Genomic DNA, 72,089 nt, shown 5'->3' with positions numbered 1-72,089 from the left:
ACTTGGCATGAAGCTGCCTGTGTTAATGCTCTGTACACAAACTGGAGTCTCTTGGGCCCCACTCTGTGGCCCCTGCCCTTCTCCCTGCCATGCCCATTATCATAGGGCACAGCAGCACTTGGCTGCCAAGTATTTGACATGAAGGAGCTGAAGCAGAGGAGGACAGAGACCTTCTGCAAGTCCTCATGCCAAACAAGGTCCAACAAAGAAAGGCTCATTCCAGCTGCCCACATCCCTCCTCTGCCATTTTACCAAATCAAATGTAACCCTGAAAGTAGGGTTCTCCAGTAGGGAGAAAACTGAGAAGCTCGAGGATACTCTGTATTTCCAGGCTTATCTGCTGTGCTCCAGACTTGCAGGGTGCAGGCCATACAACTCTCCTCTTTTCTAATTAAGGGCTGGAAGCATACAAAAACAAACAAACAAAACCCACAAAAAAACAACCAACCAACCAAAAAAACTCCAGGGAGCTGTACCTCTATCAGGTTCCTTTGGAAAGCTGTTTCCAAGGGTCTTTTCTGAGAAGGTGAAATAAAAGCAGGCAGGTGGCAACCCTTAGGAGTCCTCCACAGCAGTCAGCAACCTGGCCAGCCACGGGTAGAGAGTGTGCTGTGCCCCTGCTGGCAGCACGTGCCCCAGGGTCCACCAGCAAATTGGGAAGTCAGAATGGCCTTGCTATTGCTGTGAGCTGATATGCAGATGGAGAGAAGCCTGGTCCAAATAAACTTTTCTTTAGCAGAAGCCTAGAGGATTGTTTGAAAATGTACAGCTAGAAGCACAGTGCAACAGGAAGATCTGCTGGTAGAAGGTCAAGTTCTGCCTGTAAGAGCTCACACTGCATTAAACAAACATACTGTCCAGAACACTTTGTACTTTTGGACTGAAGGAAGGAGCCAACACCATCCAGCACTGGCTTGCTTTTATTTACCAAAACACATTTATTCTGTAAACCTCAGCAAAACTCATGAAGAATAATAAATTACATTTTTTCACTGTCAGTCTTCAAAGCTTTATGTCTATAAAAGTGTCTGGGAAATCTGAGAAGCCTAGAGGGAGGGAAAACAATCTTCTTGGGAAGTGGAAGCCAATAGACAGTAGTGACTAACAGAGAGGTGCTGATTAAGCCTGGAACCAAGTTTTCCAGGAATGTATCACAGGCCACTTAAAGGATGGAAGAGCCAGTTTCCCAAAAATGCACAGAAAACCCTGGAGGGGGCTGGAGGTGACAGTACTGGAGTAAGATAAAGCCTTAGAAGTGAAAGCATTGACATTGGCTTGGGAAGCAGAGAATATGGTTTGTAGCCAGTATAAACCACTGTAAAAACTAATTCAATAAATGTTTTCCCAGTTATGTTACTATGCTTATGTTCCACAGCAATGTCTTTACAGGAATACAAGGCTAAAAAGTACAGTGGTTCAGTGGAAGCCAACCACTGGGGATCAGGCAACACTGGACTAGTTTGTTCACTTGACCATTACCTAGAGCTCTACTTTTAGGAAAGGAAAATAAAATAAAATAAAATAAAATAAAATAAAATAAAATAAAATAAAATAAAATAAAATAAAATAAAATAAAATAAAATAAAAGTGCATCTGTTGTGAATCAGCTTGTAACACCAGGAGCAACATTTCCACAAGGGTGACTATTTTGAAATACACACACAGAAACAAAGCAGCATGTCATATCTAGATTTCTGTAAATGGCTTTCCTGAAATGAACCAGGAATTTTCTAATAATGATTTTTGGCTGCCAGTCAAAACCTAAACACAAGGGACACTTACAGGGGTTTCCCATTTATTTATTTTTCTGTTTGGCAGTGAAAGCTAATGCTCAGCACTCTGAGCCCAAAGCATAGTCCTGAGCTCTGGTGAGCTGAGGTCCAGACCCACTCCATACCAACTACCTGTGTTAGGAGACAGAAGTACCTTTCATCCATTAAATCATGTGTTCTGTAAAGCTTTCTCATTCTGTTTAGTGTAAAATTTGTTTGGGCATTGTATTTGTGTAATCTCCTAATTAATTTTGTATTGATTTGCAAAGGCACATGGGGCATGTGTAAAAGCCTTTGGCAGAGTTATCAATAGATGTTGCAGGAATGATGCCGAATTACAGCTGTCACCACAGGAGCTGTGATCTCATCCCTTGCTCACGCATGAGCTAAGGCAGAGTTGGACAAACTAAGAACTTTGTCAGCAACCTCCTTTTCTGGGGAAGGAGATCAACAGCATGTATTTAATCCTCCAAATCAGCCCATAATGATCAGTCTTGCTGCTAGGTAACATCTTTAGCTAAGACAGATTCGAGACAGACCCAAGGACTCCCCAGCTTTTCAGCATCAACATTTTTTAATCTTCATGTCCTGCTTCAAGGATTATGATGAGCTGCATATTTATATTCTCCTGAATGGATGTTTCATTTGAGAAGCATATTTATATTCATAAACATGCTGTTCCAAATTGTGGAGTTACAAGACAGTTTTCTGTCCTGGATTTAGTCCTCTGTCCTGCAGATACAGCTAGATTTCACTGCCAAGCCTTGTACATTTGCTAGACAGTGGTCAGGTCTGTATATCATTGAAAGGGTCAAGCAGGTTGTAAGGAAATATGTGGACATAAAAGATTATAATATCATATCCTAGAAAGACATTATAATAATTGAGCAAGTGCAGCAGGATCCATGCGGCCAGATAATAACTGTCACCTCCTATTTTTTCCATGCTGAACTGAAAAGCTTTCAGGATGCCAGGGCGAAATAAAACTGCATATACTTACACCTATATTGTGCCAGAGAAAATTAACCATTCTGACTGTCAAGGGAGTTCTCCTTTGCAATACTTACAAATAAAAGGCCTTCCAGTGTTTTCAAGATTTTCTTTTCATAAGGTTTTGAAAAATGGCACTCCTGGCAATGCCTACTCCACTATGCACTTGAGTTAGATGCATTCTTATGACAGTTTTTTTTAGCAGGTTCAAAAACAAAGAAGAAGAATCTACTTACCATTGTGCCCCAGTTAATATTATTATGAATTGTTTTTCCACACTTCCGCCTTTAAAATTGTAAGAATAATATAGTAGGTGTATATTCCAAATTAATTTTCATGCTACCTTATTTACTGATGCAGTGAAACAAGCAATGGTATTACCCTCTGCAAGTCTTTGCCCTTGTGGTTTTTTGGTTTGGTTTGGGTTTTTTGTGAAGGTAGTTGATCTTGAGAATTCATCTTGACAGCCAGATATCTTGCCTGATCTTGGCTGGTGTCTTGCTTCTCCAAGGCAGTATAGGTGTTCCCTACAGCATGGTTCACTGGATAGGGTGAAGAACAAGGACAGTCTTGTAATTGCTACTTTTCACGAAGGCAGATATGCTCCACCACGCAGGACCACAGCTGAGCTCCACATGGGTGAGTGAGCTGCTGCTGCTGTGGGAAGTTCAGCCAATGGGTCTTATTTTCTGCTAAGAAATGGGTCTTAGTTGTTCAAGGGTGGGTGTGAGAGGGATGGTCAAGCTTCCAGGAGCTTTATGACTTGCACAGACATACTGTTTCAGCAGGGTGTAATATACCTCAGTGCCCCACCAGAACACCCCAGGGTAACAATGAACCAAAGAATGACTGGACATGTACTATACACTGAGTATAGACTTCCATAGTGATGGGATTAACCCCACTAAGGTTAGAGTTGGGTGTCTCAGTATACTAGCAGGTTTCCAGTCTGCTCAAATGCCTCCTGAAAGCCAATGCTTAGCAAAAATGGTAATCTTTCAAAATCCAGATTTGTATTCAGCTTAAGGGCTCCAATAAATAAATTCCCAGAGGTTAACAAATCTGAGACGGTTATCGTGTCAGCTGAGTGTTGATCAGCATTGCCTGATTACACTGTTGTAATTGGATCATGTAAGCAAGCTGTACCTGTGCAAAAATTGTTGGAAAAGATGTGGTAAGTTGAACTACCCAGCCCTAGGGTAGATCACTGCAGCCTGGGGATAGGAAAGACTGTTCAGATGGGTAGACATGCTGGTCCTCTGGTGCTGACTTATGCTGCAAACTGCAGGAAGATACTTCAGCTTGGAGACTGACTTTTCTGTCTACATAGATATCAGCATGGTATTACTTTTGGCACCAAAGATCTTGTGCATCTTACCCAGGTAAGTATTTTGTCTAGGCTTTGACTAAAATAAATTTATATTAATAAATCTTATTTCTCTTATTCAGTTGGTCCATGATCACTTTAATTTACACTTATGCATAAGTGACAGCAAATGTCACATGGGGTTGTCCTGTTGCACCCTGATTAGCTTGTTGTTTCTTACCTCAGGGTATCCCCTGCCCTGTGCCAGAACAAACACTCCTGAGGCTACAGAAAGGGTGAGATTGGGCAACTGATTAATATGGTGGGGTTGTGGTGGTTTTTTTTTCTGGATTAGCATTTGTGCAGCACTATGAAATGTAAAATTTAAAAGTCAGTTTAACGTTTCATAAATGGCCTGATATGTACCTAAATGCCCTGCTGCATGACTCACACAAAAGCAGCTGCATGCAATTCAAAGTGTGAGTTATTGTCCAATGTCTTTCTCTTTTTAAATGTCTGTCTGCTTCATATGCTTTATTTGCCCTGCTCTGTCTTGTATTTCCTAATCTTGGCCTGGATTCAACTGTATATACACAGTTAACCCATAGTTACTTCTGCCTCCAAAAGGAATCTTTTACCCTGGAGACTAATGAGTCCAATGAACGAGAGCAGAAACACGTTCTCAGTGCAGAGATTCCATATTTGGCTAGCAACTGCTGATGCACAGGTCAGTGATTTGACTGTCAGGCAGCTCAGCTGGTGGCTGGGATGGAAGGCACCTCTGCTAGCATTAGCTTCAGCTTCACACTCAGTTCAGGTGTGGATGCTGAACACATGCAGAAGAAAGCAGGGACAGAGAGATGATAACAACCAGCGACTGAATAGGTATAGTGAAGGCATCCAGCTTGGATTTATATAGTATCACAGTAATTTTCTATCTGTATTAAACCTTGACAAGGTCTATTTGGCCAGTATTTGACTTACATGAAAAGCAAGTTGAAAAAGTGTAACTATACATGGGAGAGGAAGAATCACAAGAGGCTTGCTTCTGATTCCCTTGCAAAAGCTGTCCAAGGAGCAGGGAAAAGATGATCCAGCTAACTCCTTTTTTTTGTGCAAAGACTTTAAATAAATGACTTTTCCTTAATTATTAGTTAGGCCAAAATTATATCAAGCACCATGTCCAAAGAATCAGACTGTTTTTAAGCTACAACTCAGAGAAGCAATAATCAGATATTTTAAACCATGTTCTTTAAATAAATAATTTTATTTCCCCCTCTCAAAACAGTTCCTTTTATTTATTAATTACATTCTTTGACACAAAGTAACCATTGTGTCTTCCTATTAGGTTCATACCTATCTTTAAGCACCAGTGAACCCAGCCATTCACTGGGAACAAAAGCACCTACAGTTCCAGCTTTCATTGGTGGTTTCTTTTTTCACTGGCCATTAGCCAGACTCAAACTGTTTGAGCGGGGAAGTAGCAGACACACATAAGCCACTATTTATTTCCAATTCTCATACAAGACACCTGATACAAGCCAAGATGAAGAGAAGTCCAAGGATTCAGTGTATAAGCATGGGAACGCACAAGGGCAAAAGTTGGCGGGATGGCAGAAAAAGAAAGGGGAGGGTGAAACACGTGAAATTGGTTTTCAGCAAAAAGGTTCCTCTCATTTTTTCCCAGGTAAATGTGCTGTTGTTGCTACACAGAGACCAGGGCAGCTCAGGTGTTCTGTGCTTAAATCACACTGGTTTTTAAGTAACTATTTCCAGAAAAAGGACCTTCCATCAGGAGAACTGACCACTGGTGGTGAGCAAATATTTCTCATTCTTAACTTTCCTTTAACAAAGCAGCAAGGTTTGGTTGACAAATGCATTACAAGCCTAGTTTTATGAAAAAGACAAATGATATATGCTTAGAGATTAGCTAGCAAAATTAGTTCTGACATAGATGAAGGCAATTCATATGGCGTTGGTTGTCATTTTTTCTCTTAATACACACTGGATCATGTAACATCAACATTTCAGAATATTGAATTTAAACTGCCTGCAGCTACAGCTCCATAAATTACCCTTCCAAAACAGTACTGGTTTTCAATAGGATGATGATCTATTATTTAAGCTTCAGATAATTAATCCTGTGACATAAGATTTACACTTTGATTTTTTCATGAATACTGCATGAAAGAAAGAACTGATTCATGCATTCCATATCTGCTTAATAGACGTTATCTGGTGTGGTTTCAGAACCATTTCCATTCATGTTTAAATAGCATTTTAACATGTTAATATAAATTCTAGATTTTATTGTTAACTGATACTAAAGACAGATAGTAACTTTCACATAGAGTGGATAAAATTGGCATCTGTCTAGACTAGAGTAGCATGGTGTAATGATCTCCTTTTGCTGACTGAAGTTAGTGATCTGCACAAAATAGGGGAAAATTCGAATGGAATTTTTATTACTGAAGAAGTCCTTTCCCGCCAGCCTTCACTCCTTGGAAAAAAATGGAAAACTTTCTTGTATTTTCTTATTAAAAATCCATAATTTCCAGTCATCAAATTAATGTGCATAATTAACAAGCTCCAAATGAGACTTCCTTCTAAAACACAATCAACAGTAGCTAACATGAACGAGCCTAAGAAAGAGAGTATGTGAAACAAAGAACAACTCAAGAGTTGTGACACCCTCTGGGGGGAAATGGAACAGTTGTGGACAAGACAGGAGAAAAATATTATCATGGATGCACTAATTATTTTACGAACTTTGAAAAATACAGAATTTTTACTATAAGGTGATAGTTCATTAAAAAAAATATTAAAATTGCACATTCTAATGTGCAAATTCTTCCCCAGTAACTTGAATAGAAGAGTTTTCTTTTATTGAGATTGCCAGCTACTGGAAGTGGAATTTGAAATTGTTCATCAGAAATAGAACTGTTAACATCAACGTTAGTAATGTTGAGGAATTCATTAAAGTAAGGATAAATGCTGCTGCACTTCTTATGCCTCTGTCCTAAGAAGCACAAAGCACATTCTTTTGCCAGTGCTCAAGGCTGTAATCCTATATTGGATATCACTTTTAAACTCAAGTATGACATTTTCTTTGTCAATACAGCCACAAATGCTATGAGTGATTTTAATCTTTTTTGTATTAAAGGCAAAGCACCTTCTCAGCAGGTCATCCTGGTGACTCCTAAAGCTCAGCGTGAAAAGTGGAATCTCCACGAACAACTGATAAATTGGCTAGGTGCTATCCTGGGCCACCTGCATTATAGTTCTTACCTTAGTTCCAATCATCAGGTATCCAGCTAAACATCCAAGTTTTAATGTCTAATGATGATTGTATAAGGCAGAAAGAAAACTTAACAATGTTAAAAACTTGACTTTCTAATGACTTTCCTCAACTGTCACCTTTTTTTGCTTTTTATCAAGATTAGAAATTACTAAATTTCTTATAATGATCTTTGTCAGGAAGAGAAGCAAACATCTTCAGAATACTGAAGTAGCCAGGAGCACAGATGGTTTCTCTTATTAAGCAAGACTTGAGCTGAAAATTAGTTTAAAAATGCCATGAAGAATGGGGAATTTTTTTGAGCTTTCATTGTGAGAAAAGCTAAAAATTTCTTTCACGTTTATCTCACAATCTTTAACATCCTGGTTCAGAGAGTGCACGTTAAAAGAACGGCAATTTCAACATTCTGAAGGGATTTGCTGATTTAAAATATGCTACACCTGGAGGCAAATACTTGTCGATTTTCCTGTTTTATTAAGAAGGATCTTATGACCAAAAATTATCTTTTGACCAAAAAATCTACTATCCATGAAAAAGATCCCATGCTGTTATATTTAACTGAAACTAAGAAACTCACAGAATTAACAACTAGCAGCACTGTCTTGAAATGTTCAGTATCTGGTATTCCAATGCAGTACTAGTTCATAAGAAACAAATTCTGGGTGACCAGAAATGAACTAAAATGAACTTTTTCCCCCTGATCACACTGTCATGAGAATTGCCCTCTGCAGCCTAATTCTGACAGCTGAAATCAGCGCTGCATGATAAAATCAAGCACCTCTATTTTGCACTTTTCTCACAAAGGCACCTACAGAAATAACAACCAAAACTACTTCCATAGTATAGATAGTTAAGATACCATTGATTTACACTGCACCAGGAGATGAATCCATGTGACTAAAGCTGTTGCTTTGTTTTCTAGTTTTCTTGCTGCATTGAAAGGGATCTTCTCAAGGAAATAATGCTCCATTCAACATTGGCCGTGTCCCTCCTGCTAATTGCAGTCTCTTCCAATCTGGCAATGGCAATTAAAAAGGAAAAAAGAGCACCTCAGACACTGTCAAGAGGTACCATATATTTATTTTATGTAGTTACTCCTCATTTTCTTATATATGTCAGCAAATGTTTTTATTTAGAATATACCTGAAATAACATATATATTTACAGAGATGTGTTTCTCTAGTGTTAAATGACACCAAGGAGTGCATCTTCTTATTCCATGTTGTTTCACTCCATCCGTTTGTTCTTAAGGGTATGACTGAGGGCCTAGTATAATCTGCATAATTTATATAACTTATAGTGACCTAGTAGAAGCCAAAAACCTAAAGTGAGTCTTACAAATCAGGATGCATTTGTATCGTGAAAAAATATTCTTTACTATACCAGTTAAAACTTAATTTGCTATAGTAAAGTATTAACTACTGAAACAATTTCATAACTTCCAGTTGTTATGGAACAATTTTTCTACAGAACCATTTTTATACACAGAACAACAGTTTGACCTACTGGTGGGTTTTTCTGTGTTACTTTTTTTTTTGCTTTTCATCAGATAGTCACAGTCATGCTTTGCAGTGAATAATTCACTTCCTTGCAGTGCATAATTTTCAACCTGGATGTTAACTGAAGACTCTATTTTAAGTTATTTATGCTTGATCAATCCTTAGAAATACAAGCAGAGAAATACAGAATTCTTTACCTCTTCTCCATCTTCCCTCTTCTTTTGGGCCTATTCACCCCCAAAAAACTCCAGCTCCCTCCCTGAACTCCTCTGCCAGCTGTGCAAAGCCTGAAGACCCCACAGTTCACCTCTAAGGTCTTCCCATACAAGCACTGGCATAAGCCTTGCCTGTCACAGAGGTCCCATCTGAGCCTAACTGCTCAGGGACCACTTGATGAAATCATGCAACACCTGAACTAACCAAAGAGAAACTGCAAATCACTTCTCATAATTAGCATCCCTGAATAAAGGTTCTATGGCCCATCTCACCTAGAGCAGGATTTATTTTTCCCACTAACCTTAAATATATAAAAAGACTAAAAAGTCCCTTCAACTCTAGAAATTTTGAAATAAATAGTAACAGAAAGTGTCAATTTTCTAATTCTGAACTGAGGCCCTTTGGGATGCCTTGAGTGCTTTACCTGTAATTTGCATACATCAAAGAGGAACACTTGTATCTGCTGCAAAATGACTCTAGCTGAATCCTCTGTGCAGTTACCTACATCAACAGCTGACTTCAGCCAGGGCTGGGAACACCCTGTAGCCCACACAGCAGAACCCCACCATCAACCAGACAGATCTGCAAACAAAATCACTCTCCTGAAAGGAGATGACCTAGTAGCATCACAAGCAATTGTCCCATGAGAAAGCTGACAGCAAATGTCTACATAACCACGGTTGCTCCAAGCACTGTCCAGACAGTGTAGTTGAAACAGAGTCTTAACCTGGTCCAGATCCAGAGCTGTTCTACAATTCCCATGAGGGCCATCATGAATGGAGCAACACTGCCTGGCAGGCAGGGATCTATTACACAGGGACTGGCATCTTTGGGAGCTGAAGGCATGAAACAAACTGGACAATTTGCTTTTTGAGATCAGCTATGGATGAGCTATGAAGCTGTTGATTCATTAGGATTTTGTTAAGGTTGAGATCTTTGATTAACAACCACTTTTTTATTAAATCATAAGTACTTGCAATACCTGGGATTGAAATTTGCAGGTCAAGAGTTAAGCTTAATATCCAAGACTATTCTAATCCTGTTTGTGTACAGCTATTGACAAATATAAAAAATGTAATTTGTTATTACTTACTTACCTGGCCACCAGTTAATCCATTTGTTATATTTCTAGGCTGGGGAGATGAAATTACCTGGGTACAAACTTATGAAGAGGGGCTTTATCAAGCAAAAAAAAGGTAAGAGAATAAAAGATAAAGTTGTTAATCAGACAGTCATGCATGAATATACTGTAATGAAACAGAACAAAGAAACACCACGACAGCTGATCTGTACACCATTCAGTTAAATAAAACAGATTTAGTGTCTATAACAACAGTTGTTGCAGGGGTCCTATGACTCTTAAGCAACATCATGGGCAACCCTGCATTTAACACTGTTGTTTCCTTGTCACAACAGCAATATAGACGTTACAATTTTTTAAAGATTTATTTTTTTTCTATATGTCATTATTCTTCCAATTACTTCCTTAATCAAAAGCTGGAAATCAGTTACATTTGCTCTTGCATGGTGATCTACATGTTGGTTTCCCCAACGCTATACTAGAATCATGGAATCATCAAGGTTGGAAAAGACCTTCAAGATCATCAAGCCCAACCATCAGCCCTACACCCCCATGATCACTAAACCATCTCCTGAAGCACCATGTCCAACCATTTTTTGAACACCTCCAGGGACAGTGTCTCAAGCATCTCCCTGGGCAGCCTGTTCCAATACCTCACCACTCTTTCTGCAAAGAAATTTTTCCTAATATCCAATCTGAACCTCTCCTGATGCAGCTTGACCCCATTTCATAGGGAGAAGAGGCCAACACCCACCTCACTACAACCTTCTTTCAGGTAGTTGTAGGGAGCAATGAGGTTTCCCTTCAGCGTCCTCTTCTCCAGGCTGATAGCCCCCACTCCCTCAGCCTCTCCTCATAACACCTGTTCTCCAGACCCCTAATCAGCCTGCTTGCCCTTCTCTGCACCCTCTCCAGCACCTCAATGTCTTTCTTATTCCCCGTGAAGTGTGTCTGGTCAGCATACTGGCTCCTCTGCACCCCTCAAGAGGGAGTCACCCAGAACAATGATGCACCTATTTTTCTTTCTGTACTGAGTTACGATGGTTGGTCTAGAGCAAGTTGGCCCTGATGGCACTTCTGGCCTACATGAGGTATCCTCACAGCTGTCAGCTGTTTCCTCCTGCAGGGCCCCATACCTGTTCTGCAAGGGGAGCACTGAGGGCTGTGAAGTTCTCAAGGGAACACACTTGCTCCGTTTGTGTCATCGGGCAGGGACCTGTTCCTATTATCCCTGCTCCTGTAAGTTAGATCAGGAAGGCTGGGAAGCTTGCTGAGCAGATAAGGAATCCTGTGCTCCACTAATGAGGTTGGCCTCCCGAGCTGTTTCTGTGGAGAGCAGGCTTTGAAGACACTCATCTAATTCCCCCTCTCTTTCCCTGATACTCCTCAATCTGCTCACCTCTTCCCTGAGCTCCAGCACTTCATCTTGCAGCTGTGCCACCTGGCAGAGATGTTCATCAACCTGCTCCCACTGGACATAGTCATGGTCAGAGCTGCCTCCTGTTACCAGCAAAAGTCTGCAGCACTCCCATCAGTCTGTGACCTGGGTACCCATCTCCTTCCATGGGGACACCCTCTGAGTACCCACATCCATTTTGGTGGGTGCTGGGAGCAGAGTCTTCCTCTGCTGGGTAGACACCATTACTCCTGACGTGAGCTGGCAGTTCCCAGGGCTCCACACATGCACTCTGCCCACGCCAGCTGCCCAGAGCACTCTGGGCTTGCTCAGCCCCAGTTCACTCACGCTCCAGGTTGCTCGGAGCTCCTGAGGCAGCTTAATTATAGGAGAAGGATTTGCCTCACCTCTCATGGTCCGAATGGAGCTTCTGGGATCACCACATTTAAAAGTCCTGCGATTGCCCCAGTACTGCCCCCAGCCATGTCCATCTCTTTCATGAGAGCTGCCAGCTCCTGCCAGATCTCTCTGCTCTCCCTTGGGCTTCCCTGACTCTATTTCTTTATTTATTTATTTTATGAAGGAGTTATGTTCTTTTCCCTTGCTCAAAAATGTCTGTAATTCTTTATGGAATGTCTGTATGGTTTTAATGTGGGTGAACATCAGATTAAATGCAATTTGCCTTTTCCAGTCTGCTAGTAAAATCATCCATTTGCATACTTGTCAAATGATCTAACCACATGTTCTATTATTACTAATACAGTAACAAGCCACTGATGGTAATTCATCATTTGGAAGACTGTCAATACTGCCAAGGTAATGTTGATCTTTTGAGTGTTAAAATTTGGTGAACATTTTTATAAGAAATTGCACCTAGTAATTTACCTTGCACTTATTGAAAATTATTTAAAGAAACAGGTAAATGAAAATGTATTGGCAAAACTAAGAATTTATTGCTTTTTTGACAAAAACTCCACTATGAAACTACCCAACAAAGAACATGAAAAATACCCAGTGCTGTTCTCCTGCTATCCCTAATGCAGCACTCGTCAGTTTAAATTAAGAAACATGGATCTGCTACTGATTCATTGAACAGATTTAATATTGTTTGGCACTTCTGAACTGGTAACTAGAGAAGGAGACAAGGACAGGGCTGCTGAAATCGATCTAATAGGAATTTTCTGAGAATAATGCCCTTTTGTCCAGCTGAGGCACAGTATCCTTTGACACAGGCTTCATAAATAACAGAAGAGAACTTCCATTTTCATAGCTGGGAGGCTGTACTGACACGGTTCAAATAAACAAAAAGCAGAAATAGGGCCCTCAAGTTTCTCTTCAGGAATGTGAACCAGCAGAGACAGGAACAATGTGGCCAGTCTCCAGTCAACATGGTGCCTAAATGCAGAAGGAAAGGCAGTACTTGAGATGAACCTCTACAACATGACTGTGTCTTTTCTAGCACTGAAGAAAGCTTTTGCAGAAAATGAAGAGATACAGGAAATGGCCCAAAATAACTTCATTATGCTGAATCTCATGGTATGAAGGGTTTGGGGAGGTTTGGGTTGCACCTTTTTGGGGTTGCATTTTCTTTCTTTGTCTTGCTTTTTCATGCCATTTTAGATGTATATCTTTGGCATTTCAGCAACATATAACTACAAGTATTTGTACACACAAGTAGTAGCTTGCTTGATTTTTTCCTCTTGTACAAGACTATTCACAGGTGGTACTGCTTAATCAAAATTTACAGAAATCTTTAAATAATTAGCTTTAATTTCTCTGCCAGCATGAAACCACAGATAAAAACCTATCACCTGATGGACAATATGTGCCTCGAATCATGTTTGTAGGTATGTATATTTATGTATCTTCAAATATGTGATATCTGGATCTATGCCAGTGTCCTCCTTTGGGGACACCAAAATTATTCCTTTTGCTAAGAGAAAATAGCTCAAAATTTGTCTTGCTCACCACAGCATTAGTGTTCAACGTGGCAGATCTTCAGTTCAATTCTCCCTCTATTGCAGGCTTTGACCCTCATAAACTTCCTCAGGTTACAGATATGTTCTGGAGGGTATTTAATTTGTGCTTGGGAGCAAGACGTTCAAATGCCTGATAGCATCTGGCTTTTGCTCTCTGTGCTTCTTGCTAGTTCTAAGACAAAATGTACTGAAAACAGTCAAATATTGGACTGAATGTAGACTACAGTGCAGACATTACTACAGAGCAAGTTAATAGTCAGCAGCACCTAAGGAATGATATATCCCATCATAAAACTGACTTCTGGAATAGAGTGAATGAATGATGCCCCAGAGTGCCTGTTCCTTTTCACTGACCGTAAAGGGAGCCTAGAGTCACTACTGCTGTGGTGGCATCCAAAGTTAGGAGAGATGAAGCCCACATCGAGATATAGAGCAAAGCAGCAACACAAGTCAGTTAATTACCAAAATGCTTGCATGGGAAACTGAGGGAAAAGATGTCCACAACAACTTGCTCCTATGATGGAAACATTAAGAACCACAAGATTTTCAGTCTGAAGGCTCTAAGTAGGTCATGCTAATATTGCATTATACATGCATGACCCTCACTATGGGTGCATCCAGTCAAACTGGCCTCCCCAGAACTTGTAAAACAGGATATTTCTCTTTAAATATGAATGAAATGCACATGTAAATCTATCACTAGAAAATAGCTGCAGAATATAAAAATGATCACTAGGTTTTGTTAAACATTTCTCCAAGAGCAGTTGGTTGGAATGGAGCATAAAGGCCTTGTAATTGCCCCATTGATAAAATCAGAAAAACCTCAGAAACCGGGTTGTCAAAGCAGCACCACTCATACAGTCCTTAGCTGTTGTAGAAATGAAAAGCAGTGTTTAATATAATTATTTTTTCAGACCCGTCCCTCACAGTAAGAGCTGATATCACGGGAAGATACTCCAACCGGCTTTACACTTATGAACCGCAAGACATACCATTCTGTAAGTGCCCCCGTCACTGCCTTACTTTGCATTTCACACTGTAAGCAGCCAGATACACTCCATCCCAACTTTTTGTGCTTGAGAACCCATTACAGTCTCATAGTAATGAATAAGGACAGTGTGTGACCATTTACAATAAACTATAATAGTCTAACTTGTTCTAGCAAAACACTTAATAACACCTATTGTGCCATTGAATTTACTGAGACTACTCATGTAAGACAAGTTAAAGATCACTGGTGAGAACTTTTAGGATCAAGATCTCAGCACTTTGTTAGGGAATGGTGAAAGTGCTATGCTCAAAGGTATCCAACTGTGCAATGTAAACAGCCAGTGGTGGGAGAGAAACTGAAAAGAAATGCTGGTGGTTACTTGGGTACCACCTAACACCTGTATTTTAGCAAGGAATGTGATTTTTCAGGTTGAGCTAGTCCTTTATATCATCTATCTGACACCAACGCAGTATCTCACCACAAATACGCACTTCACCTCTGATTACCAAGATTGCTGCTGAGAAGTGAGGGAGTTGAAAGGAGTGTTGTCAAATCCTTAAACGTTTTGATTCATTAAACTTTTCATTTCATTAAACTTTTTTCCTTCTGCTTTACTATCAAAGCAAGAATTTGCACAATAGAAAGCTCTAAAATATGATATGTGACTATAAATTAATTAAAATGTGAACAATTTACTAATCAAACCAGGTTGGTTTTTTTTTTATCGTACAGTTTCACTCTAAGTACTTCTTACAGCTCTTATTTCTTTTTCTTTCAGTAATAGAGAACATGAAGAAAGCACTACGCCTCATTCAGACAGAACTGTAATCAACAACAGTGAAATGGTCATAGCCTCTACGAGGTGAAGCTGCACTAGGAAACCTAACATTTTAAAATGTTTTAGTTAACCTGTCTCTACTAGTATTTTGAACTTTTACCAAGCAGCTTTGGTATATCAGATTTCATAAACAATTTATGTGTACAATTTGAAGAACAAACATAGAAAGACTATGGTGTCCATTTGGAAACCAGGAGGAGAAATCTATTAAACACTTTGAAATTAGTTACCTGAAGAACTGAAAGTGATGGTTTAAGGTGCAGCAGCTTTGAGCTGTATTTTATCAATCCAAATATGACTTTCCTAAGTCAATTAAGACTTCTGACTTACAACCAATCTTTTTGGTGTCTATTTACAATTTAAGTTAATAGCTGCATCTCAGCTCCTAAATTTCATTTTTATTGCAAGAAGTCTGTAAGTCACTAGTCTAGCTCTGCTTTGTGCACATATTTTTCATTAAAGGAAAAGAAACTTTGCTAGCACATCAGATAGGAAGGCTCTTCCTATAGATTTTGGAATAGCTTATATTGAAAAAGCAGTGATCCAGGCTTAGCTTTCTTCCATATAACTCTTTCATTATCATTCTGATAGCTGAAAACAGAACAGACATTTCATACACATGTGGTCTTAGTGAGGTGATAATCATCAAATAGCAACTACAGGTTTTGCTATCACAAAGACCCAATGAAGCAAGAGAGATGGAAGGAGATAGTCCCAAAACTCCACACCTGAGGCTAAGTGATGTTTGTAATGTCTGGTATGGGAAAGGTGAGCACGTTTGTCCTAGCCCTTTTTATTTAAATAGTGCTTCAGTCACATGAAGCCCATCCCAGGTCATTCCCTCTTTTGCTGTAGCATCCTAACCCAGACATCACTGGTGGAACCTTAGTGAGGGGATCTGTACATACAAAGTCTTCACAAAATTTCCCCAGGATCACCACAAGCAAAAGCAGATGCGTGTAAAAAGCTGAAGTCAGTTGAAATCAATTGTTATCCCAGCAATGTGTTTTTTCATTAGAGAAAGACAGGAAGCAATTTATCAGCAGTAAAAGCACATGTGTTATGTGCAAAGCACCAGTGTTATTTGTTTGTGCTACCTGCCATTTCCTGTCTAAACATACAAATAAAAGATTAAGGAAGGATCTTTGCAGGATAGCTTCACTAATTTACAAGAGCTAGTGTTAACCTGAACAAGTTATATTGTACCTGTGCCTTCATAACTCTGTAAAATTTGGTTATAAGTATCTTCCAACAGGGTGATGCTAAATGACCTGTACACTAAGAGGGGAAAAAAAAAACCAAAAAAACAACAACAAAAACCCCACACAAAACAAAACAAACAAACAGCAACAACCAAACAACTTCATTTAGTCATTAACCACATGTTGTCTCCATAATCAGTAACATGATTTTTTAACTTATGGGAAAATGTTAGAAACAAAATTAAACTGGGAATCATATTCTTTTGAGTGGTGTTTATCTCTATTCCTTTATGCCCATATCTATTCCATACTTGGCAAGATTTCCCAGTCTGTGGGCGTACCCTCTGTAAAGCATACCAGAGTTGTTCAGGAGCAAGGGCTGGGAGCTAGCTGCCAGAAGCGACACAGGATAGCCATGGCAGCACTTGCAAAGCAGGATTGGAGAAAATTTATTTGAGGGAGAAGCACAGCACAAAATAGGAAATGCTTGAGTGCAGTAGATTCAAAATATTACCAAAATATTAGGGGGGAACTTGTAGGGTTTTGCTGTCATATTGCAAGGAAATTTTTTCCCTCTTTACATGCACTATAAACACCAGCTGAGATCATCATGGGAGACATTGGTTGGAACAACCTCTGCTCTAACTTGGGTAGTAAATCAAATGTGGGACAGTTACTCCATCAGCCAATGTCTGTTTTGCCTACTTAAGATTCAGAAGACTGCAGGTTCTTCATTGATATTTGAGGGAAGGTTGCACTTGTGGAAGTGTATACATGGCTATGCATACATTCCAGTGTGAAACAAAACCTTTCAATTTCAGATCTGGAAAGCAGGTGCAAAACAAACCTGTTGTCCTCCCTCTAACTCGATGCGGAGAAAGACCTGTCTTCTCCCCCCACATATTTGTCCATGGTATTGTTTCCTTGCCTGCTACTTCTATTATGTTAATGGCAATGACTTCCTTCATGGATTAACCTAGTTAACCCAGATATTCCATCAGCCTTTCAATAAAAGAGATGTCTCACACATAAAAATCTGAAGAGCATAAACACACTGAGAGATCCTTAGGGATTATACAGATTATACAGACCTAGGAATCTACTTTTTGCCTTATTTTGAGCATTTGATATTGACCCAGCAGACACGAAAGAAAATATCTGAATTAAATATTATATTTGAAATAACAAGTTCCAGCATAATACAATGATCACTGACTTCTAGTATCAAACAAAACTTAGCCTTTATAATTACACTCCAAAGCAAGTTATTTTAACATTTGAAGAGTATCTGGATTCATTTCCAAAGGTATTATTGATATTTGTTGCATCTCTAATCTAGAACAGTATTTTCCACTACAGAAGTTTTTGACAGTTATGAGAAACTACTCATCCAAGCAGACAGCAGCCACTTTCCAGAAATGTCACAGAATTCCTCTCTGTCTGATGAGATATAATTTGCAGAGTGACTAAAGGTGATTACACCCACGTCTTTCCTTTCTCAAAACCCCATAGGTACACCAGGTCAAAATTTTTTCTCAGCTATAGCCTTGAGAAAGGGGACTAAATATTTTTGATTCTCAAAGATTCAGATCCAGTCCTTTTGGTGGAGCTAGATATTCAGGTAAAAACCACCCTGTATGTTTCACATATATTTTCTGCACACAGCTTAGTTCAACATTTATTGCTAATTTTACAGCTGCCTTCTCCCCTTTGAACATTATTTTCCCAGGTAATACCTCTCCTGATGGAACAGAAACTCAGATCTCGTTGCTCAGGATAAGATAATATGTCTGTAGCCTGTGCTATGACAGACATTATTCTTCCTCCTTTTTTCCTCTGAAATGAATGGCATGAGACACCACTCTCTCTTTTCTTCCGTTCCTGTTGTCTGCTCACGTGTCACACATGCTTTATTCACAATATTAGCGGGTAGATTTTTATTCACACTCATTACTTACCTAAGAAAGAGTGGGAAACTCTTCTTTTTGTTTCTTGGTTAACTTCAACTAAACCAACCAAGTTTATTTGACCTCCACTGTTTTGATTCGAGCTGAAAGAAGAGAATAAAAGACTGAAAATGTGAATGCAAGAGGAGCATTTGTTTTATGCTGAATAAATTCAGTCTCACTATAAGGACCAAGAGTCGAAGAAGCCTGTCTGTGTAGACTGTGTGCTTTTCCAGAATACCTAACCTGTATATAATATGTATGGATGCTAATATTAATGTGAGCATAATACAATGCCACCTGTGGAAGCCTATGTTTCTACATGTTCTGCTTTTGCTATGGACATGACACATCCTGGGAAGGAAACTTTATTATGACTTATTCATTTATCCATGCCTCCTTTACTGTCTGGACTTACCTGTTGTAATCAGACCAAGGGTAGTCAAACAAACGTGGACTTAACGTCAGTGAGGTGAGGCACAGGAATCTGAGAACTGACAGAACAGGATCCTCCCCTACGTATCCGTCTCAGCACAGGAAGGCGTTGGCTTTTGTAGGCAGATGGCTGATGTATAGGTCTGCAGAGCTAAAGCACTTTCCTGTGTGCAAATATTTGCACTTGACCAGAACAAAAGAAAAGCCACCATACCTTTGTGTACCATGGAGGTGAGAGACTGTGGGACACCTCAGCACTTAAAATGCAGAAGTAACTTGATCTTGCAGAATAAGGCTGATATCCTCAGGATTGTTTCATGTGCTACACGTGTTCTTGCCAAGGGCTGACACAGAGAAATTTCCAAATGCTGAGGTGTCCTTCCCAGGATTGGCCAAGTCACTGCTCTCTTTCCTTTTATTTCTTCCTTAGTTCAAACGGATGCACAGTCCCACGTTGTGAGTCAGGTAGAAAAAAACAGTCTCCATGGCAATTAAAAAATCCAAAAATATAAATCAGAAGGGGAAGAATATTTATTCTTCACCAGAAAATTTCCAGAATTTGCAATCTGTATATTCATACCTTTTTCTTGCACTTCAGGGTGCTTGTGAGATTCATCATTTATCATATTTTGTTGCTACTGTGTACTGTAAATTAACTGACCCACTAGTCACTAAAAGTGGATGCATTTTAGCAGACCATTTTCTTTTAAGAGGTACCAGATTTTTGCTGATCCCTTTAGAATAAGAGAAGGCATACAAACAACAACTTCCCTTATCTTTGCATAATAAGAAAGAACCCAAGTACAGTGGAGCCATCCTTTCATTCACACTGCCTTATCAAGTACTGCATTTTGAAATTTCCCTATAATTCCAACCCTAACTGTTATTTTAAGTAGATGCTCATCAATTCACCCTTTGTAAGTGTTGAAGTGGGACTTGTGGGAAAGAAAAAAGATACCATTGCAATAATTTTTCAAGATTATATTGCTCACGAGACAACGTCCTCGGGGGGCAGGGGGGGGGGGCGGGGTGGGGGGTGGTGTTGGGGTTTGTGCTTGGTTATTGCTTCAGGAAAGAGCCTAAAAATACTTAAATAAGATCCACGTTGTCTTCTGTTACATTTCTGTGCACACTGAGGATCACTCATTACCGCTTTGCACACCCCAGCTGCATTGTTTGTAAAAGGTTGGCACACATGAACACACCCTGTTATTTAGCACTCAGCCAGCTGAGGAGAGCCAACTTCACAGGTACATACAAACCACTGGCTTCACTGCTTACATTCACATACAGAAAAGATGACAGTGACTGCCTGGAGAAGAAGCTACACCCTGAGGTGAGGTGTACTGCACAGGATGGGGAGTAAAGGAGCCTTGATCTGCTAAGGCATTTTTTGCTTCATGCCTACAAGCAGGTGGGGCTGTGATTTTGCATGGCTCTTGAGCAATTGTAACAGAGTACCATTAGAGCAGAACAAGAGTCCATGGCTCCCAGACCTGCACTGCTTTACTTGGAAGACAGCTACACATCCAATTTATGTTACCATTATAAAATATTTTCACACATACATGCCCACTGAAGAGCACTCTCACCCCAACTGAAAGAAGTATTTCCTCATGGTCTCAGGGGCTTGAGTTCTCATTAATCATAAACTCTCAACAAAAATTCCTAAATCCCATACTGAATTCCCAAAAGGGCATTCAGTGATTCAGAGGAGCATTACCTTGGGCCTGAAATCTCAATCTTTCCTTCCTTGGAAGAACGCCCTTTCTTATTTACTAATCAAACAAATTAACACATAGGGAACCACGCTCCAGCGAAAATGTATTATGGGTAGTTCTCCATTCTTGGACTAAAGTTCTGGGATGTGGAATAACTCTTTTAAAGAGAAAGTAAGCTTTGGTGTTTTGTGTGTTTGCTATTTATAAAAGACAAGAAACAACCTTGTCGAAGTCTCATGTAGATTTTTAAATGATTAAGTATTCTTCAAGCCATATTTCTAAAAGGTAACAGTGCAAACATCCATCTATCATAAGTGCTTATGTGGTATCCACTATATTAACATCAAGTATGACTACTGGGGATACCTCGAGGCTGCCTTTCCTGATGAAACACGTTGACTGCACAGATGGTGAGCTGAACCTGTACAGCCCCAGTACAGCTATAGGGATCTCTGGAGTAAAAAGGACCAGACAGCTTAAGCATTAGGCAATGTTGTTATCCACGGGCTGGTGTGCTGCCTGAAGGTTGGCTATAATATGGGAGTAGCATTCAAGAGACTGACAGATCTTTTGGTTATTTACCCTGAAGAGAGTCATGGGAGACAAGGATGTTTAGCTTTCATCTTTTAATACAGAAGGAACTAAAACATAGGCAGGTTAAGAGCACATGAAAAGCATGTGGCAGCACAAGGAACTGACAGTGCATTGATGTAGATTATATGAGAGAATATAAGCACAAACTGATTAGCACTGCCTCTTTCTGACCATTAAATGCTTTATTTTGGTTGTTTGAATTCTTGCAATTAAAGGGAAAAAGTTATTGTGCTAAGATAAATGAAAGAGAGCATCCACGATTTTATAACCAATATATAAGCCTTGGAACATAAAGCCTTTCCTTCCTGCACTGAAACAAATCAAGGGATATGTGTCTTTCTGTTAGAGAAAGGATGACTCACCAAGAAAGCTGAAGAAACTCCTTCCTGTGCTATACAATTTCATAACATGCTCTACTAAGCCATAAATAAACCCAGAAGTAACAATGTCCATCAGAAAGAGTAAATTCCATAAATATTTGGGGTAAACAGGTAATTCCACCGTCTTAGCTACAGTGCTAGAGGTCTTACAGCAGCTACCATGTCTCCAGGTAAAGTTAGATTAATTTAAAGAAGAAACTGTGTTTCCAAGACAGGCAATAGCAAGTATTGCCAGTGCCAGTAAATACTTCGGCATTACTCAATGTGTGTATTTTAGTCATGTAGACTCAATACATTTGTGGCTGTATGCTGATAAATCATAGAAATGTTCAAACTACACAATGACTAGAGCGGCTAGCTGCCAAAAAGACATTGGGCTGATAACCACATTTTGAAACAGCAAAATTGAAAATGTAGTACAATCTTGCATAGAAGTAATTACAATAATTTAAAACAGTGTGGGGAAACATAAACTTATGTGTTTGTATGCATAAATTCTGAACATATTGGCAAAACTCACTTCTGAAATCTGGAATAAAAATAAACTTCTAATGGTATCTCTCATTTATAGATGTGTAGATTGCTTTGCATGCTGATACGGGAGTGGGAGAATTAAAGCTGCTGTTTAAGATTGATGTTAACTGTTCTCAGCAGAAACTACTTGGATACAAAGGCTTTCCAACAATTAAATAGTCCCCTCTACCCCACCACAACAAAGTATACTCTAATAAAAGCTATATTTTATTCACAAAGTATTTTCTAATAACACATTACCATTCTCTGTATTCAAAAAAAATGAATTTGGAATACTAATGCTATATTAATTAACATCTGCTCTTGTTGGGTGAAGTGAACAATTGAGGTGCCTCAAAATCAACACAAAACTGAAGGGGGTCCACCCAAGAGCATGCATACAAATAGAGATGCAGATGTCACCATCATGGTACCCACACATTTTGTAGGTAACCAGCACAACTGGGCACCTCTCTGAAGTGCCTGTCCACTGACACACATGGCATGGGGAATAAACAGAAGGAATCAGAGTTCTGCACGCAGTTGCTGGGCTTACTAGGACTGTAATGGGGGGCAAGAACTTGGCCCCAACAGCAGCACTTCAACTGATATGAACATATTCCCCCTTTCTGGCCACTGTACCCCTGACATGGTACAGCCTGTCAGCAGTTCCTGCAGAAGTAAAATACACTTTCTTAGTAGACAATACTGGCTCTGCTTAGATGAAGGAAAGCTGTGGTAGCTGCTGTATTATTATTGCCCCTCTTGGTTCATTTTTACACATGATTAAAAAATAATCATAAGCCCTTGGTTGTTACAAGCTCATCAGAAGTTTAACAAGCAGCTAAATGATAACTGGCCTTGTACAAATTAAGGGGAAAAACTAAAGTTTAAAGGCAGGGTATTCAGTACAGCTGGAGGCAAGTAACAGGAGTAAAGGAGTGGCACTGTATCTACCACATATAGAGCTGACTTCTGTTCGGACAACTATGATCACTTCAGAGCAGAGCCTGGGTCTTCAGTGTGGAGCCAGTTACCAACAAAGTCTTGACGTTTTATTACAAGTTTGTTTGTTTTTCTCTTGCATTAGAAGTACTACTTTAAAATTGGAATGTGCTGAATTCTCTACTAGTACCTGAAGGTGAGTGTACAGAAGCATGAGGATCTATCACTCTATGTGATTTACCTACACATCAAGTGCTTTAACGCAATTTAAGTACATACTTGTAACACGTTGTGTCTCCTGTAATGGGTGATGGTATTTTTAAATACTGATTTCATTGCCTATAAGAAGGATATAAACTTAATGCATGAAACATTAATTACATTGCGTGTTTCTGCACTTAAATTTTGGGGGTGATTATAACATCTTATCAACAGGTTGATATAGAAAGGCTGCACCCTCTTAGTACGTTAGCTTTAATCACTATTTTATGCACCTCTCAGGGGAACAAAATATATCCCGTTTATCCACAGTTACCAAGGTGATTACTGTGTAATGATTACAGAAAATTTCCAAACTCATCTCTTATTTAAAAGCTAGGCTTTGTGCAACCAGAATAAAACAGCAGATAGAGATTAGCTTGTTGAATAGAAAAGGACATTTTACACAGTTGAAGTCATAACGCTGGACACGAGTCAATGCTGAATTAAAGTACAGATATCTTTCTTAAATTTAGGCACAAATTGATGCAAATAAGTGGTAACTTACATAAGTAACTGACATATACATAGTCACACTATGCATTAATTAAGCTTTGAAAATGTATTCTTTTCTACAGCTATGTTTTTTCCCCCTCTCTGTTTTGACAAAATCACATATACCACATAAACCATCTCTATATCCCAACTCATTCTTTGGGTAAGACAGCAAGTGAGAAGTCTATAGGCGCACATGATAAAGTATTTAGTAATGCATGCTACTAAACCATTAGTAAATTTACTGCAAAACATTGTATACTAAGAAACATGAGTGATATATTACTAAATTTGTTTTTAAAAAGAGTACATGCATCTCAGTTCTCCTGGTCACTGTCACCTTGTCTGCACAAGATTTGTATCCTCCCTTGATTTAAGAGGAAAAACAAGAAATAAAACCATGACAAAGGTAAGACTGAATCTGGAAGATAGAAAATGAAGAAATGATTCAGTAGAAAATACCCTTGTATAGCTTAAATTATATTTTCTTAAACTTGAGCCAGAATCAATACAGGAACTAAAACCTCAAGGCTGTCACTCTCTAGGAGCATGAGTCAGCTGTCAGTGCCTGCTGTCTGGCCATCACACTGATAGGTATTTTAAAAAACATAACATAATCTTTTCCTACTCAAAAAAAGATTGAATGAAAAAAACAAAAAAAACACAAAACAAACAAACAAACAAACAAAACCACCCCAAAACAAAACAAAAAAGAAAACAGCAGAGGTTGTAAAGGGCAACAGTGCAAAATATGTCTTATTAGCCTGTTTTATCCATGCAGTCTATATCTGTGAGGCGAAAAAAATAAACTATTTGCATAAAAAATACTAGTCTGAGTTATTTTCAGCAGCCATTTTCTAGCACATACTTGTTAGGGAAGGAGTTTGGGAATCTGGCCTCCCCATTAGCAATGATTACACACTGCACTCTCTAACGTATCACTGGACCATACAGCTTCCTCATGTAGGCAGGTCATGCCTATACCTTGGTCCTTCCCAGGATGAAAAAGAATAGGAACTATAAGCATGACCAAAGAAAGGCCATTTGAATTAGCTGAGCTGGTAAATGAATCAAAGAAGGTAATAGTGTCACCTGCTACACCAAGGGGTACAAATAAGGCATTGCTTCTCCAGCCAATTTCTCACAAAATTGACTAGAATGTTATTTTATCACCAGGAGAGATAATCTAAGAATTATTCACAAACCAAATGAATTGCCACGATAAGAAGAAATACTATGACTAGTGCATTGACTTTTAGGTAAAGTGATAGGTATGACAGAGGGGTTTGGGATTTTTTTTGCTAAAGTAGGAGTTGGGGTTTTTTTCAGTACTATGAAGTTAGCTGCATAAACTAAATAACCTAGAAATGAGCATGTATCCATGAGAGCAAACATTTGGTCCCTTCATCAAGTTTTGACTGCTGCTCAACACTTCTTTGTAATTGTCTGGCTTATTTATCTTCAGTTCCTTCTTTCTGAAACACCAGTGAGAACAGAAGTGAGCCAAGCCCTTCACAATGCTTCTATTCACTGTGGACTCCGCTAAGCAGTAAATCAAGGTTACTCATGTCAAGAGTGGTTGCAATGGTTGCTACGGGGTTTATGGAAGGCTTTGTAGGAGAAAACACCTTCCTTCCCTACGCTACAGGAAGTTCACACTGTAAGCCTGTGTATCACCACCCTGATTCTTTGCTTCCCCCTCCAGAGCAGAGCTGCACCCAGCAAGGAAGCAGCCAGAAGGGCTCTCGGTGATGGTTACGCCTTCCCTTTTGGGCACAGAAAGCACAGGGCAGGTTTCTTCTCTTTTCACCACCTGACAGCTCCTGTGTTTTGTCAAGGATTCTACGCATGACAGACAAAACAGTCCGAGCTCCTATCTACTTTCCCCTTGTCTCCCAGCATCCACCCACGTAGGCAAGCCCAGCAAAGCAAAGCTGCACCCGGCTGCAGCAGCCGGCCCCGCACAGCCCTGCAGCTCCCTCGAGGGGGGCACAGCTGAGGCACAGACACAGGAGCTTAATTTCCAGAACACATCTATCCTCCCAACCTGGTTTGCGCAAAGCAGCCTGTGGCACTTTTCCACAGATACGGTAACTCCACTGAATGCACAGCAGGGCCTCACCCTGAGCAATGAACTTAACATGACCAGTGTAGGGATCAAAGGTCTTGCTGAGCAGTTCCAATGGAAAAATAGCAGGCAAACAACATGACAAGAATGAATAAGCATTCATGAACCATTCCCTACCATTTCACTGAATAGAATACACCGTTTCCTATGTTCTCTCAAGCCCAGAATATTACAGGGGAGAAAAAAGGCAGAATATTAATCTGTAATAATCAAGCAAGAAGGAAACAAATAGCCAGGGTATACCCCCATGTGGGTATATTTAGCAGCTTTGTTGAACGGGCAACATGTGAAAAACCCTCTATTTCCCCTATTATATCAGGTTAGTGCAGTTGTTTCCTGTCTCATTTCTGGGCTCTTCAGCAGCAGGAATACAATTAGAGCCTGAACGGACGCACCCTCAGCTGGGGATGGCAGAGCTTATCCCCTGCCCTCTCCTCATCAGAGAGGCAGCAATCTCACCTAGCACCAGGTGTGCCACGGACAGTGTAACAAGAGGCCTGACCATCTGCTGAAGACAGCACATCCTTTTTTAATGGGCAGATTCATTCAACTTGACAGCCCCCTTCCAAAGCATGAGTTGCTGGTTTGGAATAGATTCACCCATCAGGGAACAGACATTGGCTCTGCTTTGGCACTACTTCTCCAAGGCAGTGCCACTAGTGGCAGCAGTGTTAATGCTGAATGTTGGCTGCTGACCATGATGACATGACCCTTGGATGGAGAGTCATAACATCACCCTTCACAAAACAAGCAGAAGAGTCCATGAGGCTTTTCAGTTTTGCAACAGCAAGCAGTGCTCTTAATGGATAGCAAATGTTTCCTGTTCCCAAATGTTATCTGGGGGAAAAAAAAAAAAAGAAAAAAAAAGGAAAAAAAAAAGGCCTACTCTGTCACTTCTTCAGCAAGACCCCTTGTCCCTTCTGGAGCCTGTATGTGTGTAGTCATATGCAGACAGATGTTTAAAATAATTTAGATTTGACAGACATACCAAGATTTTAATGATGTATGGGGATTTGCATTTATTAGAAACAGGAAAGCGAACAGGAATGAAAGTAAACAAGATTTAGGGCAGGCCTAAGATTTAGGACAAATTATTTAAATCTAACCAAACCATAAATAATTGCTTAATACCAAAGGAAGTTCTTTGAAACTTAAATTAGCAGCAGCTTGAGAAGCGGAAGCATTCATAGATAAATATAGCATGGGTGTACTGTATCCCTGAAACTGTTCTTGAAAACATCCAGCCAGTAAGGAATAGGGAGACAGCCATTCACAATCTGACACATTCTCTCCTTCAATAAAAGTGTTTTGAAAGAGATTTGAATGGCAAGAATCCTCAATAGATTTCCTATCACTTAGTGAAACATGCTGCAAGCAGAACATTTGCAGCAGACATATTATCTGACCTAGGTCAGCTCTTGATTAAACATATATAGATTGGAAGGAGATTAGTCATTAAACCAAGTAGAAATACAAGCCCAGCTACAGCTTACACAGAGAAAAGATATCCAATTAGCTTTGCAAGTGAGCTAAAAGCAGGAATTAAGAGGAAGGTAGTTCCAGGACACTTCTGCCAGCACATCCGGTTCAGGTTGCCTGAACACATGTACGCTCCATTGTATGTGTGATTTATATTTCCACCTTCTCTGCCACAGGAAAAGTGTTTCAAAGACTATTAAATCTTGACATACCCATAACCGAGAAAGATGAAACATGAAGGAATGAATTAAATAAAATAAAATTAGGCAGATAACAAAAAAGTTCCCATGACACATAATTTTAAAACCAGGAGTTATAATCACACATAAATGCACCATCATGTCCCCAGGACATTTAGGGAGCAGGCTGTGAATTCACACTTAGCTGGTGCATCAGTTCAAAGCCAATCCCCAGAAACTGGACAGGAACAAAACAAAACTTGAAGAACTTACACATGAGCATATCTCTGCTAACTTCACCTTAAAACTCTCTCTGGCAGAAGTGAAACTCTTCATACAGTCCTGGTGAAGGAAGGTGCATTCAGCAGTACAGAGAAGCTCACCCAAGTGGAAATGAAAAGTTCTCCAGTGACTGAGAGAAAGGGACAGTGTAGGAATGAAGGCATTTGGCTAAGCAGCTACCTGATCACCCATAATTATGAAACCCAATGCACTCCAGCTGTGAAAGCGGCAGTACAACCACTGCTCTCTCCCAAATAAAAGCAGTGCTGCATATGCCAATTTTATTCCAACAGGGATTCAAATATCTAATGGTATCATATCACAAAAGCTAAGATTTGCCACTCGAAATAGAAGCTTTTCCAAACATTCATGTATCTAAGCTGTGACCTTCTGCTTCCTTCACTGCTGTGTGCATTTACAACATGCTCTGCTCCAGCAGCCCTGGAATAGGGGACAATATTATCATTGCAAGCACTCTGTCTCTCACATCTCAAATTATATCACTTTTTTGTTGCTATAATGATGTAAGTTTAATAGCTGAATTGATATGAATAATTTTGTATGTACACAACTGTTGGTTATTTGCTTTCCTTTTTGGAGGCATAAGTAGTAGAGGTCTTTTCAAGAACTTCTCCAGAAAGGTAAAAGCTAGGTAGTCATTTTGCAGTGCTAAACATCTGACCCATATTTAGTAAGAACATGAGGGTGACTGAGGAGAGAGAATCCTGAGTAAATTCAGCAACAGTAGACACCAGACACAAAACGTGTTTGTGGACACAAGTGCTGAGTCTACAATTGCTCAGATTTCAATGATGTGTTGTCCTCAAGTTGCAGGTTCAATCACAACCTCAAAAAATTAAACATTTTGCTCTACTGTTTTCAAAAGCCACACTGAACTTGAAGGAGCACTGAAATTCATTTAATTCATGGCAAAATTCTACTATGCCATTTTCTACCAAGACTGGAAGACTCCTCTAAAGAACTACTTATTTCATGTGTCATGTCATGTTTTTCTGCACCATCTTATGACTTTACCTATTTCGTCTCACCCAATCTGCCATCAGACTGTTCACCTGACGAAATCCTTTCTAAACCACTGACTTTAGCTGATTCACACTTTCAGTAAAAGGATTCTTCATGCTGCCAGTTATTACTTACAAGTTAGAGGCAGCACAGGCAACTCTCTGCAATGCAGTTTCACTTTGGGAAGTAAAGCCAAAATAATTATTTCTGCTAAACAATTTTTATTTATTTTGCATGAGAAAATTTTGAAAAAATCTTACTTTCCATTCCCAAATATATTATTTTTCCAAAATGACAACTCAACTAATAGCCTATTCTTTGATTAGGCACTGAAATATTAGGCACAAAACCATTAGCATTTCCCAAAATGCTTTTGTGACACCACTGTAAAGTTCTTATGCTTCAGATTGTTGCTCTACTCTGTGAAGCACTAGTAAACTTTGTTGGGATTTTTTTTGTAGTAGTAGTATTTTAAAGGTATTTGAATGACAGCATATAATTATTTTGATCTCTGATCTGTCCTTTCAAAAAAATTGCCTAAGTCATAGTTTTGATCTCTCTACAAAAGTTTGAATTACATGAAAAATTAATGAATGGGCCCTGAATCTGACTCCACTGTTATTCTGAAGATGTACAGGATGTACAGCTTAACTACAAGCTATTGTTTAAGCAGCACAATAAATGCAGCATTAACTTTTAGCCAGCTCAGACTTGTTGCTGAGAACTGCATTCCTGTATTAGGATGCCCTCTCCAGTATGCTCAGAATGAAATACCATCCTGCATGAAATACACAAAAAGAAAGGAAAATTATATCATCTTTCATAGATAGAAATGTGCCATTTATCTGCCATAACATTTAAACCTCATTACTGTGATAACCCACAGGTGCACTCTCTCTCTCCCCTTCCTTCCCTAATAAAACTAAAGGCAGCAAGGAGAGTAATTTGATTATTAATTAAACAAAGCCACTCCCAAATTGCTATGGTGCCACACAGCTGAGAGTCAACACCCAGGCCTTCTGCTATTAGAGATTCCTATTCACCAGCCCTGCTTGTTATCCTGGGTGAGACTCACACAGCAGGTAGAACTCAGTGAAACAAAATAAAAATTGGAGATCAGCATTGTCATGCAACAGGCTAGATGGATTTACAGAATTCAGCCCCTGCCAAGATGCATCTTGCCCTCAAACCAAAGCATTTTATGAAGCGAGATTTCTATATAAACCAGTTTGCAAAGAGAGGTGACTTAATTTGGCCAGCTGATGCAGGCAGAAAAAGCAAAGGGTACTCAGTTTGAGATTCACTTGACAAGGGCTGACCTGTAAAAATGCAGACGTTTTTAGACTCAAGTCCCCTACCAGACCATTGCAGTATCATTCCTCTACAAAAATGATATTTTGTGGTCAAGACAGAGCTTGGCTTTAACTTTTTTTTTTTTTTTAATTAGATTTAAGAGGGAATTGCATAAAGAAGTTGGAAGCTTAAGTCTCTCTGCCTAGTATGAACCAGATCACTGAATGAACTCACAGAAGGTTTGTTTGCTCACCAAACTGGCAACAGGAAAAAAAACATGGCAACATCTTGTGCCCTCATAGAGGCAAACCCCTGACTTTCCTGGAGGGGTCCTTGCTAACAGATTCACCTTGCTGACAGAATCTGGTGCTGCAGAGCAAACGAGTCATTCTGCTTTACATGAACATCATTAGTGACAGGAAGAAATCTTCATAATCACGTAGTAAAACAATACATCTGGAGTAATTTTTATTTTCAATTTAAAATACCTGTAAATACAAAGCACCAATTTAATTTTCCCCCATATTTTTGTTAATTTAACACTTCTTCCCTTACATGAACATCTTTAATCCTTTAACTTGAGCATCTTTAAGTACCTTTAGGCTTCCAAGGCATATGTTGGTTATCTGGAAAAGATTTCTTAATTTAAAGCTCTTTTCTCCTCATTTCCCAAATGAGAAGGAACTAAAAAGCCTGTGAATAATTCAGACTTGAGCTCTGCTAGCCAAATGCACATGCAGAAAATGGTCCCATTGACTTCACTGGAGCACCCTGACAATGTGTGTAACCTAAGACACTTTCACAGCACTCACAGGGCTCCAGCAGTCCAACCTCACCCTGGCAGATTCTAACAATACAGAAGCTCCCAGAAGTTCTTACAGACTGCAGATGAAATAGTTAAAAGGTACATCTACTTGCATTAGGAGTTTTATATTCTTACATTTCCTGTATTTAAAAGAAGAAACAGGGTATAGTTTTATTTCAAAAGCAATCTGACTGCCTCAGAGAGACAACTGGAAAATTCCTATTATTATGGTGCACTCATGCTTAAGTTTCATTCACATAGCAGTGTCAGTCACCAAAAGGATGGTCTCATAGTTCAAGATGCAGCTTGCTACTGCTTACATCAATTCTTAGGCTTTCACAATAACTCTACTTAAATTAACCAGTTATAAGAGTGTTATTTATTTTCTGGGCTGAGCCAGGACAGCTAGAGCAGAAAGTGGGACTGGTCCTGCATAGCACCTACATGAGAGACCAAGTTAAGCAAACTAGATGCTGATATACTGCACCCAGCAACCAGGAAGTTTGCAGCGAAATACAGGTGCAACAATCTTATTGGTCAATAGAAAGAAGAAATGTGAGTATAATGCACACCATGGAGAACAGCTTTGCATACACACAAGCACAACATTTGCAACATCTATGTGTCCACATGAAGCTCATCTAAAGCTGTGAATCCTTTTTAGCTGTGACACCTCTATTCTTTTTAGGATTTTAAAACAGAAAGCGTAGATACCTAAAATCATATAAACCTTTAATAAAAATAATAGTAATACTTATGGGCTCCTCTGCCTATGGTCTGGTGGTATGTGGTACCCACATAGTTACACACTGCTGAAGAGCATAGCACAGATTATTTGCTTCTCCCCAGGTAACTGACATAATCTACCTGACTGCCACCCATTACCTCCAGTTCACTTAGCTTTTTAGTAAGATATTTAACATTTAAAACTTACAGTTAATGGAGGAAGCAGCACTGTGTATTGAACTAGCAACCTGAATCTCAGCACTGCTAGCCAGGACACCAAAGCAGCAGACCCCAAAGCTTCACACTAACCAAAGAAAGACAGGCATTTTCCCCATTCCTCCTGTGCTGCTGATACATACCTCCTCCACTCATATCAGAAAGCAGGTGGGTGCTACCAGTTGGCCTCAGGTTATTTCTGCCCAGCAACACCTGCAGAATGCAGCAGGCTGCTGGTCACAGCTCCCCACCAGCTGCCTGTTTGCTCTGCAGCTCTAGCAGCTGCATGATTTCAAATTGGAGTACAGGAACTGAAACCCCAACCTGCTGGCATTTGTAGTGAATCAAGACATTTAACTCTGAAAACTTAGCTAGTCAAAGAAGGATAGCTACAGGTCTTTCAACAGAAAACAAGAAATTACACCTTATTTAATATTTTCAGATGCTAATGGTAAAAGCATAAGTGGCTCCTAAGAGACCACTGACTTTGCACCTCTAGTATGTACACTTTGACACACATACATCTCCTCAAAAAGTTTTAAGTGCTCTGCTTTCAGGTCATGCTCACATCTCCATCTTTCCCACCCAATTTTACTAGCATGTAGCGATTAGACCACCTGTGACTTGACTATGTGGGGAATTCCCTGTGTCCCAGGCAATCTCCAAGTGATATAGCTGGACACAGGGAACAGCTGGATGTAAAAAGACCACATTGTCTAAGCTCATTTCTATTTCAGCCATTCCCAGCTGCCAGAATGACCTTATGGGAAGGGAGGGGAAATCAGAGCTGGCTTCTCTGTCCCAGCATCTGAGTCTCTATGCTAAGCATAGTGCAAACTTACCTCAGCACTTGGACCACTATAAACCAAGTACTTCACAACATTTCAGATATGTTGCTTATGTCAGCTACAAAAAATATATATAGTTTTAAAGGAGCATTGTGCATTTGCATGCCAAGATGGAGCCACTCTGTCATCAGGCTACCGGCTGGAACTGGGCTGCCAGGAGAGTGGGAACACCCATCCTCCTATCAGCTCTCTGTGACTGATACTGCTTACTTAGTGTCACCACCTGAGAGAGTGTGCTTGCCATTTCCAGGCCATACATTTAAACAAGACTTTAAGTACACGTTGCCTTAAGTCACTCTAATTGGCTTAGCTATCCAGCTAACTATTCTGATAGGGATATTACAACTATATTTGTACAGTGTATGACCCACAAGGTGGTGAAACCTGAGCACCTCATGGGTAAAAGTTAATAACCATTCATTACTGTTCCAGCAATAATATCCTAATCTGTGGCTACAGTATGGCATCTTTCCATTAATTTAGCTTTTATGTAGCTGAGAGTGGGTTATGTCTGGGTTCAATTGTAAGTTCACCTGTGTGAACTTACAATTCTTTGACGCCTGCAGCTTTTATGTTGCCAATCACAAGCCTTTGAGCCTGGCAGTTCAATCAGTTTTCAGTCCCCCTTATGTTCCTCTTAGTCCATACTTTATCAGTTTTCCTGTGGGGATGTTATGGGAGCTGTATCTTGTCTCATCCGAAGTCACTGCGTCATGATACGTTCCCCACAAAGAAAACAGCTCAGTCCCTTCACAACAGGCGATCTTTGAGAAGCCACCATCATTGATCCTGCTCCTCTGCCAGCTCTCTGCACAGGCACACTATGGCAAGAAACTCAGGGCAGTGAACTGGTAAGGTGTGCTAAGAAATTATTACCAGTAAAATGTTATTCCTCAAGGGAACAGACGGTAAGACTCTCACTCTTGTGAGATAGGCTGGTTTTGTAGTAAGTGGGGTTTAGGCAGGAAGAACACTGACAATTCAGCAAAACTTAAACCCCAAACAATCTGGGAATGCAACTATTTTGGGATTTGTAGCTCCACAGAAAGTTTAAAAGGTGACCTTGGTTAGGACCTGTCAAAAGGTATATTGGCAAATAAGAGATGATATTAGGAGCCAGAATAGCAATGTAGCATAGAACACAGGCAACCTAAAAGTAAAAAACTATGATTTCCTGATGTTCACTATGAACCTCTCAAGCCACAGCTGATGGTCCTCAAACTAATGTAAAAGTTTGGATCCTTCATCTTTGTACTACCTGTTCAAGTAGTTGCAGGCTGCTATTAGATAGTCCCTTATCCTCTTTTTTGACAAATCAGATAAGCCCAACCAACTTCTTGGAGGCTGGTTGTGACATTCGACAGAAATTTAGAACACTGTACTCTGGGGAGGAGGTGTGGGAGAGGAGACAATGTCCCTCAAAAAAACACAAACAAAAAAAGACAACAAGACAACAAGAAGGTGAAAACATAGGAGTTCATTACTGCTCTAAATCTGGAGAGTCAGTTTTATAATTTTGTGATTGAGGCCCAGATTAAAAAAAGCAACAAACCAAACAGATTATATTCAGGATCTGGGAAATCCAACTCAGGAAATGAGACTCCTAAATGTCAGATTTAACCTTGCCAAGGCAACTGGAATTGTCCAAGCAAATGCCCTCATCCAGTTCAGACTGAAGTAGAGGGAATAAAAACAATACTGTGATGTGGACATGGTGGAAACATGGTGGAGTACCTAAGATATGATCACTGTGTGACCTGCTGCATATAGGCAGCTGGACCTGAAAGCTGGAGTCCCTTAAAACTGTGTAGTCTGTGTGGTTGACTGGAATTGCACATTCTATGCCAAATACACAAGGCAAGGCCATGTCAAGAATGTGGGAGAAGACTGAGGGTGCTGTAGAGCACAACATGCTGGCCAGAAGGTGCCAACACCACTAGAGTCTACAGAGCTTGGAGAAAAAGACCAACACTACAAGTAAAAGTAAAAGCAATTGCTTATCACTGCAAAATCGGTGCACAAGCAGCAGTGGGGCAAACAAAGGAGTTGTGTCAGTGGGTTCTACTGGACTTTCATTCAGAAGATGTATTTACTGGTCATCAATAAAAAATAACTTTAAAAAGAATTTAAAAAACCCTAAACCAAGAAAAAATTACCAAGATGGAATACTTTATATTTATAAACCTTCAGATAAGTTAGTAAGAATAAAGAGAATAAAGATAATCCCATACCTTACTGCTTAGGGAACAATTCTGGGAGTCGGAGCTGGCATCATGTCACTGATGTCACTGTCATTAGAAGTCAAACTCTTCAGATCTTTGAGGTAAAGCATTAAGAAAACTGAGAGGGTCTGGGCTACAGATAATCAAAGATAAATTCAAAATAAGAATTGTGAATACAAGGAGGCACATGGGGAGACCACAGTAAGGTGGCAGCTCCAGGAGACTTAATGAATTACAGACATTGCTTTTTGCCCACAGTAGATTTTATCATTCAAAGAGTGGGGGCAGGTTTCATAAACAGGTTTGATTACCAGAAAGGGGTTAATTAAAAACTCTCTATGTGTTACTAAGTACAAAACTAAGCTGTCCAAAACGCAAAGGTCTTCCTACCACCCTCATATATAGTATATATGTATATACAATATAGCAAAAATAGGAAACTGTTGGCTTACAGATTTCAAGCCATGCTGAAAACTGAATATCAGTTGCTCAGACAGGGAGCAGTCATTGGCTTTACTCTTGGAGTAAAGCACATTTTCTGGTTTTAAACACAGATAGTTATTTCAATTAATTAGAATGCATTTACTTAAACTTAAGAATTTCAGGCATGAAGACTTGCTGATCAAAACCAATCTGTCCAGTTGAGAAGACTACATACACAGTCTTCTTTGCAAGCTGTGGTACACCCCCAGCTTCCCAGTCCCTCTCATCAAAGAATCCCTCTTCACTCTTTGACTGCCTCCCTGTGGGACCAAACCAAACACTTCAAAGTTAACTCTAAATGTTGTCAGGATCAGAATTTCTCTTGCCAAATACAAGCTGAGAAATTAAGTCCTACACAAGCCAAAAACCTTGAGACTCCTTGGTGTAACAGGTCATGTTAGTTTCCTTACTGTCGTGGAAAAGGGTATTAAACAACAACAAAGCAAGTATAGTTACTATAGGTGTTAAAATAACTTATTGATTTTCAAACACGTCAGTCAGCAATACCTTCCAGATATCCCAGTACTTCACAGCTCAAAAGAGTACAGCATAAGGGCTGGTTACATGATAAATCCCCACCTTTATCTGAAGCTATGTAAAGGATAATCCATGCTTGCATTCCAGCTTGCTAATTTATATCAAGTGGTGGTGATCTGGATTATAAATATGCATAAGCAAGTGGGAAAGAATGTCTTCAGATATACTGAAACCCGGATGGATTGGTCCTCTCTCTTGAAAGCAGTCATCAAAGGGTCAGAAGGTCATATTTTAAGTCCTAACCATCTTTTCTGCTACCCAGTTTGAAAAATATTACCAATCAACTGTAGGCACTGCAAGTTAATTGAGTAATTCATTCAACAAAAAAGAGGAAAGTCTTGGGCTGACATATTTTGGGAAATCATCATCCTTCAAGACAAATCAGCAGATTCTTAGCAGATATTTACCTGAATTCCAGTTACCAGCTTTAAGTGTTCAGAAGTAGAAATCTGCTGAACTTTTGACTTCCCAGCTCTGTACTGAAATGCAGCTTTGTACTGAAAATAAAGTTGACAGGAGAATGGTTGAACCACTGTCTTCCAACTCTCAGAAGAATGTCTGGACAATTTATAAGATATCAAGTCCTTCCTAATCCCTCATTTAGTAGTGCTGTCCATTTGCATATATTAGCAAAAGTTTCCTGAGCCAATGTAAGAAAAATTGTTTTATTGCCTAACAGACCAACTTTTGCCCCCCTCACTAGAGGAAAGACATTGAGGTTCTAGAGTATGACCAAAGAAAGGTAATGAAGCTGGTGATGGGTCTAGAGCACGAGTCTTAAGAGGAGGAGCTAAGGGAACTGGGGTCGTTCAGTCTGGAGAAAAGAAGCCTGAGGACCTTCTTGCTCTCTACAATTACCTGAAAGGAGGTTGTAGCAAGGGGGGAGGTCAATCTTTTCTCCAAGTTACAAGTGATAGAACAAGAGGAAATGGTCTCAAGCTGTGCTAGGGGAGGTTTAGATCTGATATTAGGAAAAAATTTCTCACTGACAGGGTTGTCAGGCACTGGAACAGGCCACCAAAGGAAGTGGAGGAGTCACCATCCTTGGAGGTATAAAAAAGTCATGTAGATGTGGTGCTTAGGGGCACGGTTTAGTGGTGGACTTGGCAGTATGCTAGGTAACTGTAAGACTTGATGATCTTGAAGGTCTTTTCCAATAAAAAACAATTCTATGATTCTATGACTCTAAGCTGGGAAGTGGGATATACTACTTCAACAGTACTGGAAGCTCACTGACTCCCAGATATGGCTGTCTCTGGCTTTGACTCAGAGCATTGCTAGTGTGGGGCTGACTAGATATTTAATCCATTCTTTTTATTCCTCCAATGTGAAGTTGTCTTATTTATTCTCAGCAGCAAATCACAAGACTTGGAAGCACGTGTTTGTTATGAAATTATAAGAAATGGCTGAATTCTACAACTTCTGCATTGGTGGTGTTAGGTCATAGGTTGGACTTGATCTCAGAGGTCTTTTCCAGCCTCAATAATTCTGTGATTCTGTAACATCAGACACCACACCTGATGCTGTACTGATTTCTTTGTAACTTAATGAACAAAGGTACCTTCAGACAAGAGAAATTAAAATCAAAGGAAAAATCCAATAACTAATTTTCTAAAGACGTTAAATATTAACAGTTATGGGGTCTACCAGATCTTTATAGTAAAAGAGGAAAAACCTTTTGGGACAGTCATGTTTTGTTCCAAGCTGTCTTGGGGCAATTTTTGCAGGATTTAGTCACTGAGGCAGAAAAAATAGCCGCTGATAAACAGCCAGAAGCTACCTCAGAAGCCGGGTACAGTCTCAGGGCCTAGGCAGGAAGCTGTGGGAAAGACTGAGCTCCCCTCTGTCTTCATTAACAAGGCATAAGGATGGTTTAGAGACATGTTCAGCTACCTCCACTGAGATTACTGGGTGTGTGTAGCTGTATTTTAATTGTTGATTTTCCTGTAGGAAGAAATTCTTACAGAGCAGCACAAAGCTATGTGGAAATTGGTAAAAGTAAGTGCATCTCCTGAAAACAGAAGAAAGCAAAGGTACAAAGAGTGTGTTAAACTACAGTTGTGACTTGCCTGAGCTGAGACCACGATTTCAGAAATGGGTTCTTAATGTACCCATTGATTCCTACATCTACACTGAAGCGGATTAAGGATGTAACGTGATTGTCCAAATTGAGCACTTCCATGTCCAAGTATGGATCTTGGAAATGTCTTTTGGTATATGTTCTAGAAGACAACCTGAGTGGAGGTGGTATGGATGCATAATATAGAAGCTAAGAAAACATGTCTCTGAGTCTCAAGGGAGAAGTGCTGGAGGAGAAGCAGAGGTTCTTACGCAGACTCTCTATGCAGACTCTCTCGTTGCGTTTCTTTGTCAGGAATACATACATTTATCATGAACCATACAGAAATGGGAGTTAAAATGATTGCCCCTCCTGGGAGATATGGTTTCACCATTCTAATAAATCAAGCATCTAAGCAAAGCACGGTCCTACCATACATTTGTAAGAACAGCTTTCTTCTTTTTTTTTTTTTTTCCCCTTGAGTTCACCTTCTCACTTCTGCATCTTGCTTTTGTAATTACTATTTATGAATAATTAAAAAAAACAACCCAAACAAAGCACTACACTCCCTCTTAATTATATTCCAAACATGCGTGCTGTTAGCAGTCATGAGAGAGCACTGTGAATTTCAAACAGGAAAATCCATATCTGATGGATTTCATCTGCCCAACTGAGTAAGGCTGTGTTCACTCCCCACGAACATGTGATTTTAATCTGAAATATATGAGGCATGCACCAAGGACAACTACTGTAGTTTCAACATCTATTGCCGAGGACAGCACCACATTGCCCTCTGAGGAAGGACCATCAGCACTCAGTACAACAGTAGGGATGGCCTTATAGCCACCTAAAGAGGTCTTGCTTTCTTGAGCATTGCACGGTATTATATGTGTATCTGAAACCTAAAATGGTTGATATCCATGTTGTAGTTAAAAATAAATGTCTAGACATCTGATTAATTATGGAATTTGAGTATCAGTTTATTTAGACCTCCACTTATGAACACAGCTTACGGTTATAGCTTCCAAATACATTTTTTTGAGATCCTTGTAAACATTCTATTAGGTTTTACGTGCATTTGTACACACATATCTGTATAATGTGCATAGTTAATTATCTAATTAACATCTAAAGTTCTGAGTCATCAATTTAACTTTTTCAGAAGACTAAAAGAACAGCAGCCCATATAAATCAATAATTCCAACCAATCAAAGAAAGACAAATCACTCTTCAGGCAAATCAGGAGTCTTGACTTAAGCATACCTGGACTTGGATCTTTGCCAACCTTTTAAAATCACCTTTCAAGAAATGTCCCAAAAGTTTATAGAAACATCTCTGAGCTCTAGATACAGGATCTGACAGGAAACTGTAATGTTATTTAACTACAAAATTAACCCTGAGCGTTTTGGTGAAGAAAAAACTGCAAAGTTTAGCTCTTTGGTAGTATTCAAATTCAAGGCTTGTGGGTGGAGTTGGGGTGTGTGAAGGTGCATAAATAGGCAGTAGGCAGGAGGAACAGCACCGTTCACACTAGAGCTGGGAACACCTTTGCATCCTGGCAGGCATCTGGGAGAGTAAACAAGGTAAGGCACAGCATGCTTACTGCTTCAGAAAGTGCCTGGGGGAGCTGTGAGCCTGGGGCTGGGGCACCTGAGCAATGGAAAGGAAAGACTGCAGCAAGAGGCGCAGTTATCTGCACAGCCTGCTGTGAAGAAAACTGTGTAGAGAAATGTTGGCTTTGCAGGTTGGAAGGGCCAGGAGAGGGGAGGGGTTTTTTGAGGGGGATGTAAAGCTTAGCAAAAGTGCACATAGACTTCCAGAGGGAAAGTTTTTAAAGAGCAGGTTTAATGTTTCTCTGCCCTTGCTTTCTGCATTCTACATCAGCAACACCATAAATTCTGCCTGGTCTTTGATTTCCTGGTTGTTCCACACCTTCTTTATCTTTTGTCTTTTTATAAAGAAGTATTACTTCCGCCATGCAGCTCTAGCCAAAACAACTCTTGAGGCAACCCTGAAAATCCACTGCGTTTAATTTAACTTTATGCAATTTTCATCCTTGCTGAGGAGACTTAGGGCAGAAAGGCAGTCTGCTGCAAAAGTCATATTTCATGCCCTTGAAACAGTGACTCTGGATGTTTGAGGTCTGTTGGACCTCCCAGTAGAAAAGACCACTCTATCTGATGGAAACTCAGCTAACACCTCTCTTGCAGCTCCTACCCAGAAAAAGCCTTCTGTTTCCCTGGACTTTCATTTTCATTCTCTGAATTTTAAACACCGTCAGCCTGTTGTCATTTTTGCACAAATCTTTTTAATTTTCTGTTATTTGTTTTGGAATATCTTAGATCTTCTTTCTGTACCATTACATAGGAGGAAATTTGCTGAGAAAACAAAGGGTCACGCTGCCAAAGTGTTTTACACCTGCAAAGAAACGTAGCTGAAACACTGAGGACCCTCCCATCAGACACATCTCTACCTCCATGCCCCAGAGTCCAGCTCAAGAAAAGCTCTCTGCTTTGAGTGGCTTAAACCAGCAAACTGCATTTCAGTTCTCACTGTTCCACACAGCAACTCCCACTCACTCTTTCTATTATAGATTCTTTTGGCTCTATCTTTAAAGATTAGATTGTACTTGCAAGGGAGAAGACAGGACTGAAAGTTTCAACAACAGCATTGAGCTGTGCCTATGCCAAGGGCTCACTAGAGAGCCTAGCTTAACATTTTGACTCCCCATTGGAGGTGCTCCCTGTGCAGAAAGGAGGAAGAGCTGAGACAAGTTAATTTTTCATCAGCTGGGCTGCTCAAGTGCTTGGCTGCTGTAACACTGGGAGAGTGAGGTATAACCATGAACTTTATAGGATTTGAAAGTGCTTTTGGAATTGCCAAAATTCAGTTATTCTCTAAGAAACTAGCACATAGATCAACATCTTAAAAGGACCACAGCCCAGTGACATGAACAAGGCAGTAGAAGGCAGCAAGGTCCTTCATGGCAATTTGCTAAGCAAACCTCACATTTCCTTGAGGTTCCCCCAGGCCCGGGCCCCTTCCTGGAGCAGTTTATTTCAGCCCTGACTCACCCTGCTGCATGCTTTTGACTTGACCTGTGCTCTATCAGTCCTTATCTGCCGTGTGCCCCAAAGCGTGCTCCAGGCTGGGAGGCAGGACAACATGCACTTTCCCTCCTCTGTTCCAGGAGCAGCCATGGAGAAGAGTTACATGTCCATGTTCCTGCTGCTCATTGCCATCTCCTGTGCTCTGGCAAAGGATGTGGGCAAGAAAGACACAAAGGAGACTACTGCTAAACCCAAACTGCCTCAGACACTCTCCAGAGGTAAAAACAAAACCAAACAAACCCTCAAACCCCTTTTTATTTTATTTTTTTAAGTGCAATCTGATAAAGTTTTGATTCCTATGCTGAAAATTAATTAAGAAAATTATTTTTCTTACAACACATCCTGTAAATACATTTTCTAGTACTTCCCAGCATCCCCCTCCCCCTTCACTCCTGATTCAAAGCCTCCCCGGCAGTACGGCTGGTCAAATCCCGCCCTGGCAGGGGAGGGCTGCGAAACCTCTGCCCGCCGGCCTCGCTTATAACGCGGCGCTTCCCCTTGCCCCGCAGGCTGGGGAGACCAGCTCATCTGGACGCAGACGTACGAGGAGGCGCTGTTCCGCGCCAAGAACAGGTACCGCGCCCCGCGCACCTGCCCGCGCACCTGCCCGCGCCCCGCCCCGCCCTGGCGCCCCCTGGCGCCTCCCCGGCCCCTAACCAGGACTCCTCTTTTTCCAGCAACAAACCCCTGATGATTATCCACCACCTGGAGGAGTGCCCGCATAGCCAAGGTAATCCCCGGTTGCTCAGAGAATAAGTCAAATTCCTACGTTCCTAAATAAAAAATCCGTAGGTCTTCCCCTTCTGGATAAATGCTGCTTAAAAAAAAAAAAAAAAAAAGAGGAAAAAAAAAAAAAAAAAGAGGAAAAAGAGGCACTCTTTTGCTTGCTGCATTAGCTGTAGTGAAATGCTAATTTGCACAGGCACGCAGAGTGTTCTTCAAGTTGCTGTCACATATAGGTGTTTGTCAGAATATAAAATTAAAAAAAATCAAAACAGTAATTCAGCATCACGTGACACAGGATGGGTACAGAAAAGAGCACAGGTCAGCATGTCTTGTTCTGTGGCAAATCTGGTTTTGGTTCACATCACAATCATCCAAAACCAACAGCAAGACCAGAAGTAGTGAAAAACAGTAACTTACTGAAAAGGGTGTATTCAGCTCTCAACATCATTGGTGACTGCAACTGAATCCAGCCAAGAACTAAATCAAACTAGGCTGAAACTGAGCTCCTGTAGGATTTCTAGTAACTGGGAATGCTGTTTTCCCAGTGTTCCTGAATTTACTTGAGGGCGCTTTTTCCTGCAGACTGATCTGCATGGCAAGACCTCTGCATCCACCCATAGCTCCAGGAACTCGAGAAGGATCTTTGTACAGGCATTAAAATAATTTCAGACATTTCAACCTGAAGTCCTACTACACACTGCCAGTGCCTTTTAAGGCTGGATCCAGAAGTTGCGAGTGGATTTGAAGGGTCAAATGCTCAAATTTCATCTTAAGCAGACAAATTTGAATGCGAGATGCACTATATGGAGGGACATTTTGTACCATTAGAATTACACTTTACTGCAAAATATAAATGAGTCTATCATCTTCCAGTGGTATGAATTTAATATCTTTATTTGCTGTAATTGTAAACTGGGAGTTTTCATTTTGATTCTATCAGTTTGTTTGAATTTCTTTTTTAAGGACAATATATTTCAGGGGTACGTTTTTAACTTCCATTCCTGTTTGTTTCCACTGTAGCCCTCAAGAAGGTCTTTGCTGAACATAAAGAGATACAGAAATTGGCTGAAAAATTCATTCTTCTGAACCTTGTGGTAAGTTTCCCAGTCTCCCTTAAGTGAAGACAATAAAGTTTAATTTTTAATTATAGTTTCTCTAGCTATAAGTAGTCTAATAGGTAGGGCTGGCTAAGAAACATGGCTAGTGCTGAAGCATAATAGATTTAGTAATACATCTCTTTCATCTATAGCTATTATAACCCCAAAATAGGAGGTAATTTAGAACTTAACAACACTAACTGTTACTAGTTTGCCTCTTTAGCTGTTAAAAGAGTGCCTCTCTGTCAATTTCTTAAACTTCAAAATGTATTTTTTAGGCTCTATTTCATAACATAAAGTACGAAGAAGAAAAAATATAATTATGTAACATGCCCTCCTGCAATCTTGACTTTATCTGTTTTCTTTAAGTATGAAACCACAGACAAGAATCTCTCACCTGATGGCCAGTATGTCCCTCGGATATTATTCATAGGTGAGTACCTCAAGCACCAAAGCTGACTTTGGACCAAAGCCCCTGTGGTGCCATGCATCTCAGATCCTCAGGCTTATTAACAGGAATTTACTCCATGAGAATATAAAATGTTTGGTTGGATGAAATTTCAAAGCAATCCCAAATGGGCCATTAGCTCCACAAGTTCAGCTGTCCTCCCTTGTTGATTCCACAAATGATTTCTTCCACTGTGGTATTGAAATGACATAATGCCACCGTCACTGGCATGGGTAGGCACTGGCTCAGCCCTGCTCATCATGCTGTAAACCTGTGAGGTTTCTGTTTGTAACACAATCTCAGACATGGCAAGAACAGCAGTGACCCTGGATGCTTCAGGGATCAATTTTTGAAGCTCAGTACTCAGCTCTGTCCTCCACCAGCCTGCGCAACCCCCTCTTAAGCATTCGCACTTTGGAGCCTTATTAGTGGCCATGCATGCATGCAGGTATTCCCTCTCCCAGAACAGACACATAACCTTATACACTGCACACATCTGTAGCACATACCTTGATAAATCCATGTCATATTGACAAAAACAACTGCTACTTTATCCCTGCCTTTATTATTTCTTTTTTTAATTACATCTGTAACCTGAAAGCAGACTCAGCTTGCAGAGTTAATACAGGCACTATGCAGTGGCATAGGGTGTAAGGCTGATCAACATTGATCAGCATTAAACTTATCCCCTTCTTAATAAACCAGCAAACATAACACTTATAATTGAACTGTCGAGTGGTGATGTAGAAGAATGATCTGTTTGCTTTTGATGAAAGCACACCTGTCTTGCAGAAATGCAGCAAGGGTTATTTCTTTCTGCTGGAAGGTTAGTTCTGTCCTCTACAGCTTCTCTCAATCTTTTTTCCCAGATCCTTCCCTGACTGTGAGAGCAGATATTACTGGAAGATACTCAAACCGTCTCTATGCATATGAGCCCTCTGACATTTCACTGCGTAAGTAGCGTATTCTGGAATATTCTGGCAGCAGTTTTTCACACAACAAGAAGTAACACCAGGCATTATAGACTCTCAGTGCTTGCTGAAACAGTTAACCAGGATAAAAATTAAACAGGATACTAGACTTGGACTCAGTGAGGTGAAGAGAATGATGGCAGAGCCCTGGAGCCTTAAACATCCGTTTTAAAATAAAACATGCGTCAGTAGGAACCTGCATAATTCAGCAGTTTTCAGAATGTAAGCAATGGTGAGAACTCTTGCACAGAAGCCCTGCTGGGCCAGATCAGGAAACCTTCTGGGAGCAGAGAAGAATTGTATGATAGAGACCTCCCTCATCACTGCACAGCTCCTGTCTCTGCCTGTGAATGCCTGTGCATTTGCTTTAACAAATGTATGTTCTCACCAGTCAGAATTAAACAAATCATATTCACCAAATTCTTGGAAGCGCACAGTGCATCAGAGTCTGTACAGCAATAGACAAGAACAAAAGTTTTAATAATGACATTTTCTCTAAATATTTGCAGTCACTGGAGGAGGAAATTGGAACAAAAATAACATGTATTAATATTTCATTTCTAGTGTATTCAAATATGCAGAAAGCACTGAAGCTCCTGAAGACTGAACTGTAAGGGAAAGAAGGAAGCCCTTAAATACTATGAAGTCTGATCTTACATCTCTTCTCTACTCATTGAAACTGGTGAAGAGACTATTTAGAGTGATATTTAGTGATGCGTAGTGCTGGTTTATATATATAAGCACTACAGTTTTACGTTAGCACTTTTGTACTGGGAAGCATTTTTAAAAGCTAGAAGCTTTTAACTTAAGGCGTACAGAAAAATACTGTATAATTCAACTGTAAAAATGATTTTTTAAAAAATAAATCCACGTCAAGTGTTTACATACAAAACATTGCTGTGTGTGTGTTTTTTCCTTATTATCATCTCTCATTATTAGAAAGAGTAAAATCACTGTGTCACTTGAGGCCACAGCTTGCAATTTTACATCTAAGCAAGCACTTGGGAGGGAAAGGGGCTGCTGTGGGTTAACACCAGCCAGCAGCTCAGCCCCACACAGCTGCTCACTCACTCCCCTCCAGAGGGATAGGGAAGAGAACTTGAGGGGTAATCATGAGAAGACTCATGGGTGAAAGGAAAAAGCCATTTAATAGGTAAAGCAAAAGCTGCATGCACAAGCAAAGGAAAACAAAGGATTCATTCACTACTCTCATCAGCAGGCAAGTGTTCAGCCATCTCCAGGAAAGCAGGACTCCATCACACGTAATAGTTACTCGGGAAGACAAACCCCATCACTCCAAACATCACTCCTTCTTCCCCTGGTTTTATTGCTGAGCATGATGCCACATGGTGTGGAACATCCCTTTGGTCAGTTGGGGTCAGCTGTCCCTACTGTGTTCCCTCCCAACTTCTCCTGCAACCCTAGCCAACCTGGGAACAAGGCAGCATGAGGAGCAGAAAAGGCCTTGATGTTGTGTTAAGCATAAGCAACAACTAAAATATCCTTGTGTCATCAACACTGTTTTGGTCACAGATCCAAAGAATAGCAACACACAAGCTACTATGCAGAAAATTAACTCTACCCAGCCAAGCCCAGTACAGGAAAGCAGTTTTTAATCTCATTTCAGCAGCTAGTTAAACTCTGCATTGTTCAACCTGCTTTATCTCCACTTATTTTACCATAGCACCAACCTATGTCAAGTTCTCATTATCAGGCTTTTCTTTACAGTTAGATAACCACAAGTGCACACCTTTTACAGAAGAGTACTCGAGACTAGAGAATGGGATTGTTTACATGTGTGAGGTTTGTTTGTTTTTATGAACTGGCTGCATTCCAAAGTTATCCAAGGATTGCCTTATCTAATTGAATATTAAAAGATTGCTTCCCTTTAAAGATTCATGCTTATATTGGAATCCAGTAAAGCCTTGAGATTATTAACAGAAGTGATACTGTATTGAGTATATGTTTCATTTTACAATTGTTTTAAGGCTTGTGGTTGCTTATTTACAAGCCCAAATGGGTCACAAGAAGTCAACTAAAAGAAGCCACCTTAAGATTTAGACCAAAAGGAGACTTTCCAACCTCAAATATCTAAGAACTTAGCAACAGCATCAGTTAAAAACATTTTGCCCAGGACTAGACCTTCATTATCTTTTCAGCTTTTTGGCAATGTCAGCCATTAAAACAAGTACTATTACCATTATTACCACTACCAGTCATGATGATAAGCACAAGAAAGGAAGAAGGTAGGACAAGCAAGAGAAGCAAGGTTTCAGCCCAAGAGAATTTCTCAGCACAATTAGAGGCAAAGCACCTACTAATGTCTTTGGCAAGCTGTGTGAAACCCTACCAACCAGAAAATTTTGAGTGGTACATAGAAGCAGCCCTGGACATGCAATTCAGTATTTCTTCAGGAGTTAAGATGTTCCTTCTACCACAGCACCCTTTAGCTGCAATGAGAAAATGTTTTGCTCAGAATTCTTCACCCAGGCAGAACACAGAGGGGAAAAAAGGATGTCACAGGGGATGAAATATTCTCTAGAAGCCTCTACCATCCACAGGTTACCACTGAGATGAGGGACAGCACAGAGTGAGGCTGAACCAACTGGTCATCCGAATCATCTTTATCTACTCAACCTAAAGCACACTTGCTAGAGCTGTATATGCAGCATAAAACAAAAGCTTCCTGTGCCATTACATTTTTTAAGTCTGTTTTTATAACTCTACTGAAGTACCATCACTTTCTTAAGCAGATATCCTGATGCTATGGATAATATCCAGCAGATTGATCTACAGCCCATTCTACAAGTTTAGTAATTCATGTGCTTACTATACATGCAAATACACAAACCAGTTCAGCCTGCAAGTACCAATACATTAATTTTTAAGTATTTTTTTGCACTAAAGGCTATGTTTTTGTACTTTGCTTTTGACCTTAGCCAAATTTTTAAGAATCTTAATACATAAATGGTCAACTTAATTTTGCTCTTTTCATCCCCTCCTCTGAATACAGATTGTTTAGGTTTACAGAGGGATCAAACCAAGCTGAGGTATCTATGAAAAAATATTTTAAAAACCTGACAAGTAATTTCTGAAGTATATAGGCTCAGTAACTTGAAGTGTGCAGTGTAAGTGAAGATAAGTATCTGAGGAACCTGAAGATATACAAGTCCATGGGACCTGATGAGATACATCCCAGAGTCCTGAAGGAACTGGCGGATGTAGTTGCCAAACCACTGTCCATGATATTTGAAAAGTCATGGCAGTCAGGTTAAGTCCCTGGTGATTAGAAGGACATCTTACGCCGATATTTAAAAAGGGTAGAAAGGAGGACCCTGGGAATTACCAACCTATCAGCCTCACCTCTGTGCCTGGGAAGATCATGGAACAGATCCTCTAGAAGACATGCTAAGGCACGTGGAGGACAAGCAGGTGATCCAGGACAGCCAGCAAGGCTTTACCAGGGGCAAATCCTGCCTGACCAACTTAAGTGGCTTTTTACAATGGAGTGACTGCATCAGTTGACCAGGGAAAAGCAGTGGATGTCATCTATCTGGACTTCTGCAAAGCTTTTGACATGGTCGTCCACATCCCACTGAATTGGAGAGATGTGGGTTTGAAGGGCGGACGGTTCAGTGAATAAGGAACTGGCTAGATGGTCGTGTTCAGAGGGCAGTGGTCAATGGCTCTAAGTCCAGATGGAAAACAGTGACAAGTGGTGTCACTCAGGGGTCAGTGCTGGGCCCATTGTTGTTTAATATCTCCATTAACGACACTGATGGTAGCACTGAGAGCACTCTCAGCAAGTTTGCTGATGACATCAAGCTGGGTGGTGCAGTTGATATGCCAGAGGGATGGGATGCCATCCAGATGGACCTGGACAATGCAAGGGGAGTTGGAACTCTATGATCTTTAAAGTCCCTTCCAACTCAAAAAATTCTGTGATAGGGTTTCCAGAACCCCACTAGCATTCAAACAATCTTTAAACAGGCCTAAGAATAATAATGCAAGCTAATACCAGCACACTCCTATTCCCTTATCAGCTCCAGGCTTTAAGATACATTTTTATAGCTATCAGTTCAAGCTATGCAAGCTTTTTCTTCTTGTGATATAGCTGCTTTCCTGTGAAAGGAGGCAGGCATTGCACAGTGGCATCACTATGTTAAGACCTGGATTCACTTTCTTACAGATGCAAAATTGTATTTTATTATTTTTATAGGCAGGTATTTTAATGTAATAAGAATGTGTAGTTGTCCTAAAGAAAGTCAAGACTGGTTTCTACATTTTCCAGAATAACAAACTTTAAGAAAGCATTTCAACATAACTAAGGACAAAAGACAAATGCAACCATTGAGGATGCTCCAAGTCAAACTGTGCACTTTTCTGACTTTGCTGCTGTAAATAGCTTCTAGAAAATCTGGTTACAATTAAGCCAAATTCTTAAACTCAGATAAAAATTCAAATGCCTCTAGAAACCAATTAAAAAAACATTTATATGACCATCAGAATTTTCTCAAGAAGACAAAGCAATGAAATTCAAAGACAAAACCCACCAAGATGCCCACTGAAAGTAAAATACGTTTAAAAAATGTTCTATTTCAATACTCAGAACAGTACATCTCTTGTACAATGACATGCGAGTCAGACCTCTCCTGAGGGAGGCTACTCTCTTCCTCCCCAAAAAACAAGGTCAGACTCAATGTGGTTTACTGCCCTCCCTTAGGAATTAGGTTCTGAAAGTGAATCCATACCTCTGATGTAAATATCAATAATTGTGTACATTGTTACTTTTTTTTAAATCACAATCTTGAAGAGACAAAGTATTATTAATATGATATAAAAACTTAAAACCATGCAATCCATGGATCTGCCTTTTGACTACTAAAACAAATCCACATGTTCTGAGACATGAGAGTTTCTGAACGGGTAACATTTTCAGTATTTTCTCAGTGAAGCACATGTGCACTCCAGTATCACCTACCACATTTATTAAACCGGACCTACTAAAAAGCACTAAAAACAATTAGGAAAAAAGAAGTAAAAACTGAAGCTCTGAAGTGTGAAGCAGCAGCATAAAGTACGTGCTTAAACGAGACACCAATACTTCTCAACGTACCCAGCAGCAATCGACAGTCTGAAGACCAGGAGATGGCGCTGGCAGCAGACGTTGAAGACTTCGCTACACCTGACAGAATGTTTTCAGCAAGTTGTCATCCATCCCTCTGGCTTCGGGTTCAACTCTTCCCCTCCAAGACAATTCCTTCTTTAGGAGCACTGGGCACATAAAACTCTGACAGTGTTCTGACAAGCATCTATTTCAACTTACTTTTGTCTCCTTTGAAGGCATGAAGGCATGTCCCTAGTAAAAGTGAGACTGTATGAGAACACACTTCTGCCTGCCCTGTCTTCCTTTCCAGCTCCCTCAGCTCAGCTGCTGCAATTCTGGGCAGATGGACTTAATACTATACCCCTTCCTGCAGAGCTGTCTCTCAGGCTGCAGCAGCTGCCTACTACACCAGAAGCAGCAATTGAATGAAAAGGTGCAGTGCAGGTCTGCAATTCAGTGTGATTAGAAATGAATGAAACATTATACACTTTGGGTGTTTAGATGTCTGATGTTCCAGCTGAGGTGCATCACTCCTGTTACTGGTTGGAAGAGGGACCATCATACTTTCCTTCAGCTCAGACAACACTTAACTACATGGCTAATGTACTGTTCCAATTTTAATTATTGTCTTTTTTTGTTTTGGTGTTTTGGTTTGTTTTTAAACACAAACTACTGGAAACCACAATTTATTTATGTTTTTACTTTCTTTTTCTTCTTTCTTTTTTACACGTCATTCAATCTCTCATGAAATCAAGACTGTTACTTGGATGACAGAGGAATATACACACTGCTGAGTTATTACAACAATAATTTTACACCATCTGAAAAAATAGCTATACAACAACTTCCCAGACATGAATTTTCTTACAACTAATGATGACAGACCAGTATTAATTCTGATGTTGTGCAAATACCAAACTTCATTCACTTGTCAAAGAAAACAAAAGTTTCAAGTTAATCAGCTGCAGATTACATTCTTCTGGTTTTCTTCATTCATTGTTATCATAGTGAAGATATCCATTAAAAAGAATTATTTTTATTCTCAACAGAATTCTAAAGCTACCAGAAATGCAAAAACAAACAGGGAGGGGAGGGGTCAAGACTACAGTAGTCATTAACATACTTATGTGCACTACAGAAAGTAACATCTTTAGCTTCTATTTTTAGCTTAACAGGAAAGTGGTAGATCATTACTAGGACAAAAAAGTTGACTGGAGTTCATCCTAAAGCCTAATCAAATCAAACAGTCCAACCATCTACCATATATTTTTATCACTTTAATGAGAAATCACAAGAATTTATGAAATCAATGAATACAGCAGAAAATACTTTAGGGTATTTTTGGACACCAGAGAAGACAGTAGTGCTGTAAAGCTTACTGTATAGAGTTCCACCTATCAATTATCAAAGTTTTAAAGAGTTATTTAACCAGCTCAGAGCAGCGTTTTGACTCTGCCTAGCTACTGAATGCACCAGTCTACTTCAAGATAGAGATTCTTAGAAAAAAAATAGTGGAAAATTAAATATGAAAACTACAAATCTCTTATGGAAAAAAAGTTTTCTTTTGGGTATATGTAGAATTCCTATTATGGAGAAATACCTAACTATGAAGAATCAGTATTTTGAAGTACAGGGTGCAGAGAGAAGATTCAGTCCTTCATAACCTTATCAAAGAAACGCACTAGGGTTTGCACGAGGGTCCTTTTGGTTCCTGTACCTATATGTCAGCCACACTCCCAGAATCTGAAAACAAAAAAAGAAAGATATCATTAAGCAGAGGGCTTCCACCCCATCTTTCACCACTTTTACAAAATTTGTTTCAAACATGAAATCCTGACAATGAGTTTCCAGTACACAAGCTTAGGATATTTTACTGATACTACAGTTGCACAACCACATGCCAGCTTTCTTAATTAGAAAAAAGAATGTACCTTCACAAAATGAATTCATACCTAACCTAGCAACAGAGAGAAGAATAAAACACAAAAGCCAAAAACATATTTGCAATGCAAGACAATTTATTTCACATAGGCATGTCCACCATTAAATTATTCTTCCCCCTCCCCAAATGATCAATATCATAAACCTGTTTTTTAGTGTAATAATAAACAAATCCTCCAAACTGTGTCATTTTACAGTAACCAATGAAGTATAAGGCTATTTTTCTCAGACATTTTCAAATCTTATCATTCCTCACAATCACCTTCCCCTGTCCCAACAACTTCACATTTTTAGTAAAGAAAATGAGGGCAGATGTCAGATTGATTCTGTTTAAGTTGCTGCATCTCTCATTGCTCTAGTATCTACAAACTTTCTGAAAACTGCATTAAGCAGCAGGAGGAGTATTTTCACGTGCTATACTGTGGGGTTATGAAAGACCTGTCCTGAGGATTTTTATCCACAAATCAACACAGCAAATATATTTATCATCTGGGTACTAAAGCAAGGAGTTCAAAACACAGTTCACCCATCATTAACCTGTATCTTTGCACTACAGGAGGAACAAAACCAAATAATCCCAAAACTAAGAAGTCTCAAAGACCATGTGTGTGCACAGGTGCAGGGAGGTGGGAAGAACAGGGGAACAAGGTAAAGCAACAACATTCATTGCTTTTGGAGAATGGTAAACCTGAATAGCTAACTTCCCGCAAAACTTAAAGTTTACTGCATCACATTTTTATGTGGTATCTAGCTGTGGTTTGTAGTCTAAACAACATAATCCTGCAAGAACTCCCAGTGTTGAATAAAGACAAACTCTCCTTTCAGCAGACTTGAGCAAGCTGATAGCCTGCAAAAATCTGACACATCTCATTATTTGACTTCTGAGATAGTACTGACAGTTCTGGCCCTTAGATTTAACTGTTTCACAAAAGAAAACCTTAAAAGTGGGGGAAAAGCACTCTGTATTCCAACGTTATACTCACTCACCTCTGTGAAACTGAAGAAGAGTCCTATGCCTCCAACAAACCTCAGCACCATTTCAGAGTATTCTTCTATTATCGGTGCGCATGGTTGACACTGACGATTTCTAAAGCAATCCTGTAGCAGTTACAGAGAACTGCACTTCATTTTCTGATCACACTTCATTGATTGTAAGCATCTAGTTAGCTCTATAAAAGACTACCAGCCATGAACAACACTCCAGTGGTTTTAAAAGACTTAAAAAAAGCACATATACAAATGATAATGGAATAGAACTTTGCAGGGTGCTCTGTTTCCAATAATTAAAGAGCTTAGTATAATTGTGACAACTACCTTACACATGCGTTTAAAAACTCTGCTTTCTGCAACTGTGAAAACAATTATACATTTCTGAACAAACAAAATGAGAGAAAGTTATGTTTTTTCAAACTTCAAGAACTTACAGAGGAGCAGGGTTCATATGGATCAAAAACTCTAAATCCACAACAATTCAGACTTCTCTCAACATCTGTTCTCGCGCTTTTAGAGTTATTCCATCCCACCTCTAGAAGTTGACTCTAGAAGACATAAGCAAATATTGCATTATCTGAACTGTTCTGCATTTCGTTTGAAACAACTATACTAGGCCAAGTTAATAATTCCATAACTAAAACCTTCAGATCTTGAAGTCTAACATGGTAATGTATCACAGAATGACTTGAATGTTCAAGCGGCCTGTGTAGCTAATGAAACAGCAGCACCTACTAGCAGCAGCACATTTGTGGTTATAATTCAGTTCCTTCTTTTTCCTAAACCCATCAAGAGCACTAGTAATGGGACGTGCAGCTCATCTAACTAGGATTGCTCAGACTTTAAACAGAAAGTGCACTTACATGTAACAGCTGATTACTTAGTCACTGTACCTTTGACTGCTTCTTACGAAGTAAGCCCTTAGTCTCCATACTCCATGGAGGCTGGTTTGACTTCCACACCCAAGGGTCACCTCCATTTCTAACATAGTTACAACCTTTTCAGTTACACAAGAATAATTCAGTGGCTTTATCATCTTTACATGAGCATTACTGTAGATTTCACCAGATTATATGGGATAGCTAAACACACGATATAGTCAATATATCATGCTGCTACATTTGTGACCATAAACCCAGACTGGAAGCATAAAAATACAAAAATAAATAAATAAATAAATAAAGACAGCTGAAAGTCATTATTTTAGGACCCAAATGTATTTACTTCTAGCTACCAGAGCCAAGCACTGCCTAAGGTCTAGTTTTTAATCAAAAGGATAACGTTGACTTTCTTAAAATATGCTGTCTTCCTTTTGTGGAAAACTGTATATAAATATGTGTATGTGTGTGTGTGCATATGTGTATATATATTTGTAATATTATGCTACAGATTAACTGAGAAGTCAAGAACCTTTTCTTACCTGCTGTTCCTTGTTTAGTGCCAAACAGGCACAGGAGACAGAAAACTGGACAATAAAAACTAGAAAAAGAATAATCATGTACTAGAAACAATAGTTAAGGAAATACTTTGAAATTAATTCTGCTTTTGTAACACATATGCCTACTGGTATTCCTTATTTCATTGGATAACAGTCATTCCTTTAAAACAAAAGAATTATAGAAATAAGTTCTGTCTGGATGTGGAAAAGATGACCCAAATAATGTTCCAAGAACTCAGTCACCATATATTATCTCATTTTGGCTACTACTGTATGTAGCTGGTATTTCTGGGTTAGGTGGTCCTTGCCTAGCAAGACAATATGAGCAGAGAGGTTAATAAAAGGAGCTTTGAGAGAGAAAAATCTACAGTAAATGTATCCAGCTTTAGGGGCTCATGTGATCATTTCAAGACCCTTCACTTAAAGTAGTAAAGAAAATACTTTTCTGAGTATTGCATATTCAAATTATTTTTTTTCAATGTCATAGTCTTCCAATTACAAAAGATAAACTTAGCCTAGAATTTTTAAAAGTAAGAGTTGCTTTTAATACAGTTTTACACGCTTTTGTACTAATGCATCAGAAACGCATATGTAACAAAATGAACAAACCTTTATACTAAAGTTCACATTTTCAGAGTTGACACCATCTTCACAATTTGGCTGCTGTGTCAGAGGCAGATACTTAACTCATGCAATTAAACCATTTGTAAAGTGGAGGTCACTAATTATTCATAGATGGCAACCAGAAAAATAAGAATGCTATCTGATGAATCTCTTTTCTCATCCAAACATCAATTTTGTCATGCAAGGCAGCACTGCAGACTGCTTACAGAGTGTCAGTAAGCATAAAGGGGGAGCAAAGCCCACAGAGAAGGCCTGGGCTCAGTTCTACCATGGGTTTGCAGTTAAAGACTAGGTGTGAAAAAGAAGTTATGTACTACCCACAATGCATTCCCCTGCCAGCTACAACCAGCTTGCTATCTGGAGGTACTACTTTTCTCTACAGTTAAGCATTAACAGTTCACATGGTCTAGCTTGGTGTAAAGCTGAACACACAGTAAGAAGCAACTGTGACACAGTGACCCACCATAAAAAAATTCTCAAAAATTAAAAATACTTCAACTTCCAGAGCACAAACAAGGAAGAAAAAAGGAAGCGGGAATAAAGTGAAATGGGAAGGAAGTTAAATTTAGACTGCACTTAACAAAATTAAGATTGTAAATTTCTGTCCTGTTTCTGAAGCACCTCCCACATCTGTCTCAGCTGACAGAGCAGGTTTGTTTACATAGCTTGAACCAAGCTGCGATCCATGTAATGCATTAAAAGGATACAAAGAATAGCAGTACTTGATGATGTTTCACTGCACCAATCAATCCAACTAAGGCAATAAGGAAGAGGAAGATTCCTACTGCAATTACCACTCCAACAACTCTGAAGCTACAGATGAGTCCGAAGCTGACTCCCCATGTTGCAATTCCAATCAGCAGCAGGCTTACCAGCTGGAAGGAAAAGACAACAAAGTTAGACTGCACATTAAAAGAGGCTCAACCTACACACAGGTACATTCAGCAAGAGCAAATGCAAAGTCCCACACCTGGGAAGGAACAACAAAATGCACCAGTACAGACTAGGAGGTGAATCAGCTAGAGAGCAGAGTCCATGGAGAAGGACCTTGGAGTCCTGGTAGACAACAAGTTATCCATCAGACAAAAATGTGCCCTTGTGGCCAAGAAGGCCAATGGTATCTTGGGGTGCATTAAGAGGAGTGTCTCCAGCAGATCAAGGGAGGTTCTCCTCCCCTTCTACTCAGCCCTGGTGAGACCTCACTTGGAGTACTGTGTCCAGTTCTGGGCTCCTCAGCTCAAGAAGGACAGGGATCTACTTGAGAGAGTCCAACAGAGGGCTACGAGGATGATTAAGGGACTGGAAAACCTGCATTGTGAGGAAAGGCTAAGAGACCTGGGGTTTTTCAGTCTAGAGAGGAGAAGGTTGAGGGGGGGAATCTAATTAATGTCTACAAATACATGAGGGCTGGGCATCAAGAAGGCAGGGACAAGCTCTTTTAACTAGTGCCCTGCAATAGGATGAGGGGCAATGGATTCAAACTCCAGCAGAGGAAGTTTCACCTCAACATGAGGAAGGACTTCTTTACTGTGAGGGTTACAGAGCACTGGGACAGGCTCCCAGGAGATGCTGCAGAGTCCTCTTCTCTGGAGACTTTCAAGACCTGTCTGGATGCCTTTCTGAGTGATCTGCCCAAGGTTTTGGGTTTTTTTGTTTGGTTGGGTTTTTTTGTTTGTTTTGTTTTGTTCTGTTTGGTTTGTTTGTTGTTTTGTTTTGTTGGTTGGTTTTTGTTGGTTTGGGGATCGAGAGCATTGTTGTCGAACCCAAGTCAAACAGTGACAGTTTGGTTGGTAGGGGTTTTTGTGGGGGGGTGTTTTTTTGTTTGGGTTTTTTTGGTCCTGCTCTGGCAGTGGGGTTGGACTCAATGATCTCTAGAAGTCCCTTCCAACCCCTAATACTCCGTGATTTACATTAAAGTTGTTATTAGAAAGGTAATACTGTTCTTTACAGTGCAAAGAGAAGTACAAGCCTAAACAGACCAATCCTCTACTTCACTGTAGAGGTAACTTCAGTTCCAGATGTTTTAAGGCACGCATATTCTTCAACACTGTTAATGCAGAGCTGTTACAACTTAACCCACCTACAAGTCAAGCCACATTGCATTATCTGTGACTGACTAGAGACACTCAAGTGCAGTATATAACAGAATTGACAAATAAGCTAAAATCATAGGCTTTCATTCACAGAATGGAAGAACATTGAAAATTCCAGATGTCTTCTGAAACACAGGCAGTATACTTCAAGAAAACAGGACATACAGCTCCACAGCTGTGAAGATGTAAAAAAGTGCACTTTGCCAAAATTTACTGTATCAGAAACACAGCTGTCTTAACTCATTAGAGAAGCTTCTACGTAGTTGATGATATAACAAAACAGTTAACAAAGTCACATGAAAATTCTTTTTTGATCTCTATCTCAAGGACTTCATGTAGTAAAACAATAAAGGCACCCTGTCTCTGCTGCATACTTCTGCAAAAAAAAAAAAAATATAGCTCTACTATGAAGTCAATCCTCTTTTCAATACCCAAAGCACTTACACTGTTTCCTTCCTTTTAAAGATGATATTCAGGGAAGGCATGCAGAATCTGCCCCAGTTAGTTCAGTGGGATTTATTGTTTACATGGGCAGGAAGGACCAGCCTTTCCTGTTTCCATGCCAAAAACACAGAACAAAAAAAAAATTCAACATGGAAAGCTGCAGAGAAATCTGTAATGAGGTACAGCAGGAGGGAAGCTGCAGACAAAGCCCACCCAGATGTCCAGTGCAGAAGACACCCAACACTCTCGTTTGAAACAGTTAGGCATAGGTATAATGTATTGTCTCTTACATTATCTGTTAAATAACACCAACTCAACAAAAAGTTTTAACTTTGCAAAACCCCAGTCTAACAAAAAAAGTATCTATAAGTTGTACCATTATTAAAAAAAAAAAAAGCCAAAAAACTCCAAACAAACAAAAAAACCCACCCCAAAACTGTAAGTGCTTCGTCTAGTCCAACTGCTTGGCTTTATTTGACTATAAATACAATGCAAGCACCAACACTTGCTCAACAGTTTCCATTCAAACAACTTATCTCATTATGTTTTACTGCTTATCCAGAAGAGTGAAAAAAAAAAAAGAAATTTCCAACATATAATTTCAGTATACTTACCCTACAGCAAGTGTTTTTTCAACTTCAGTACCTTTTAGAAGGCTGACGAATGTAATGCTGCTTTGAAACATGAAAATCCAAAATAACATTAAAGAAGCTAATAAGACAAGTAGTGATGCTCATCAAGAGCATGGTGGGTGTTTTTTTCATGTGTTCACATGGGAACACATACCAAACATTTTTTTTTTGCCAAAAGCCAGTAATCCAATGAGAAATTTAAGAGAGTCTGCAAGAAGAAATGGAGGATTTTTGTCACACCTGCACCTCTCTCTTACACCATGAAGAGACAAGAGAATGGTATAAAATTTACTGAAATTGTTCAATACCAGTAGAGTTTTAGGGATAATTCACTTTAGTCTTTGCATCTCAAACAAAAAGCCTTAATCCCCATGCTTAGTTAAAACAAAAGCACTGGGCCAAGATGTCAATGAGAGGGGAAGAATAAATAAAACAAAACAAAGCCTTGGCTCTGCCGCAGACAGATTTTCTGAATGCATGCTGAACTTCCTGATGTTACAACAATGAAAATTAACCTTGCTAATCAAGCATTAAAATGCAAGATCTAGCTGTTCTGATCTGTGGCCATTCACTTTATTTCATTGTCTTATACCACTGGGAATATTTTTCCACATACGCATCAGAAGTGAACAAAATAATCACATAACCCAATTTCCCATTGCAAAGTGCTGGCTGATGTCCCATGCTCCGCATCATCTTCTAAAAACTGAACACACATTTCAACTACAAACCTCAAGTGCAATGTCAAATTTCAATTTATTTCATAAAGAAAAGCCGAAGAAACTTGGTTCCTCATGATTTTCACCAATGCTTCTTTCTTCTGCTAGAACTATGACTGCATGCAAATCTTCACTTTAACCAATCTGCCTCCAGGATACCAAAATGCATATTTGTTTAGCTCTTTGCTCATTTCATAAGAGGTCAAAAAACACTTACATGAAATAAGTTTTATTCTTAAAGTATCAAAATCAAAAGAAGTCTTAAACAAAATCTGTGCCTAAAGCACTACTGGATAAATGCAGTGCATGAACTGCAGGGTACTGGCTACTTCTTGCTGCTGCTACATATCTAAGCATCCATTATTCTGGCATCTATGTGAAATTAGCATGTAAACACTAAAAGTTACTACCACAAGCCCTGGTCCAAAAAGCTCTTCTGTTAGAAACTGTCACACACTCAATAAAGAACTGCCATGATTTTCAAGTAGAAAAAAAGCCTCTCTGTCTTTTATAACTAATTGTTGATGCTCAGATGTTCAGGGATCAGGTAACTGGTTTTGGAAAATAACATAAAATAGTTTAGTTTCTCTTTTGATCATGTTATTTTAGAGAGTAATTTTCAAGCTTTGCATCCAGTGTTTAGAAACAAAAGGATTTAGATACTCTATTTCTAAAAGTGAATCTGCCAACATTTTGTAGTAAAATGATTTTGAAACAAAATTACTTAGTGACCCTAACTACTTTTAGATGTACAATCTAAACATATAAGCTTTATTTACTTATGTAAAAAAAAGCAATATATTTCTGTTAAATACAGGAAAAAGGATTCTGTATGGAGCTTCTGAATGTCACATTTTATTTTATTGAAATCATGTTTCACAGCACCAGAACTCCCCCAAAGAAAACAGCATCATCCTTGGAAGACTGAAGTAGAACTCCATTTTGCCTACATGATTATACTTACATGAAGCTAGCCTTGCTACTAACATTCCAAATATTTGCTTGATAAATGTACCATAAATACATGAAATCACAGTCCAGTTTTTGGTGATCTGTTTGGTGATCCTGTTTCCCACAGTTGTTTCATTCATAAGCTGAAAAGGCATGGGTTGAAGAAATGACCTGCTAGACTGAATGACAACAAGCGGGACTACTGAGCTTAAAGGGTAGTAATCAATGGCACAGCATCCACCTGGTAGCAGGTAAGAAGCACCACCAACGCTGATACTGGTCCAATATTACACAGTACCTTCATCAACAATCTGGGTAATAAAAGACAGAACAAATCCTCAGAAAATTTCTGGATGTTACTAAACAAAGAAGAGTGACTGACTATCCAAACAGATAATAAACTAAAACAGACCTTGATAAACTTGAGGAATAAGCCACAGGGACCTCATGCAGTCCAAAATTCTGTTCCTGGGGTGCTCCGGGAGAGCCTGGGAAAAGACCTGTTGAACAGCCTTACTGAGATAGACCCAGGGATCATACTGGTTGTCAAGCTGAATGTGAGCCAAGAACCTGCTCTCAGTGCAAGTAGGGAAAGCCAAGAAGAGTGTAATCAAAGGAAACCTAATGCTGGTGAGACTGCAGCTCTAATCCTGTGTCCTATTTCAAGCCCCCCAGGTCAAAAAGGAATTTGAGAACCTGTAGAGAGTAACTAAAATGGCCTGGAGCCTTGAGGATGATGTTTGAGAAGCAGGTGATGGAGTTTGTTTAGGCTGACAAAGAGGCTGCCTAGGGACAACCTAAAAGCAACTAAAGGTGAAGATGCATTACAAAAACAATGAAGGCAAACTCTTCTCAGGATTGACTGACCACAAAACAAGTGGCAACAACCACAAGTAATGGCTTGGGAGGTTCAGATTGGAATTAGACAAAACACCTGCAAGGCAGTTTGGAACAGTACTCAGAAAGGTCATAATCTTTCTTCTGGGAGGTTTTCAAGATGCAGGAGACAAAGCCACAGCTGACCACAAGTGTTATTTGTAATCCTGCTCTGAGCAGGAGCATGTACAGAAGACCCAGAAGTCCCTTCCAACCAAGATTACCACACACCACCAGTTCTTCCACCATTGAAACTCTGTGCTCTTCACAACATAGGCAGATAAGAGACAGATTTAGCACTTACCAAGAGACTACCAGCAGTTCCTAAACCCCATATCAACAAAACACCATCTTACAAGTAGTCAGGAAGTCTCTCAATAACAAAAAAAGCAATTAATGATTCTTCAAAAGTACTTGCAAAGCTTCAAAAACACAACTACAAGTGTCATTCTCTGAAGTTATTTAAAAGGTCATGTTCACTGAGGGCAGGTTTACATAGAAACTCGGCAGGTCTTAAAACAATTTATTATAATCTCAAGCTGGAGCTACCTCTCACAGAAAGATGCACATACAGTCCACAAACCAGAAAAGCAACACAGAGCCATGAAAACTTTGTCTAGGCTGACAAAGCCTAGGGATAATCTAATAGCAACTGACACTTGATGTCAGTGATGGCACTATGACAGAGTGCTTTTTTGTCAATAGACAAAATGTTACTCCAATGTCAACATCTCTACAGGAAAAAACGCAGGGCTTGCAAGTTCAAGATTGGTGGAATTGATCAGACTTCAAGTGACTTCCAGTATGTTTTTATGCATATATATATATACACATCCACACACATTTGAATTTCAGAGATGTTTCAAAAATGACAACTCCTAGACAAAGAAGAATTTATTTATCATAGAGGCAAAGTCATTACAAGTTTGGTTGTTCTGTTCTCCAGTTAACTTATTAACACGATTAAAGCATTAGCCTTTACAGTATTTGTTGTGGTTTTCTTTCCCCTTACTGCTGCATAAAATCACTACTTCTACAAAAAAAATTAATAAAAAAATAAAAAAAATTTTTAAATCTGATTTGCTCTAGTCTTTAAATTCACATTCTCTTGTGCAAATAGCTGCTCATTTTCCTGGTTTCCATACTGGAAAAATGTATTTCTCTTGACACTTACTCCTTGTGTACTTATCCACTAGCTTAGTCTACAAGAAGAAACCAAGATATTGATAAATTATTTCACTAAACACCACCACTGAGAAACAACTAAAACACCAAAATCAGTTACACCTTCTTTCAAAAGGAAGCCATAAGACTGTTCTGACTAGCTAGCAACTTTTCAGCATTTCAGCTAGCTCAGACTGCTCGCTAGGAAGTCATACACAAAAGTTAGTGTTCTCACTGTTCTCTTGTAAACTCAGTCCCAAAAGGAGTTAGTAAAAACTTCATTGCAGAACTCAAATGTCAAGAAATACAGCCTCACCATTCCTGGCTACAAAGATTATACAGCATTTATATTGGTATCAGCAAAGGAAATATTTACAGAATACTTGTCAGGCTGGATATGGAACAGGAACTGAAACCAGAGAGATTACACACATGATGAAACATCCTTTCTAACATCTCTCTCCACATATAACTCAATATTCTACTTTTTTTAAGGGGGCTTTAAAATTTAAACCTCAAATGGTATATTTTTTGAAGGTAGAGTTTCACCACCCTCCCCTTCATTTTTGCAAACCACTTCTGCACAGTCATAGAAAACCTAGAAGATTATTCTTTTGGTCCCCAACACTTCATCTAAAAGCACATTAAAACATCAGGCAGTATATAGTGGTGCATCTTCAGCAAGCTAAGACTAAGCTAAATTGATTTCCATTACAGCTGTAAGCTAGCCAAACTGTAAGCAACTTTATCACCCTAAAGTACTTCTTCAGCTTTATTGAGAGTACAGTAAAGGCTGAGCAATAACAAAACCTCTGTGCACCTCCCAAAGATTTCTCCAGAAAGCAAAATCTTCCACCTCTAGGCAACTTGTTTAAATGAGGAGGAGTGATCAGTACTCTAGTTACTGAACAGCCTGGAGACACACAATGTGGAAGCAACAATTTGTGGGAAAGGAAGCCTTCCCTCTCAAGGAAGGCAGTTCTTTCTCTTTGATGGCCTAGTTCAGAGTTTTTCACATTACTGGCCAATAATAAAGATCAAATTGTTTCTGACCATACAACAAGCTTCTTTCCTGTTAAAATGGCAGTAAGATTTAACTCCTGTTTTATACTCCCTGGCTTTTGGAAATGCAAGCTTCTTGCTGTGTAGCAGAAACAACTATCTCCTGAAACATTTACTTTTGTTTGCTCCTTTGTTCATTGTTTATAAGAAGTTGTGAAATGTTTTCAAGAAGCTTGGTGAGCCTACAGATCCTTCTTCCATCTCCCTCAACACAAAAACAACAGTAGAAAGAACACAACCAATTTAAGTACAAGGCCATTACAGGGCATTCTAAGGACTTCTTGGTAATTGTGCTGTTTTCAAAGTGTCCATCTGCATAGCTAGGTTGGCTGAAAACATCAACAGTATCAAAACATTCCATGCTCCACACAGCCTCCTCCTTCTGTGCCCTGTCATTCTCCATTTCTTTCACTAATCACTGTCTGCCTTCCTAGCCCTAAATGCCACTATGCACTTTGAACAAGTGAAAAAAAAAAAACCCACTCATATCTGGTCTAAAGACCCAGCATATGTCTCAATTCTGACCTGCTATCACAAACCTCTGTCACTCTGGCTTTAAACTTACACACAGTATAGCTGAGGGCATTCCCAAGCACTGACAGGAAGTCTTAAAATCATGAATCTATATTTCTGCTGAAGTCACTCTTCTGTGTTCTCACGCATAAGCATAGAAACCTCACCAAAAAGCCAATGTAAACAAAGGAAAAACAAAACAAAAACCAAGACAAAATTGATGTGACCAACATAAACCTTCCCTGCCAAACACCTACGATCTTCAGCATCACTGTTTTATTTACACGTCAAGACTAGATAGCACAACTTACACTGCTGCCTTCAAAATGTGCTTGAGAACAACAGGAATGGTTTCAAGGCAACCTGCCCCATTTTCTGAGCATCCAGTTAGGATCATGAGCTAAACCAGCCCAGCACAGGCTGGTGCTGGGACAAACTCCTGAGGCTGCAATCCTAAATGCTGACCACAGACGGTCAGACACAGCAAACAGCAGGCTATTTCCTGGTCACTTCTTACAGTTGAGAACAAACATAAAACCAAAATGAAACTGAGCAGAGTTCACAGGTTCATTTACCACTGCTGAACACGTTGACACATGAGGCAAGAACTGTACTCTGCTAATTCCTGTCTGCTAGTACCTGGCTCTGCATAGCCATTGCAGCCATCAGTAAGAATCAGAAAACACAAACAGATCCTAGGAAAATCCAGACATTCACCCTGCCTCAAACACCAGGTTTCCCCTTCACAGAGAGAAGGAAGAAGGAGCTAGCAGATCTGCATGGAAAATGCACGTACTCATCCTCCTGCTTTGGGAACATGCCAACTAGGACAAACACTATTAAAAAACCTACCATGCCAAACACATGCTGTCCAAATCTGAGAATTTCTGTACTCATCTTTGTATACTTCCATAATACAGGAAAAGCAATTTCAGTAAAGAGGGCAGAAATGCACTAATTACACTATAAATAAATACTGCACCCAGAGAGCAACAGACATCAATAGGGAAGAAAATAAAAACAACATCAAAAAACTAAATGAAAAACAAAACCCTTTTAAATACAGTACTTTGGAAAGTCATGCAAAAACAGGGACAATCTAGAAAACAATAAAGCAAATTATTTTGATCATATTACTTACTAGTGTTAAGAGGAAACATGGATCCTCTTGTGGAATGAATTCTGTGCTACTAAAAAGTACAAACTTTAATGGAAAGGTACCATTATGTTTTACTTTAAATCAAACGGCTACCTTGCAAGTAAGAAAAATGAAAGCCTGCTTATCAAAACAAAGGCAAGATGTTTACATAATGACAACAAACAGTTGATGTTTGCTGCTGCAGCAATAATTAAGTAACTGTTCCAGTGACAAAAACAGCATACAGCATCCAAATGAACTGCTAGTTGTTTGGGTTTTTTTAAAATTTAAATATTTAATCTTGTAGTCCAGCTACCACTTCAGTCTTTCATCATTAGCCAGGACTTAGGAATTTCCCCTTCCTTTTCTGAGACTCTGATATGAAATAAGATATCAACTGTTCCCACTTCAACACAATTACTCCAGTTGTCCTTACATGCAACACTGTCTACCAAAGGAAATCCTTGTCTAGTTAAAGTGAGAAAATCTTGGTGGAGCCAGCACCTAGGGTTCTCATACCTGGAAGATCGGAAGTTACATACAAATCCTTAAATTTGGCTGAACTCTGTGGACCACGCATTTTAAGCCATTTGTATGGGTTTGCCTTTCCCCAATAAATGTAAATATGATTGGAATAAAGATAAAATTGGTCAGATACCCAAAACTAAGTATTTTAAGGACCCCTGAATGCCATTTTTCCATGTGAGACTTCATTCCAGCAATAAACATCATTACATACAAGCTCAGTCAACCCGCAGTCTCAATTATTTTTCTCTACTCTTCCAATACCCCTAAGGAACTTTACTGAAGTCAGCAAGACTCAGCACAGATGCCAGCATTACTCATATAAAATAAATGTAAAAGTAGAATCAGGGCCTAAGGACATTAACTTAATCCAGAGAAGAACAAAATGCATCAGCAAAGTACCATCTGAAAATAATGTTACGTGAGCAAATAGGTTAGTGGGTTTCTGGTTTCCTGCCTTAAACCAGCAATTGATTTACTACTGCCAGGAGATATATTTTCCTCGGTGTACTACTGTAAAAAGTAAAATAAGACAGCATTTTAAGAAAATAAAAAAATGAAGCTCAAATAGCGTATTCTAGGAGTGTTTTAAAGAAAAGCAAAATAGAAACTGTAACCCCCAATATACGGTTCTGAGAGTTAATTCACTTCAAGCACATGATAAGAGACACATCAATGTCAGGTAGAAAAAAATTCAAGTAGTGTTACCTACTTGATCTTATATCCCTTCTTACCCTAAATACTCACTTCCCACCGTTTCTTACTATGAATTAACAGTATTGAAATACATGATTATGAAGTTCTTGATCTGGTTGTCTTGTGCAATTTTTTCCAGCTGGGAAAAAATAAGCACATCATTCATGGTGTTGCTGCAAACCACGTCTTGTATTGTCAGGTTTTTGTTGGACAACACAAATTCTCTGTCCCACACACTTTGCTCGATCAATTCCACCAGGCCAACTAAACACCTTAAAGGTTAATTCTGCAATTCTTGCAACTCACCTATACACAACAAATAACAATCAGATACTCCAGTTTCCATAACTGAAATTACTTGTTCCTTCCCTTTAGCAAAAACTTATGTTCTGCATTGGTGAGACATAAGAATACCAAGTGACACCCACAAAGTAAATTCTAGTCTAGGAAACATGAGCGCAAGATTAAGGTCATAGGTTCATTGTACAGGTATTACAAACAGAACTACCAAGGTCTCAAAGATCACTCTTGCTAAGGCCAAATACATCCAAAAGACTCACCAGACCCCTTATACCTGATTAATATTTGGCAGTAAGAATAAGAGATGGTATCTTCGGAAAACACACCTGCTGTCCACGTGACATCAAAATGAGACTTGTGCATGTATTACGTTAGACAGATCCAGATTTCTCTCACTCTTCTGTAACTCAAGAACTAATATTAATAATAAGTTTTGCATTAGTCTCCAGTTTACTGAATAGAGAAAATGGGATGGGACCAGTCTCCTGTAATCCATCCACTGGGACGGCACAGTCCTACAAAATTTGTCCAAGGTGATCTTCTGAGGTCCCTTCCAACCTGGGCTGTTCTGATGCTAACTTGCCTTCATCATGACAGTCTACATGCACTAAACCTACCTCCAACTGCAGATGCCAAAAAAGGCAATGCCTACCTGCTCCCCTGCACAGGAAACCCATAGCATAACAGGGAACCTGAGTGACTTTCACAGCAGGTAGGCTGGATTCCCTAAACATGCTCCAGAGACTTTCCACAGACATGCTCCACTTGGCAAGCTCCTCCAAGGGAGCATGGACAATAGCATAGCCTCTCCTATCATGGTTTTTGTCCTGCTCTTTTCTGAGGAAAGGAGGGTCATCTCATACACTGAAAAATATAATCACAAACAACACTGGCTTCAGCACAGCCACTCGTACATCCATCCATGCTCCATTCTGGAGATTACCATCAGGGCCAGCAACTGCCAGCTATGAGAACTGTCTGTTCTGATGAACAGCATTAGACCTGTTTGTTCTCCTGTCTCACCTTCAGTCGAGATCTGGCAGTGCTTTCAGAAAAGCTCTGATACAACTGCCTGCAAGCATTGCCTGATCCCAACTTCAGTTTGCTGAAAGCAATCCCCAAGCGTGGTTGTTAACATGAAACATTAGAGGTCATACTACCTCTTCAGAAGTGCTGTGAGAAGAAGCCATTACACACAGTTCTGTTTCTACCTATTTGTGTAATTTTAAAATAGATCATGAGGAGAAAAACCTCAACTGGAGATTTTATTGTTCTCTGTTGGAAACAGGTCCTCCAACTTGCCCAAAGGAAAGCAGGCGCCTGCCTGGAGCTCCCCGGAAATTCAGTTATTCCCGTTTAGCTCGCTTCTTTCCCCCCACCCGTCATACATGCCCCCACAGCCCCCAGGCAGCCAGACGTGGCACCTCGCTGGTCCATCCCAGGGAAGAGCTGGGAAGCCGGCTTGCCAGGGGGCCGGGGGCCTCTCCAGCGCAGCCCCCACCCTCTCCAGTCTGCTTTGGTCTCTACGGGTCTTGCAGGGCCAAACACACCGACATGGCACTTGTCACCCACCGAAGTGCACTTATTTAGGTTCTGCTCTTTGGCTGAGGAATAACAAACCCTTTCCCGTTCACGCCTGGGTTGGTGCAGCGACCTCTCCGGAGAGGGAAAAAGGGAAGGGCCGGGCCGGGCCTCCCGTCTCCCCCGGGCCGCCCCCTCCCCAGCTCGGCCCGCCGGGGGGACGCAGGACCAGACACTCCACCCCGACAGGCAGCGCCCGCCGAGCCGCCCAGTGCCCTGGATTTTGATCCCGGGAGCCACGTCCCCGCGGTGACAAAGCTCGACCTGAGCGGTGCCACCCTCCCCCCAGCAGGAGGCCGCGACCGAGTGGCGGCAGCTGCCCTGCCCGCCCCCCCCAGCCCCTCCGCACCAGCCCGCAGCGGGGAGCCGCCTCAGGCCGGAGTGAGCCCCGCCACTCCCTTCCCCCCCCCGTCCCCACCCGCCGGTGGAACCCGCAGGGCGGGGAAGACCCCGCCGGGAAGACCCCGCCAGGCAGCCCGCGCCCCTCCCGCCGCCTCGGCTGAGCGCGGCGGCCACGCACCGTGTAGAGCACGTTGAGAGCGCAGAGGCAGTTCCGGGCGCAGGCGAAGCCCCCGCACCCCATCGCGCCGCCGCCGCCGAACCGCGCAGCGAGAGGCCGCAGCCCCGCCCCCGCCCGCGGGCGCCACCGCAGCAGGTGAGCGGCGCCGCCCGCCGCCGCCGCGGCCGCTGATTGGCCGCTGCCGGGCGCGAAGGTAACAATACGCAAATGAGGACGCGCAAACGGTGCTGGGAGCGGCCGCGGCTCCGGCTGCTGCCTGCGGTGCCCGCTGGCTGCGGTGCCGCAGGGCTGGGCTGCGGCCGCGCCTCGGTCTCCCGGGAGCTGTGCATCGAGGGCGGGGCGCTGGGCCCGCACGCTTCTTTCTCTTTTGTTGCGTCGCCTTCTCCCCTTCGCCGGCCCTGGGTCGCTGGAATGCTGCCGGCCTGCGGGGAGATGCGGGCCGCTCGCCCCGGGCGCTGTTACCACCGGGCGCTGTTACCACCGGGCGCTGTTACCACCGGGCGCTGTTACCACCGGGCGCTGTTACCACCGGGCGCTGTTACCACCGGGCGCTGTTACCACCGGGCGCTGTTACCACCGGGCGCTGTTACCACCGGGCGCTGTTACCACCGGGCGCTGTTACCACCGGGCGCTGTTACCACCGGGCGCTGTTACCACCGGGCGCTGTTACCACCGGGCGCTGGGACCGCCTGCCCCGCGGCTGCGGGCGCTGCCGGCGAGATGCGCTGCGGAGAGGGAAGCTGCCTGGGGCCTCGCCTCAGGGTGGCCGGGGGAGGTTCGGCATCTTCTCGGCCATTTTGTTGTTTGTTCCTCCCTGCCCATTCCCCGGTGGTACACATCTGTGATCGATGACCTAATCCCCTGTGTAATCAAAAGGAAACATCCTGGTGTTGTGGGTTTTTTTTGTTCTTGCAGAGCATTTAAGTATTTGGAGTGCTATTACAGTTCAGCAGCTGTTCATCTGCACATACGTATACTTCTTAAAAATTCATGTTTCCCCTGTGCTGCTTCTTACATCTTTATATATAATTTCTTTAGTCTGAGGACTAAATATTTTTACTTACCGGGGGTGAGTAATCCTCCAACCTCATCAGTAATTTCCTGCTCGTCAATACCAAGGTGTTTTTAATTGGTGGGTCAGATCCCTAATGGTCTCCAAAATACTGTCCCTGCAGTTGCCACAGGTTGGACTCTGCCATGTGATGCTTAGTAATACTTACATCAAATCTAGTGACTGCTACTTCACTGTGCATGGGTCTTGCAGGACTAGTGTCCAAGATCTTACTTTTTTCTGGTCTTGTCAGACGAGGAGATGCATGTTCTTCCCTTGGGGTGGCTGTAGGGGTATGTAGCACAGTAGTTCTACTTTGTCAGGGTTTGGTGCCAGAAAAGGAGTTGTGATGGTCAGTTCCCAGAAAGCAGAGGAAACTGCATCTACTTTCTGATGGATTCATGACAGTTCTTAATAGGAACTTGTCATCAAAACAATTTAAGAAGGAAATTCCAAAGGCGTTTTATTTTATGTAATTTGGCTGGCCTCATCTGCTAAGGGAAGCTGCAGCAAGCTAATAATCCTTGCCAGCAGTGAGACAAAGAGGCTGAACTGCAGCAGCCTTTGTCTTTCCTGATCTATCACTCGGATGTTTTTTCTTTCCCTTTTTTTTTTTTTTTAAAAACATCTTTTTTTCATACTCTTTGATATTTTGCCAAACTTCTGCAATTAAATATAAGACACATTCTTTTTTCATACAATAAAGAAATCTTGCTGCTTTTTTCCTGGAGTATAGGTCCCTCTCAGCTGCTAGCCAGGCAACAAATTAGAATTCTCCAAGATTTGTGACCGCAAATTAAATTTGAATGCTCAACAGCTGCAAAAGCTGTCTGTTGGTTTCTGAACTTGACACACACAGACTATCCCTGCTGCTGGAGCTTTGTGAAGTGACAGGATGAGTGAAAAAATCTTTTGTTTGTTTTGTTGGGTTTTTTTTCCTTGCTAATTAAACTGATTTGGTATTGTGGCTAATTTGGCCTGTTGGGAATGCAGCTCTACCTACTGGAGCTACTGCCTTTACTGGGCCATGGGTCTGATTTTTTGGGCCTGAGTCTGGCAGAGTGTAAGCCCAGCATAAAGTCACTTGCATCCATGCAGTTTTACCAGCTGCTTCTAATTTTGTTTTAAAGACTGGTTTCAGGATTTGTTTGATGCCCTCTCAGTAGGGAAGAGTATCTTTAATCTTTCCTGAAAAGAAGAAGCCATCAGCATATCAAGTGTTTTTTGTTGGGTTTTGTTGCAAATGCTCACATATAAAGTCACTGTGACATTGTTCCTTTGGTTGTGGTGCTGAATTATTCAATATTATCATCCATTGCTGCCCTTCTAAGAAGATCTCTTTCACCATTAATTATTAAAAGGTGAACCTCCACTTAATTAATGCTGGCGTTAGTGATTAAGGGACTCAGCTTCTACAGTCCTTTGTGGGTGAGAGGTACCTGTGACAGGTTTATTTCTTCAGCTTCAGGTAGGCCTCTAACCATGACTAATGCAATGTGGTTTGTACTCACCTCTGACCATAAACTCCGGGGCACAGTTAGCATAATCAGAGACTTCGATTAAGTAAATAGAGCTATGACAAATGGATGTAGCTGGGGTGTAGTTCTTCCACTGTGCCTCCCTCCCAGTTCTGTTCACAAGTTATAGTACAAACTTGGAATAATGGTTAAGATTTAGAATTATATTTTCACTGTTACAGCATCTGGCTGTGCTGACTGCTGTTATTTCTGATAGTGATCAGGAGTATGTCTGAGCTCCTATTCCCCATCAGGCTCCAGAATTTAGCTTGTATTCCAGGTAGAACTAAATTGGCTTGATTCTTTTACATGGGTAGTTACAAATTGTTTGTTATGAAAAGGTTCTCTTGTAGTTGGAGGGAAATCTTTCTTTCTCTGTAGGGAAAGAACAGATAGTGTTGGGGTTTTCTTAAGTTTATTTAAATAGCTAGTCCAGGTGAGGATCCTAAGTATTTGTCTTCTCACCCTTTGCCTCTGCAAAGGACAAATTCTGCATTCCCATCCATTACACAAATCCAGGGCTGCCAGACATGACCAAGAGTCTTTTACTTCTCTCACTTTTTTCTGATGCTTATTCTCCGCTTCCTTGCACAGCCTTTGTTCTCCTGCCTTTCTTTGGTGTCTTTCAATGGCACTGCTGGCAACAGGAGGAGCTCTGGGCTGCGGGAATTTGTCATTATTTCATGGGAAACTGCGATGGGGGAGAACACGCTGGGCACTTGTAATGCTGCTGACGTGCACTTACAGGCTGAGCAAAAGTACTCAAGGAAATGCTCCTGCAAGGAGAGAGAGGTGTGAAAATGCAGTTACTGGGGCTCATTGCTGACACGCTGATGACTGTTCAAAAGAGCTTCAAGGGGAGCCGTACGGGCAGTTTACTCTTCATTTTCCTGTAAAGCTCGTATCAAGCTGGGGTAGTTTTCAAGAGGTTTTCTGCATTGAACCATCTGTAGAAACACTCTGAATGCAAGCTCAGCTTGTAGGCAAATCCCTTTCTTTAGGCTGTGATCCCACATTATTGCTGCTGGTTCACGTTACTTAAAATGTGTTTGAAACCTAAAGGTGTGTGTCAGTTTTGAGACATAAATGTGAAGGCTCAAGTTATAGACAAAATTTTCTTAAACTATATACATGTCTTAACATTAAGACAGCGTGACCTTTTTTCATTCTACTATTATGGAGTGTCTAAAACACTGTAAGTGAAACTTTGTTTGCAGAAATTGATTTTTATCTATTTTTCCCAGGTTTACAATGAGCCTTTGACAGCACTCTGAGTAGTTAATTTCACTCTTTGTCTTGTAAAGTAATATTTCTTCCCCTGTTGTTTGTATAAAGTCTCTCATGCACATCAGAATCGGGGGAGAGGAAAAACAGGATTTAAAAAAGCCAGGTGTTTCCAGGAGGAGGAATGCCACTTGGAATCTCTGTACTTACAATTATTAAAGTTAGACTTTGATTTTACTTCATCTTCTTAAATGTATAAACAAGATACTTGTGATGGTATGAAAAATAATCTAAATTGCATGAACTCCACTGCAAGACAATCAAGTGTGTTAAAACCAGTGCTAATTCCAGTAGGACTTTAAAGAAGCCTGGAATGCACCTTGCACAATTTTCTTCTCTGGCAACATTTATCTTGGTATTTCTGTTTGTTTAGTTATTCGTGTTTTTTTTAAACTAGCACCAGTCTTTTTGCTTCCTTCAAGACACTGTGTGAAAA

General features: G+C 40.3%; 3 protein-coding genes across 3 annotated transcripts; 2 read left to right on the top strand and 1 right to left on the bottom strand.

The window, feature by feature from the left end:
- Positions 1-4,757: 4,757 nt before the first annotated feature.
- Positions 4,758-15,742, top strand: AGR3 (anterior gradient 3, protein disulphide isomerase family member). Its single transcript, XM_051610968.1, has 9 exons — positions 4,758-4,795; positions 5,756-5,881; positions 8,289-8,433; positions 10,214-10,277; positions 12,322-12,374; positions 13,018-13,094; positions 13,342-13,405; positions 14,452-14,535; positions 15,307-15,742. The coding sequence occupies exons 3-9, from the start codon at positions 8,328-8,330 to the stop codon at positions 15,354-15,356; spliced, it is 498 nt and encodes a 165-aa protein (XP_051466928.1). The 5' UTR covers positions 4,758-4,795; positions 5,756-5,881; positions 8,289-8,327; the 3' UTR covers positions 15,357-15,742.
- Positions 15,743-41,333: 25,591 nt separating this feature from the next.
- On the top strand, positions 41,334-45,258 carry AGR2 (anterior gradient 2, protein disulphide isomerase family member). Its single transcript, XM_051610174.1, has 7 exons — positions 41,334-41,463; positions 41,755-41,818; positions 41,923-41,975; positions 42,992-43,065; positions 43,438-43,501; positions 44,386-44,469; positions 45,052-45,258. Exons 1-7 carry the CDS (start codon positions 41,334-41,336, stop codon positions 45,099-45,101), a joined length of 519 nt encoding a protein of 172 aa, XP_051466134.1. The 3' UTR covers positions 45,102-45,258.
- A 4,195-nt stretch (positions 45,259-49,453) lies between these two features.
- TSPAN13 (tetraspanin 13) lies at positions 49,454-67,918 on the bottom strand. Its single transcript, XM_051610173.1, has 6 exons — positions 67,802-67,918; positions 55,295-55,462; positions 53,946-54,026; positions 52,960-53,073; positions 52,523-52,633; positions 49,454-51,337 (listed from the first exon to the last, which is right to left on the bottom strand). Exons 1-6 carry the CDS (start codon positions 67,862-67,864, stop codon positions 51,263-51,265), a joined length of 612 nt encoding a protein of 203 aa, XP_051466133.1. The 5' UTR covers positions 67,865-67,918; the 3' UTR covers positions 49,454-51,262.
- Positions 67,919-72,089: the final 4,171 nt, after the last annotated feature.

The sequence above is a fragment of the Apus apus genome, chromosome 2 (genome assembly GCF_020740795.1).
Source record: "Apus apus isolate bApuApu2 chromosome 2, bApuApu2.pri.cur, whole genome shotgun sequence".
Classification (NCBI taxonomy): Eukaryota; Metazoa; Chordata; class Aves; order Apodiformes; family Apodidae; genus Apus; species Apus apus.
Note: the sequence above shows the minus strand (reverse complement) of the source record. Positions and strands in the feature narration are given on the sequence as shown.

Excerpts from the sequence above, each read along its gene's own strand:
- TSPAN13 (XM_051610173.1), bottom strand. The coding sequence starts at position 67,864 with ATGGGGTGCGGGGGCTTCGCCTGCGCCCGGAACTGCCTCTGCGCTCTC. Across the intron at positions 53,074-53,945 it reads CACTAAACAAGGAACAGCAG|AGTCAACTTCTAGAGGTGGG; the intron begins GTAAGAAAAGGT and ends TATGTCTTCTAG. Across the intron at positions 51,338-52,522 it reads TCTTCTTCAGTTTCACAGAG|ATTCTGGGAGTGTGGCTGAC; the intron begins GTGAGTGAGTAT and ends TTTTGTTTTCAG.
- AGR3 (XM_051610968.1), top strand. The coding sequence starts at position 8,328 with ATGCTCCATTCAACATTGGCCGTGTCCCTCCTGCTAATTGCAGTCTCT. Across the intron at positions 8,434-10,213 it reads ACCTCAGACACTGTCAAGAG|GCTGGGGAGATGAAATTACC; the intron begins GTACCATATATT and ends TTATATTTCTAG. Across the intron at positions 12,375-13,017 it reads AGACTGTCAATACTGCCAAG|CACTGAAGAAAGCTTTTGCA; the intron begins GTAATGTTGATC and ends TGTCTTTTCTAG.
- AGR2 (XM_051610174.1), top strand. The coding sequence starts at position 41,334 with ATGGAGAAGAGTTACATGTCCATGTTCCTGCTGCTCATTGCCATCTCC. Across the intron at positions 41,464-41,754 it reads GCCTCAGACACTCTCCAGAG|GCTGGGGAGACCAGCTCATC; the intron begins GTAAAAACAAAA and ends CTTGCCCCGCAG. Across the intron at positions 43,066-43,437 it reads TCATTCTTCTGAACCTTGTG|TATGAAACCACAGACAAGAA; the intron begins GTAAGTTTCCCA and ends GTTTTCTTTAAG.